Genomic DNA, 72,089 nt, shown 5'->3' on the forward strand with positions numbered 1-72,089 from the left:
ACAACTCGATATAACCATTTTTAATTATTTTGTTGATACTGAAACCGTACAACACTATTCGTGTCCAGTATCATATTAACGAGAATAAGCAAAATATGTTTAGAATTATGCAACTCTGAATATTATCATTGTTTGAATTTCCCTCATTGATTCCATTCATGGGAAAACCGAGGACAAGCAAGCAGTTTTTGGTATATCATCGTTTTTAACATTTTCGTTATCTTATTTTTACACAAAAGTAGTACTCATTTGTTTTGATTCGTTGTACTCTAATTAATTTTTGATAAGGTCAACCCAAACAAAGGTGTGTTTCTTTGCCACTAGCATGACCAGGACTGTTCTATATGAAGCAATTTTCTTTCTTCAGTTGTACATAAAATACATGTACAATTTATTTTTAAATAATCTTTCTATTAATATCACATATACAATTCACTATCTTTACTTGATTTATGATTGATTCAAACTATCCTTAAAAAAGAATTCGTATTATTCAAATTACAACATTTACATTTTGAGATGTTCGTCTAACAAGCCGTTCGCTTATGATGGACCAAGGTTGGTCATTTACAATACCGTTTTGCAAACTTCGGAATACGACGGGATTCTTATAGCCCGAAAGACCATTTCAACAAATACGTTGAATTATAGACCAGAATTATGAAGATAATTAATCAAATAGCATTATGTGTTGGTATTATCTAAATGAAAACATTCAAATATTGAACCTCAATATGATACCAATTCACTGTTTATCTTAGAGGACTATATAATGGAATATCCAAAAGAATTGTGCAAATGCCGTCCAATTGTATAACTTCTATAACTCTTAACTTGTTGTTCGGCTTTTTTATACTAACTCGAATTTCTGATGTTAAAAATACACACACACGCAACGTTTTATCCATTAATTTTGTGTTATAATATTTTGTCATTTTCTGATACCGATTGATGTACAATTTTCCTTGATAGAATCAGAATGTGTTGTAGGCTAGGATAAAAAAAAAATCTTTTCTCTGTTTCTTTTCATGTAGCATTGCACAACAGATAATCAATAGATATCACGACAGAAAGACGATGAGTACAGAAATTAAACCATATCGTGATTACATCGAACAGGGATGTTAGACCTAAATAAACCCAAAACTACAAAACCTGATATAAAATCATAAAAATTTGTGGTGATAATCTTGAAACAAGAATGTGGTTTCCGTTACAGAATGTTTATCGTTCGTTATCATAGAGAAATACAAATGCCAGACGATATTTAAAAAACATAAAGTATCTACATCTATTACTGCAGTAACATCGAAAAGACCGACAACAGACCGATACAATTTTTCAAATTTCGCTATGATGGATCTTTCGAGCATGTTTGAAAGATCATAGCCAAAGAATTTCTTGAACCTGACAATAAACTGTCTACAGGCCGACAACCCCAATAACAGACCGACTTAAAGCTGACAGCAAACTGAACCCTGCCGATGTCTGCGTGCACATATTTTGTCGGTTTATGGTCGGTTAGGGCCCTTTTGGGGTCGGTATGGCGGTGTGACTGAGAGGTATATAACACATTGAGCGTATTTCTATTTCTTTTAAGATGGAGCACAAATGGAGGACAAAAACGAAATGAAAGAAAGCAAATCTTAAACAAAAACAAAAACAGAAGAAAGCAAATAAAAAAATACAAATAAAACAGAGGAAAGCAAATAAATAACACGAATGAAACAGAGGAAAGCAAATTTAAAAAAAATCAACAAACAAACAAACAAGAAAACAATTGGTCTATTTTGTAATCCCGTTTCCTAGAAACTAGAAAACATTTACATGTCATCTTTTCTCTCATTAATCGAGAAGAGAATATATTCTGAACAAACATTTGTATCTTTTCTTTGTATTATTTTGTCCGTTTTTAATATCTCCTTTTTTCCATTCAAATGACACTGTTGTTGTGATGATGATGATGATGATGATGATGATGATGATGATGGTAATAGTGATGGTGATTATGCTGATGCGGAAGTCACTGGAAAAGCCGAACGGTATTTGTAGACGGATATTTATGTAAATTATTGTTTAAAAAATATATTTAAAAAACATCATATTCGATATTACAATGTTTGCTTATTACGCCCTTCAGCACTGGTACGTTTTCGGATGCATTCTTGGATATTGAGCAATCCAAATTTGTATAGAACATAAATGTCAATTTCACAATACAGGTCTGTTTATTCGCTACAGTGGTCTTTCCCAAATAAATCATTCATTGCCGTTAAATACATCAAGCCTTTAATGCGACATTCGAAATCAAATTACTTTTCTGTATGTACAGGGACTGAATGCAAACATGCATTTGTAAAGCTGGAGCAGGCAGCAGGAGAGTAATGCGTTCTTCTCGTTTCCACCCCTGCACTTCCCCGCGCCTCTCCCACGAGCCCGCCGTTGAAACCATACCAAGACGATCACACTGTCTGCCCGTCTGCTTTATTCCTATGTTTCTTTCCCCCTTTCCCCTCATAAACAGAGAGGAGCTCCTGTACGTGGTAAGCAAAATGCGCATTAAAATGACAAACTAAGTTTTTTTTCGATGATAAACAGAGTTTTTCCTAGAGAAATTAAATGTATCGTTCGATAAGCACAGTTTCTCTCGATAAGCACAGTTACTCTCGAAAAACTCTGTTTAGCTCCGATATTACTTACATTTTTGGCGATAAACAGAGTTGTTTCGCTTCATTTGAGTATTGGCTTGCCATACTTGTGACCCTTATCTTTCCGCTCTTATCTGCTCTTCGATTTTTTTCTTCTTCCTTTGCGTGATATGAATATTAAATGATTTCCAGGGACGCGTCGTTCCATCCTGCCGCTCATTATATCCTCAGACATCGCTGGAATATTATAGTCTTTTCAATCAGACCGTTGTTTTTCTCTAAACTAAGGTCAGTATTAAATTGTGATAAGACAATATGGCACGATATTGTTCGCAGAATAAATACAAACCTTTTGGCGGATCCAGTAGGCTACAAAGGGGACGTCCCCCTCTCGCAAAAAACAAGCTTTTTCAAAATCGATAACCGTCAATGGTATAAGCCTACCCTGTACAAAAAGAAAAACTACAAATAAATAAATAAATACAAAAATAAGAGAACGAATGTTAATAGCTCCATCACCCCGGACACCCAGGACATAAATAGCATGCATGGAAAGGCTTGCGGCATTTTAACTATTTGTTCTTGTAATACCCCCTCCCCCACCCCCGGTTCTGAAAACCAAATAATTTTGTTTAAGAAATCAGGAGAGGGGAGGGACACTTCCTTTTGACTACGTAGTCTCCCTCGCCCAGAATTTTCTTAAAAGATGAACATTTATGATTTAGACTTTAAGTATAGAGAGCTCTCTGGATTAATGAATCATACTGAATGTTGTAGAATCCGTTTTATTCAATTTCTGATGCACAATTGAAAATGCATAACAAGTAGGCCTAATCCACTTTTGTATTAAAGACCGATTTTTGTATCAGCCTATGTATGGCATGGAATAACATCAACTGATAACAAATTAAGGGAGTCTTAAAACATGACAATGTTCCTCGCGGTCGCTAAGCTCACTCGCATGATAATTACACATAATATTGTACATTTAGTGTCCTTTGAATTCTGTTCAATTCTCTTCCATAATGTATGATATCGATTGGTATTTCATATTTGATTATTCATTGTGTTTAAAAGTGCTAGAATATACAAACTTTCAATGGGGCGTACGACAAACTATGGCATCGGCTAAAGCCTAGGTTGGGACCAAGGGATAAGGGTACACCCTTTATGGGAAATGTTCAATAATGAAGAAAGACAAAATGCAGACAAAAATTGCCTGACCGAGATTGAAAATTTAGGATACTATTTTCAAATCTCTTTCTGTTCTCTCGCAATTTTTTTAAAAATATATATAAAGAGGTGTCGTTTTGATTAATTTCATTAACCCCACTTTTCTGTCGTCGCTTTATTTTGTCTACTTCTGCAACTGCAACTATACAACAAATGCAAACTCTTCTTTTTTGAAGATGTAGGATGCCTGTTAATTTAATTCATTTTGTCGTATGTCCTATTAACACATTTTTAAAAAATACGTTTGACCTCCCTCCTGTCATGACAAGAAATCATGCCTCAATTTCCTGCTCTATGCGTGTACATGTATCCATGAATAATATAAGAAAGCCTTAATATTCATTCTAGGCTTTATGCCCAAACAAGGCATTAAAGTCCCAAGAGACGGTGAAGTTGCCCTCGGGCTTGATTAAACCCCTGACCCAGCGCAACCCAAGGGGTCACGTGATTCTACTATTGTGATGTATGGGAAGCAAAGGATGTGAGAATAGCCAACAGAAAGGAGTCGGCGGTGCGAAACGACGAAACTTCTGTCCTTTAGATACGAGACCCATACGAGAATAAAATTTATCATCTTATCTGTTGTACAGTTTCGCAGGAGCTCAAATCATTGTGAATATTACAACACGCGACCATTGAGACTATTTAAGTATGATTGATTGCAGGAAATGAAAGTGCAAAGCGAAAGAGGATCTATAAGATTTCTTCTAGGTTTTTTTCGTTCAGTTTCGATTTTTTTTCTTTCTTTCTCGATCATTTTTTTTCTTTCTGTCATTGTTTCTATTGCAATAGTTTTTTGTCCAGATTTGTAATTTAATCATTTCTATATCAAATTAAATGAATATGCCATCCAAGCGTGTTAGTGCAAAACTTTATTTGAATTGATGTTGGTAGAATATTATTTTTATTGACGGTTTTTATGAAAGTTGAACAATAATGAGTGCCCAATTTCTGTTTTGCTGAGTGTATTTGAATCTCCATTAACCTTAACAATGAGGGAAACTCCTTTCTTTCAGCTGTACTTTGCAATTGAAGAGACACCTGACACCAGTTTATCATGCCATCAAAACAAAATTGATGTACAAACATTTTTTAGTTAAAGGTAACATCGGGGAAATACTTTCATTCACACACGAATACCTCCTTTTTATATTTAGACAAGAAGAACATCTGATTTGTTTTTGTTATTCAATTTGTATGTATAAAATATATTCTGTGGATATTTTGGGATACCTAGCCTCAGGCTAACAAAGAAGCTCTTTTCGTCTGTAAACTATGTTACTTTGAACGAAAAACAAACAAGCAGGAAAACGAACTCGTAACTGAGAAAACAAAGACTATATGAAACAACAACAATATACCTCCAAAATAATACCTTTCAAAATTAAAATGTAAATTTTCCTTTGATAATATTTAACTGTTAGTGATTCATTTTGTCTGAAAACGCTTACACACCGCAGCCAGTATAAAAAAACAGTTTTAAGTTGTGTTTTTCACCCCTTTGTTATTTTACCTGTGCGAGAATTGTCGTCAAAATATTGAATTTCCGATAAACAAACTTATGATTAGACAAATGAAGGTAGAATTATTGGTCTCGATAATTTCACTATGCCCATCGGCTTAAAAATTTAACGTAAAAAAAACCCCCTCACATCATTGTTTTTCTTCATTTTACCAGATGAAAAAATTACTAAAATCATACAAGGGAAAACTACAAGAAGAAAATAGAAAAGAAGAGAAGAGGAGTTTGGGAGAAGGAAGAAGTTTCAGAAGAAGGAGAAGGAGAACAAGAAAAAGAAGAAGAACAACAAGAAGAACAACAACGAGGACACTAACAGCAACAAGAAAAGGAAGAACAAAAGCAAGAAGAAATAATGAGAAGAAGAAAGAAAACAAAAGAAAAATAAGAAGGTGATGAGGAGGATGAGATTTAGAGGCAGCAGAAGAAGAAGAAGACCCTGAGATCATAAACGAAGACGAGAAAGAAGAAAAAAGGGACATAATTTAACATTTCGAGCATGATCAATAACTTGTCTCGATCAAAAGCCTGATGTCGCCCTCTGCAGACAAATACAAGTCATTCAAAATGGCAGCTTCCATGGTGCAAAGTGTGACAGAAGACAAGACCATCAAACATGAGGTTTTCCCCTCTTTTCTCGAAAGATATTTCACTGCAAAATATCAGATCGGTAAGATATTACATTGTGTTATTATTTGTTGGTGATAGATTACTGGTATTTATTGTTAAGCACACTAAATTAGATCGGCTACATGTGAGGCGATGATATATGCTGTCAGTGTAGCCCCACCTATAGACCGAAAGCTTCAGTCTCTATACCGTCGGTTGTTCCACTGAGACTACGTCTGGCTCCACTAGACCTCCGGTTATAGAGACAGAACGATCGCCTATGCCAGCCTATGTTGAAGATATCACGGCTAGATTTTAGCCGTTAGGCCCCTCCCACAAACATGAACAAACTTGCCACGGCCGTATTGTTATGCCCCCAAAATCCCCCAAAATGTCATTTTACCTCGTGCATATCCAATTTTACATTAGGCCTAGGCTATAATACATCGGTTCCACTTACTAACTTGATGAAATAATCTGTTTAATGGTCCCTTTTAAGGAAATTATGGGTCAAAATCTTGATACTTGATGAGGTAATCCCTGAAGCAGCTTTTCCAAGCTATACTGGGATGGGATGTGTTGTGACAGCAGGTGAAGGTGCAGACAACAAAAGGGTGTACAATTGCTTTATACAATAAAATAGTGACGTGCAAGTAAAAATAATCATGCTGCTGTATGGTTTACAGCATTCTGGAACCTACAGGAGGTTCCAACCCTCTGATGACAGGGAGGGCGGTCATCTGGAAAGCAGCAACTGTTGGGGCAGTAACTGCAGTGAATGGTAGTTGATTCCAGATGCGAATGGTGCGGGGGTAAAATGAGTACTTGTAGGAGTCGATTGTTGCCTCAGGAACAGAGAGCTTGAGTGTGTGGTCTCTTCTGCTGATGTATGTAGCTTTGGTTATGAGGTGAGGAAGACAAATGTTGACTAGCTGGTGGTGTATTTTAAAGAGCATGGTGCTTTGTGCTAGAAGACGACGTGTGTGCAGTTTATCCCATCCCAGCTGGGAAACAAGCCCTGTAGCTGACGTGGATCTTCGGTAGTCGCGGAAGACAAAACGAGCAGCTGTTTTCTGTACCCTTTCCAGACCTTCGGCAGCACCAGAAGTGTGGGGGTTCCAGGCTTCAGCGCCATACTCTAGCTGCGGTCGAACCAGGGCTGTGTATGCTCTTGACTTCACATCCTTGGTGCATGGTGACAGGGTTCTCCGCAGCAACCCAAGGGTTTTGTTGGCCTTGTTCAGTAGGAGTTGGCAGTGTGTATTCCATCGAAGGTCCTTGGTTACAGTTACCCCGAGATACTTGTACTTGTCTATCTCGTATTATCTCGTCGGAAATCTGGTAGTCATGCTGTATTGGTGTTCTTTTCCTCGTGATGGTAAGGGAGGCGCACTTCTTGACATTGAAAGCCATGAACCATTTCGCTGACCAGTCAGACAAGGTTTGAAGGTCTTGCTGAAGGATGGAGGTGTCATTCTTAGTGTGAATTTCTCTGTAGATCACACTATCGTCAGCAAAAAGGCGCATCTTGGACTGGATATTTGCAGTGATGTCGTTGATGTATAGCAAAAAGAGGGCTGGTCCGATCACTGGTCCGATCACTGAACCTTGAGGTACCCCAGAGGTAACAGGCATCCAAGATGACCGGGAGCCCTTGACAACAACTGCTTGCTGCCTGTTGGAAAGTAGCGACATAGTCCAATGTAATGTGTCTCCTCTTATGCCATAATGCTCGACATCCATGTTGAAAATCTTGCAAGCCATGTTAAACTCTCGCTGCCGTCAATCTCATCCCTTCTAGTCTACGCCGAAGGCAAAATGATTATGAAGGAAAAACTGTGCGCCATCTACACGTTCGTAATGGCGTTATCACAGTTTTTCCTTCATAATCATTTTTGCCTTCGGCGTAGACTAGAAGGTCTAGTGGAGGTCTAGTGGAGCTAGACGTAGTCTCAGTGGAACAACCGACGGTATAGAGACTGAAGCTTTCGGTCTACCCCACCTATTGCTGTACTTGTAATAATGCTCCTAAGTCCCAGCTCCTCCTGCGCCTCCTCCTCCTCCTCCTCCTCCTGCGCCTCCTCCTCTTCTAGTTCTTGTTCTCCTTCTTCTCATTCTTCTCTTCCTATTCCTTCTTCTTCTCCTCCTCTTCCTCTCCTTCTTTTCATTTCCATCCTTTTTTCTTCTTTTCCTTTTCCGTCTTCCTTTTCCCTTAAATTTAGACCCAGACTAGAATCTAGATTCTAATCATCATTAATTTCTCATTGTTATTTTGTTCTCGTCATTTAATATATATTATTCTTTCGAAGTACAGGCCTCCTGTTTGTTGTTCTGTATGTTATTTATGTTGCGGCTGCTGTATTAAGTTTAATGCAGTGGCAAAAAGCCCATATACTTTTGCCCTCAATGGACCAAACACAATCATGTGGGAATTGTGGGACTTTGTCAAGAATTCATCTCTGCACCACACATAGCCGCATTATTATCCTGGCTGTGTATTAATTTTTTTTTTTAGACGACCTCAATTGATTCTCAACATTTCAAACACCACTGTACACAACTCAACTGATTTCACTCAAAAATCGGTACTTTAATGACAATGATGACACCGATAAAATAGCAGTTAAATACAATCTTTTCAACTTACAGATGTTTGAAAAAAATACTTTGAAAATTCAAATCGTATGTCTACTGTCAAACTTGCCGATCAGCAACTACGTATTCATTTTGTGCATTAGTGTGCAAATGTGTGCATTGTGTGCAATTGCTGCCTCTCAGCAAGTATACAGCACTAGAGGTCAATAAGCATTAGCATTGACTCCATGCTTTGCTGGAGTGTTCTGCGCTAGATCTACTTGAAAATGAACACATTTTGAAATCGATGAGGGCCAATTTTACTTTACTTACATTACAGTAGCTAGTTTACCTGATTCAGGGACTCTTCATCTATCATTCGGCCATGACTTTCAGGTTTCCAAGTTGATAATGACACAAGATGATTTCACAAGTGTAGTGAGGGCTGTGAAGTGGTTGAAAAAAATGTGTTGTGAGATACATGTAGCTGAAACGACAGAAAAAATTCCTGGACAAATCATATGGATATTAGCCATACTGATCATGTCTGGTTAATTTCATTAGGGCGAGACAGTGTTAAGTTATAACACTTCTCCAATCTAGTGAGAATTGATTCACTCTCTAAGTTTCATTTTTGGTTATTTCCTGGTTATTTCATTTTAAAGAGTTGCAAATGGGCGTTGTGAAATTAAATCCATACATTACTATCATATATTTTGTGTACAGTATGGCCCGACCTAGAGACTAGAGAGGTGACTCAGATAGAGATTTTCTCTCATCTCATATAGTCTTATAGACGTTTTTATATAACAATTACAAGTCTGCTTTTAACGATGACAATTTTTTATTATTTTGTTTTCATGTTTGATTAACTAGTTTTTGTGATATTTTGTTTTTAGTCTTTACTTTTATATGAGACCGAGTCAAAGCTCTTTGTCCCATGTGTTACTAGATACCAACCCCAAACTATAAGACTGATGACTTTCTTTATCAATTTGATAGCCCTACTAAAGCTTGACATAGGCAAAATCAAATTATATTTCTATGTCATTTTATATTCACAATTCCATAATACAACTAATGAATATTTGGTAACGTATAGGACATACCTAGGACTTGAATATGAAATAGAGAGTGGAAATGGATCATGATATATTTCCTGAATTGAAAGTTTTTTGCCCATATTGTTCTCTTTGATTAAATCCTATAATATTAATCCCCCTTATACTCTACAAATGGTGATTCTAAAATACGATCATCTAACAATAGGCCTATGTATTGGTATTTTTGAACACAACCTGAATTGAATTAAGTAAATATCTTGATTTCTAGAGGAGTAGGCTAGTTAGTAAGATGTAATTGAAATTAAAATAACATTTTGTATTCGTGATACATGTGCCACTCTCGACCGATGTAAATTAAATGTCATCTGGTATTCTGGTTGAAAGAAAGTTCTTGAATGCTCGAGCGAGCTTGTTGAAATTAGAGTGATTAATATTCAGCCTTCTTTTATTCACTGGCAATCGAACTAATGTTATTATAATTATAATAATTAACATTATTATTATTATTACTGTATTATTTTTTTTATTGTTGTTGTTGTTGTTGTTTTCATCGTCGTCGATGTTATGACTTTTATTTACCATTGTACATGTGTGGATGTATTTGTATTCTTTGTTATATCAGATGAAAATCAGTGTATTCAGTGTTGATGCATGAAGAGCCAGATGTGCTTGTACATTTGTTTCAATAAATAAATATGCATATTTGATACTCTAGTTTCATTGTCAAACGAGCGATACTTACGGAACTTTTTTTTTTTACCGTCGACAACATCCTATTTTGATGGGGAAAAAAAACTCACAAAATATATTCACCCTTCATCCTTGTCGAAAACTTTTTTAAAATTTGATCAATATTTGTCGCATTTCTGTATCCTATTCGTTTCAAAATTCAAGATATCGGTTATACAGTAATGCATAAATAGCCAGTGGCGGATCCAGCCTGAAATCACGTGATTTTTACCTTTTTTGGGGGTTGGGCCCCTCCCCCCCCCTGGCGCTCAAGGGGGGGGGGGGGGGGGGGGTGCAAATTGAATTTTTTTTTGAGGATCAAAAAAAAAAAAAAATGTGCTCACTACCCCCCCCCCCCCCCCCCCCCCCCCCACTGAGCGAATTTTTGGCCGGCGCGTTTTCAAATTTTCGGGAGCAAAAAAAAAAAAAAATGGGCTCTGTACCCCCCCTCCCCCCCCCTCCCCCCCCCCCCCCCCCCTGAGCGACTTTTCGGCCGGCGCGATTTTCAAATTTTCGGGAGCAAAAAAAAAAAAAGTTGGGCCCCCTCCCCTAAGAAATCCTGGATCCGCGCCTGTAAATAGCATACGTGTTTTTGTATAAAAGCCTGCATGTGAATGTCACAACACGAAAACAACAGCCGCGTGGTATTGATTCAATTTAAAGCAAATTGTCATTAATGAAAATGGCACCTGTGAACGACAATGTGACACGAAATATCGCTCGATGCTATATTCTCCCAAGTCAGCGTATTACCTAAGCCAAACCGACAAGACCGACACCAGACGAACAAAGGACCGAATAAAACCCTCTTATTGAACAGGAATCGGTTGGTTTGGAGGTTGTTTGGTGGTGCTACTGAGCCATTGAGATTTAATTAAGCATCCAATACTTCTCATTGCTGTTTGTACCTTCACTTTAGGTTTGATTTGTAAAACCTATCGCCATTCATGTTGCTACTTTGTACAACAGGCGCCTTAACCGACTCCAAATCGACCGATTCCAAGCCATTCGGCACAATGCAATTATTAGTTCAGTCTATTGAATCGGTGTCATTGAATAACTGGGATATCGAACAGGTTAGTCAGTGTTATGAAGTGAATGTTCTCCTGTACCCATGTAAGTTCCCTTTATATTTTCAGTTTATCTGAGGATGGATAAATACATTTATTTGTTTATTTTAGTGTTATTAGTCTAGTAGAACAACGACGACAAACTTATCAGATGGACCAAATTTGGTGAAAAACAGTTACAATATAATTATGAATTTATGACAGAAAACATCTGGAAGGTATGTATTTGTAGTAAAGGAGAGATGTTTATTTGTAGTTCATTTGTGTATTTCACTTTGCATGTTTACATTTACGATCTTGTATACCTCTATTGTACAGACACGAATGGGAAAACAGCTGAAGACTTTTGCATTCTCCAACATTCCAACAAGTAAGTAACTATATGTTTTTAAATTTTAAAAGGCACACCATACAAAAAACATTGCTTTCGTAGAGTGATGTCACGCGTTGCAATATATCTCTCACACGAAAAGTTTACTTACAACAAATCTAACGACTTGTTACTTTTTTTGTGCTCATAAAGAGTCAAGGACTTTGCAGTTATTGTATAGGCTAAATAATTTTTTAAAAAACATGTTTAGCGTGCTTCCTTTTTGAAAAAATGATAGGAGGAGGCCCTTTTTAAAAAAAAATGGCCGCTCAGCTCATTTTCTAAGACGTCCGTCCGACCGGGCTATTTTTCAAGATTATCGCCAGGCGGCCGCCAGTTTTTATATTCTATTTTATTTTTCCCGAAAAATGTAACTTTAGCAGTATGTTTGGTTTTTGGTGTTTTTTCATTTTTTTAAAAAGCGGGCGGCCTCAAAAACACGATTATAAAAAAAAATCGCCTTATTTGTGTTTTTATCTTTATAAGTTGCCAATTTCATCTCTTTCATTTATTTTGTCATATGCCTATGTATCTCTTTCAGTGTTAATCGTTGTAGGTTTATCTCTTATTTCTGCTGTGACAAGTCTCTGTCTTCCACCAGCATACCCTCTTAATAGTCATTGTGACATGCAGTGTTTGTTTTTGCATATTGTGTGTTATGGTAAATTAGTTTGTTCCCATCTCTACTGCCGGAGGATAATTGTATAGAATCTTACAGGTACAGAAATGAACAACATTTTTGCAATGCACAGGCCTCTGTGCTAAATGCTTTTAGAAATATATGTCTATAACAGGATGGAAAGAAAGAAGAGAAAAGAAAAGTACAATGTGGATTAGGAGATATTAGAAAAAGATTGAAGAAATAGAAGGGAAAGGGAAAATAGAGAAGGGTAAAAGGAAGCAGACAGGGGAAATGAGAATAAGAGTGAGGGAAGGGAGACGAGAGAGGGGAGGAGAAACATGATTGAGAGTAGAGGAAAGGTCGAAAGGGAGAGCTGGGGAGGGAGATGACGAAATAGAAAGAGAAGGAAAGAGGGAATGCGATGGTTCTAGGATACATGCTCCGGCCAAAATTGCTCCGGGGTCATTTCTACACTAATCCTACCTGAACCCTAAAATCTAAACATTACCTAAAACTCGATTGCAACCCAAAACCCTACATCTTTAACGATATATAGCACTGAGCTAAAGTTGGCAGAGCATGTTTACGACCACCAGTGGGGTGTGAGAAGTAGGGTAACTAGTGTGACCCTCGCCCAAAATGATCATGTCGGTCTAACATCCTCTGCATGTACTCTATCACCGAACTCGCAATTACCATGATTACATCCCTAAACGAAACCGCTATCACGTACACCCGTTGGTCACTCATCTCTTAAACTAATGTAAGATCTCGGAAGTCGTTTTCGAGGAAACCGTGGCGTTTTATGAACATTCGATCACGAAGGTCACCAATTCCAATCAAAATTTTCGAAGCCACGGCGGTAATGAGACTGACACCTTAATCCTTTGAGGCTTTGAGCCATCAGTTCGAATAATTAGTTCGCGGGGCGCCCACCAAGAAAGCTACATATCAAAGAAAGAAAGATTCTTCCAAAAATCTTGTTACGTTCACTTGCATATTTTATCACCCTTATTTTCCCACTTTCTTTTCTTATTTTTTTTCTTCAAGTTTTTTTTTCTTCTTCAAGTTTTTATCTTGAAGATTTTTTTTCCCTTTTTGTTTGTGGTTGGTTGGGGGGGGGGGGGGGGTAAAGTTCTTTTTTCTTATCAGTAAAGAAGATGTACCGATTCCATTTTATAGGTAGGACCTACATGTAAGAGCAAACAGAATGACGAATTCTCCTACCTTTCTTGTATAAAATGGCAGTTTACCTTATAAATTATATGTACAACCTAGGCTAGACGAGGGATTTTAATTCTTTGATACTTTTCAGGTTAATGACAGGGAGAGAGAGAGAGAGAGAGAGAGAGAGTGAGAGAGAGAGAGAGATATGTTTCACGCCAAATCGTAATCATGGAGTTCCTTATTTTGTATTTGATCGTAACATTTTAAGAATTTATAACTTTGAAGAAGTGTCGTACAGGCGGTAACTTGCAAAGGTGACTAGGTTTGCACAGCTGGTCGTTGGTTCGAGCTCCGGCTCTGCACTTGATCTTGGCATTTTATCTGCATTGCTTCTCTCCACCCATGTGTTAGATACATGCCCTGTAGGATGCTAACCTCATTGAGATTGATGGATAATGTGCACCGTAATTTGTAGAATCTTGATTGAATCACCTGACCGGGGTTCTAATTAACTGCAAGTGGTTTGTCTGGCTACTTTTATCTAGTAAGATAATATAAAAGCGGCTAATGCTATATAATTTTCTTATATCCTTTCACGGGCTTCAGACTAAATGTATTCGATTTCTCTGTTTTCACACAATTCAACTTGGTTGGATTTCCCTTTTAAACCCTAGTCTGACATTTTTCATGCGACTGACGAATTGCTTTAGCAACTGATGCTGTTTCCCCAAGCAACAAGCTAGACTAGACGGCGGGAAGCCGATGACATCATACGCTCATCGACGCGCTGCTGGTCTTCGTAAGCCGTCTATTTCTGCTTAATGTCAATAATGACGAATGAAAGCAAATCATGAATGGATAAACGTGACGTCATTAATCAGTGAATGCTTGCTCACGTGGGAGATGTGTAATGTGCTCTGTAGGAGTGACGTCATTTTCCGGACGTTTAAGCAAATGTCCTTTTTCAATTATATTTGATTATCTTGTTCGCGGGAAGCCTTATTTGAATTTCATGTAGACGCTTCCTTTCGTAAATTTTATGAGAGCTCTCACTGTTTACTTTGAAGTTGTGTATTGAATTGGATTTCGACTACGGTCTTCCATATTAGGCATACGTTTGCCGATTTGTTTATATATTTTGTTAATGAATGAAATTTAAGGAGAACATCAGCACCCCCCCCCCGAAAAAGGGTATATTTTGTTTTTATAAACAGATTAAATATTTGAAATTAAGAAAAAAAAATCATTCCGCCACTATATCAAGAAACTCATGACTTTCTTATTAAGTTGTCTTATACTCGATCACAAATACTTTCGAGAAACCAACCTAGGGCACCTTCAAAATAGCCTACCCTGCCTTTTGTACATCCCAAATACATTATGTTGGCATTACGTAATGCATCAATGTAACGTTCTCACAATCATTTCAAAATGTGATGGACAAGGCTGATGAAAGTACCTTGATGGGTTGATCTTTCAAAAGTATTTCCTATCATTTTCGATTTTTTTTTTTTCATTAAATAAAAACTACCTGCTCTGATTTTGTTTTTATTTGCAAAAGATAATCGGTGAAATAATACGCATTAGACTTACCGCAATGTTGTATTTTAACAATCCATCTGCCCCCTTAAAAACTGCAATATTACAGTGGCCAAGACACCCTTCTTGATTGCAAAGAACCACTGAACGAGACTGAAGGATTTCCCTTTGTTTTTTCTTCTCTCACTCAGAATATGCGTGATAACAGTCGCTGGAGGGCACCCTATAGTTCGCGACAAGATGAAAGTTGAAAAGGTCGATTTTCAAGTGACCGCTAATACAAATAGAATGGACAACAAGGTCATAGGCAAGAACAAAAAGGTAAAGGTCATTATATGTGAATGTCATTAATTATAGCCTTTACTTGAGTATGCGAAGAATTTTGTTTGGTCCTACCATGGACCGAATAATACATCTATTTCCCTAACCCTAAACCTAATCTGAAACCCGATTGCAACCCTAATCCTAAACTTACATGTATAATTATCTTTGACGAAGTAATACTCGGAGTAATTGAAGCTAGCGTAAATGTCGAAGCAGCATTCTATTGTGCATGAGACCCTTCCATAGCGCATCTGAATTGATTTATTTTGGGCGTGATACTGTAATCATTATCGTATTTCTTGACAGCTAATCATCATCATAACCTTGTAAATCTAGAATTTTGGAAAGTGTATGGATCTGTTGATTTATCCCATCCCTATATATTTCACCGACCAGACTCGCCATTAATCCGTTATGATTGCATTTGTCTCCTTCACAGTCTTCAATGTATAAATTTGTGCCCATCATTTTTTATTTATTTTTCATCATGTTCACTTTTTCACGAAAACTGTGACTTTTAGAGATACAATATATATATGCTTTTAATCATTCAGAGGTTGCAACTGATGTGTGTTATCACTCGCAAGCACACCCACGCCATCCCATCCAACATTTCTTTTAAAGAAAGAACTTATCGGATGATTTATCCATTAGATATGCAATTGTAATGTTATAGAGGTAATCAACAACAAAATATAAAAAATGTCTAAAACTTGTTGATTGTCCTCATTTGTTTGATGCATCTGTAAAGCATTATAACAGATTGAAGGATGTGTACTTGGGGACTATTTGTTATGTACGGTGTTTGCTAATAATGACTAATGATATTATTGCCGTCATCAGCTGCTATTTATCTTGAATCGACAGAATGGTAGATAAAAGGAAGAGTAGATCTTGGACATCTATTGGAATGTGCTAACCGAAGTCTTAGCCAAGAAGACCTTCAGTGACCACTATGAATCGGATAAACTGAACATATTTATTGAAACCGACATACAACTTTCTCTTGAGTTCTCATCCTACCAACTCTGTCATTGATTAATTGTATTGAAATACGTGTTTATCAAGTGGTGTAGAAATCACGTGATTGCGAGTGAAAGTGACTCTCTGGTCACGTGTTTTTTAAATGAGTCATTCAAGAGAGTGTAAATGTTCAAGGGCTTACTTCGAATCTTCGGGTCATCGGGTCGGGTCGGGTTGTCTCGTACCCCGACCTTTGTGAAAACATGCCCCTTTATTCACGAAATTTCGGGGGTAATATTTGTGAAATAAATCCCTCTCATCTACAAATGGTTCGGTCTAATTTGACCGACACTTTGTGATCCCACGGCAAATCTACGAAAGGTCGCGTGATATTCCGCTTTCGGTTCATGAAAGGTCGTGTAACGCGACCACCCTAGCGGACACGATGACCCTTATCATTCGAAGTCGGCCCCTTTAAAGAGAAGGTTGAGTTCTGGAAAAAGCTGAAAAATAGTTTGTGGGATTTTCAACTCTTTGTTTATGTTAGTGTGAAAGAGTATATCATATACAAAAATGTCCTTTAAAAGGATAGCTTTTCAAATGCCCTCTTATCCGAAATAAACCTGTATGTGTAACAAGTAGCAGCTAAAGCTTGTGGACTGCACTTTCATGTCACATGTTTGTGTAGTCCCATAATATACATTTCCGTGTAGAGTGCTTGTGACTGGCCCAGTGAGACTGGGCCAGTTTTCGTTATGATTTTGATGATTCCAAAACCTCACATTATACACCAATACTTATGTGCTACGTGATCAACCTTTTTCAATCGCTTTAAAGACAGTTTCTTTTACAATGCAATCGCATGCATATCCAGAACAACTTCATCTTTAAGAGAAGGTTGACTTCTCTTGATAATGGGAGGTAATTCCTGAGATTTACCTTTCGTCCTTTGCTCATGAGGAACAAAATCAAATGCTTTCAGCATATTCATTGTTCCATGGAAAGGGTTGCTCTTAAAGGTCGTCTGTACTAGTTCGGCCAGAAGGGATTATACCACCCAGCGAGGTCACTGACAGGTGGCTATCTCATCAACTCAGCTCTCAATTAACACAAGAAAAAGAGGATCATGGGGGACCAACAGGCACTGATTTGGGAAGTTTTCTATATAGAGGGAGCAAGTAGCCACAATTAGTACAGTGGGGCTTTAAAGAACTCCCATAATATCAAGTATTAAATGATTCACACTTTTGGACCCAAATGCGATAGGCTGCTGCCACATGTTAATAGTCTCACGTACCCTATGTCGCTTTCAGCAAAGTTTAGACTTTTGATGATCCCAAAATACTCGATACGTGTTAATTGTTCGTTTTGACGGCACGATTCGGAATAACTACTAGACACTCTCTTTCACCATTAAATTGCATGGGTACTCAAATCTTCTTTAAACATAGCATTGAGTTCTGGTCATTCCATTACATTGTGAAAGAAACTATGTGGAAGTGGTTTGAAAACGTCGATTACATAAGCTGGTAAGCATTGACGTATAATGTGAGGTTTTTTAATCATCAATAAGAAATTTACCAAGTCAGTCTTGTGGAAAGTCACATACACTGAACTTAGAAATCAGTATATGGAACTACACAAACAGGTGGCATGACAGTTTGGTTGAAACACTTTCAGCTATTTCCTGTCATATTTCGAATATGAGTGCATTAATTTTAACGAGCTATACTTTTCAGGAGATTATGTTTGTGATATTCTTCAACAATAACATGAGAAGAATAGAGAAGGAAATTTTTTTTCACAAATTACCTTTTTTAATGACATATTTAATCAAACTTCTCTTTAAGCATGCGATATTCTGTTTGTACTCATACATCTCTTGTTATTGGAAGTGTAACTAGGTCGTATGAATTAATGTATGTCGATGCGTCAATCGTTTATTCAAATGGTCCTTGAAGTATGTAGTGAAGGGCATACTCATTGTCTCAAGAGTTCGAGAGAGCGCATATGAACGTACCTTCACCGTTCACGCCTGTAATTGAGTGGACTTGAATAAGCGAGTTCGTAATTATGATTTGCGCATGGGCAGATCAAGGTCATTCGTACCCAAATTGTAAAACCATTGAGACGAATACTCGGATCGTGCTCATGAAAGTTATGTAATCAGTATTCATTTATGCACCAATATATCTGATACACAGGTGGAAGTATTCTTCTCAAGAGGCAAACAAAAGGTATTCGTGAAGCACCTCCATCACTTCGGCAGTGATTATTATAAAATGCACACGTGGAAAGTATCCATCGTGTAAAAGATCTGTGGATATTTTGGGGTCATGCGGTCCCGAGCTATTTACGAACTCGCTTATTAAAGTGTATCAATCACCAAAACTTGTTTTGCTCTTGATCTATGTTACGGGTTCCATGTCGCTATATAAACTGTATTCAAAATATGAGCTTCATATGAGAGGAAGGGCGGGGGCTGAGGGCTGGTGGCTGAATGCAAACCATCCTGTTTATATATTTCACGAGTGAGTGAAGTGAGTGTGCAAAAAATAAAAAAAATGTCCATGTGGGGGGGGGGGGGGGGGGGGTAGACCTGGTGGCTGAGTATCAAGCATCTTGTTTATGAATGTCATAAGCGAGCGAAGCGAGTAAAACAAAATCAAAATGTATATATATGTTCCGCGCCTAGAAACGTAGTATTAGGCGCATTATAAATGTGAGCTATTATTATTATTATATACACATGTATAAACAATGTTCATTTTGGCCAAAATGTAACTTCAACTTAATTCAATCTCGCTGCCCCAATATTGGAACTTTAATAATCCTTGGTTGTAGTCGAACAGCAGATTGTTTCATCATTTTGTCTACATTATTATGAGGGTTAAGTACATGTAGTTTTCTATTGACTTCTTTCTCAAACCATGATCCATTCATGAACTTAAGATCAATATTTTGTTCTCACTTTCCTCTCCTTTCTCTTTCTTGTTTTCCTTATTTTTGTTGCGGCCCTTTAAGTGTCGTTCTGGGCACGTAACCCCTCTGCCACCCCTTATATATACCCCACTGAGTAAGACACTCATAATGTTGACACATTGGGCAGGCATACATGTTTATTGTCTAAACTACAGCATGTGTATAATTCAACAATGCTCATGTATAAGGTTTCAAGACTTAAAGGGTGGTATTCTCGAAAGCGGCCTAAGTTAAACCTGGCCTAAGTTAAACCGTGGTTTAGTTAGGCCAGGCTTAACTTAGGCCGCTGACCTAAATCATTTTCATTTCTCGAAAGGTGGCCTAACTGATCCATGGTTTAAACCTGGCCTAACTTAGTCCATGGATTATTCACCATGGTTACGGTTTCTGCACATGCTCAGTACCGAAGCTGCGACGTCACAATGCACTAAGACAATGGATGCGCGCAGTGTGGAGAGGATGCATCACCTCGATAACTTGAGCAATATGACGTCACAATGCACTAAGACAATGGGCTAAGACAATACATGCGCGCAGTGTGGAGAGGATGCATCACTTTGACAACTTGAGCAATATGACGTCCAGGGGCGGCGGAGCGACTTCCAAAGCGGGGGGCAGCACCAACAAAAAGGGCACTTGCTGGAATTTTATCATTGTTAAAAGGGAAATTATCAGAGGTGAAAAGGGTCACATATCACACCTGAAAAGGGGCATTGAACATATTTTAAAAGGGGCACTTATGAGAATGAAAAAGAGGCACTTTAAAAAAAGGAAATGTGCATTTGTTGTTAATAGGGGCACCTCTCAAATTTAAATAGGGCAATTATCAGAGGTGAAGGGGCACTTCTTAAAAGTGAAAAAGGGGCTCTTATTGCAAAGGAAAATGGAAACTTGTCAAAGGAAAAGGGGCGCGTGTCAAAATGAAAGGGGCACTTATCAGAGGTGAAAAGGGGAAGGGGCTCTTTTCCTATGGAAAAAGGGGCATTTGAAAAAGGGGGCACTGTACCCCCCCCCATCTCTATCTCTCTCTCTCTCTCACACACACACTATCTCACATCATTGTTTATTTCTCTCACCATTAAATTGTTCTTTCTCATTTGGTTCCCTTTCTCTTTTACTCTATCTCTCTCTCTCTCCCTCTCTGTTCTCTCACTGTTCTATTTCAAGACTTTTCCATGTATAATTCAATGAACCCAACAGTATACACACTTAAAATCAAAAGATATGAAAGGAATATTGTATATAACATATCAACAATTATGTTCAATTTATTTATTTTTCTTAAAACAGAAAAGATTGTAATTCACAATGAATACGATTATAAAATTGAAGGTCAAATATTAAGCTCCAATACCCTTATAATCTGCTACTTGAAACTATTAGAATTAAATGTTATGTATTTGTTACATTACTTTTTCCCATTTTTTTAAAACAAAGCATATTCTACTTTTGAGCCGTGTTTCATGACTTGCACTATATTATAAAACACATCATGAAACATGATTTCTTAAATTATTCTTAAATGATTCTAAATCACAATTTTTCCAGTGAAACAATGAACATCTGATGTACATAAAAACATCCTTATGAGTGATGGTTGCTTTGTGGTTCACATACACAACAAGGACATATCAGGCTTTTTATCAATGGTTGCTTGTTTGTTACCATAGCTTCATGTTATGAGGATTATAATACAAAGGTTTTGATCCCCATGCAGTCACAGTTACAGCAGATGGAGTCTGGTTCATTGAAGAGGCTAAGTAGAACTTCATAGTCCTTGCAAGTATGTCTGTTGAATGAAAAGAGAAAAGAATGAAAGGAAGCACATTGAAACCTATTTATGTTAAACATTAAAAAGGTCTTGCATGTACATTGTGGTAAAAGTGGAGTGCATAATCAATTACATGAAAGTATTGATTGAAAAATATGAATGAACAAATGCCATCCTTGAAGTACCTGGGCATACAAACAACAACTTATTCGTACAGCCTACCTGTCAGATATTCAGCAGCTCAGTAGTTCTCCTTCCTCTCTCTGAATTTGTCTCAGTTATCAGGGAATTTGACTTCATTTATTTTACTGAAGAAAAACATCATCCTGAAACAAAAATAAAAAGGTTTATACCTCATTAAAATATCAAAGATCTACTCCATTGATAATTGGTCTTAGTTATAGTGTCAATCATATTCTAACTTTAAAAAAAAACTTAAGGCGCCTTTCATGTAGGCAGTGACTAGGCACCCCCTCCCCACTCAGTTACTAGTAATCATTGATTTACAGAATGACTACCGGTTTCTCTTTTAAAGTCAAGAACAAACATACACATTCTTGCAGTACTATCTCATAAATATGCTTGCACCAAGTTGTACTTGCTATGTCATGGCCTAAGAAAGCCCTAAGTAGTTAAAGTCTATAGCCAAGTTAGTCCCTTCCCTAAAATCAAGTCTAGAGGTCTACATCTTACTTAGATAACCAGCCGACAGTTGGCCTAACCTAGATGTAAACGCAGCCTGGAATGGAGATTTTACAAGGCCCTAATCGTTAGAGCCCAACTTTTCCATTTTAGTTCCATCTAGCATTAGACCAAAGATTGTCTTTGTTTATGTTATCTCCCAAAATGAGCTTCGTGAAAGGGAAAAAGTAAAATGAAAATTTACTGCACTATACTGTACTGCAGTTTGTAGGTCTCTAAGTCTTATATGGTCCATAATTGTTAGTGGTAGGTTTGAATTTTCTTCTGACCCAAATTTGAAAGTAATTAATCAACTGTTGATTATTTGTGTTCCGCCCAGAAGTCTAGGCCAAGCTGTCACTGTCAGGAGTGACTGGTAGCCATGGCAATCGAGCTGAAAATATTAGCTCATGCCGATTTCAAATGAATAAAAGTTTGAGTGTAGATTGCACCTACATTCATCAGACAAAACAATTTTAAATCACTTCATAATGTACCTGTAGACACATCTGCAGATTCATAAAATCAGCAGATCTGTTTAATAAAAATTGTATAAACATGATTTAGTTTACAAAATTTAGGCGTAATTACAGCTTTACTCACCAGCAGACTTTCCAAGAAAAATGGAGTATCTATTTTTCCTGTTCAGGAAATAACTGGTGTTTGGCCAACTGGCTTGGAGACGCCTATGTGGGTGCAATCAATAGCACCGACCATATTAACGCCAGGGAAATGGCAGTAATTATAAAATTCATGTTGGGTCTGCACTCTGCAGGACTGCCTCTCTTGTTGAAGGAATTGAGATGTATTGCTCCCATCTCCTGGCAATGGCTATTGAGATGGACTTCACAAGGCGGGACACCGTAGCTTGGGAGAGGCCTTCTTTTTTCATCCCCATGCATCGATTGAAAAGAACCTGAAATAGCAGAAAATCAAGATGAAAAATATGTTGATATTTGATAAGATATTATAATTTCTCTTTCTCTGTAGTTTACTAACTAATAGTATTATTAGACTAAACTACTGTAACATTATCAACAAATGTATGTCAAAAAAGGAAGCTTCTGTCCATTTCCTTTCAATTTCTATTAGACCTGTCTAGACTATACTCTTATTGATGAAATTTAAATCTAGGTCTAGTAATATTGTTTAAAAAAAATGTTTTTCTTGGGGGGGGGGGGGGGGGTGGTTCTGAAAATCATCATCGTCCTGTAGAAAATTATTGCACCAACAGCCACAACTACTAGCACTGCAGCTCAGGCAGAGGTGATACCAGACCGAAATTTCTGTCTCTTCGTTCGTTAGCCTCTGATTTGGGTAGGGTCGGCTCCTGAACGAGAGGAGCCGATGTTATGTTTAAAAACAGGTTCATTGAAACTAACATGCAATTGAAATTAACATGCCACTTAGAAATGCACTGCAGCTGTTAAGGCACAGTTCATTGTTATTCATATTATTATTAGATGCATACACACAATGAATGTATGCAAGGTCCTCTGTTCACTACATTATACATGTAAAAGCACATGGATTTTGAGTCTGGATTAAACTACCAAAGCAACCACACGTGTTTCTGAAGGCTCCATTTTGTTTGTCTCTATACTTGCATTTATTTAGCTTAAATAGTTATTACTTTCCAACCCACAACACAACAGCCGACACTACCCAAATCAGAGGCTAACGAACGAAAGAGACTGCATGCTAGTCCACTTTTAGGCAACAGCGTCTCAAAAATCCACTATAAAAGTAGTTTCTACGTCTAGCAATGATAGTTTTAAGGTGGTGTTAAGATGGTATATGCGTACGAAAGTACAATAGTGCCAAGAAAAAAAATTACCCGGTAAGAAATTGCTCAATCTCTGGAAACGAAAATGTTAACCGACAATTATTTGCACGTATGGGACTGGTCTGCGAACACCATGAAACTTTACCAAGTTTCCCCAAAATGTATTCAGTTAAAAGCATTTTAGATTATCACCAGTACAGCAACATGAAAGTAACACAAATACTTTATTAGCTGGTGTAACTTTCATGAGCGCTTATCCATACAAAAGAGTGTAAATTGTTATCAAATATAGAAATTCAAATGCAAAACTTACCGTTCACTCTCCGCGGACAGTCGATTTAACTAAAAAGTGACGTCACGCGAAGTTAGGCCGAACTATGACGTATTTAAACCTGCCCTCTGAGCGGCCTAAAGTTAGGCCGAACTATGACGTATTTAAGCCTGGCTTATCTTTAGGCCACCTTCGAGAATAGCAAAAAAGATAGTCCATGGTTTAAACCAGGTTTAGGCCACTGATTTAACTTAGGCCGCTTTCGAGAATACCACCCAAAGACTTTAAACAGGAACATTCCAGCAGACCAACGGTCCAACATATTCACGATGTTCGTTTAGTGAAAAATCCTATAGGAAAACTGAGATCAACTCTTGGGCCACATTTCCATGTACTTTCAATCGCTAGAACCCTCAGATAAATTTTCAGAATGCCTAAGCGGAGAGAGGCTGGGTGGAGACAGAGTTTACTCCACTGCTATTTTAGTAAGCAACAGTACGATCATGCAAAATTCTTTACTCTTAATTTTCCAGGATGCAGACTGTGAGGGGTGACATGCTTTCGAGTAATAGCAATTTAAATTGCTTTTGTCACCCCTGACCAGCAGATTGTATCCTTCTCTCTATCTCCTCTCCATTTTCATAAAGCTGTTTGAATGTATTATGAAATGTCTATGTATTATCTGATTGTTATACTCATTGTATGTTTTCCGATTGGTCAAATAAATAATAATAATAATAATAATAAAATAAATGCAAAACCAAGTAATTCGGCAAACAAATAATAACACACACACACACACACACACACATACACAAAAGGGCAATTTAAAACGCGTTTAAAAACACAAGTGTTCTGAACGTTCCAATCCTGTGGAATAGCTCCCTGATTTTCTTAAATAGTAAGTCCACTCTGTTAATAACGAAAGCAGTAAAAATCTGTGAAAGTATTATGAGGAAAAGTCATGAAAATAACGAAAAGTTATTACATTTGAGAGTTGTAATCGATCAATCGCAAATTGACATCTCACTGGTGCACCCTTTAAGCTTCTCTCCCAGGTTCACTTTAATGGTCGTTGATGAAGGAATAGATCTATTTTGTAACGGAGTTGTGTAAAAAAAAAAAAAAAATGAAATGACTGTGCAAAGGATGCATTTAAAAATAATGTCCCATTTTTATAATATTCTTTCAAAAAATTGTAATCAACAACAACAACATGATTATGATGGTAGACTTCCCCCTTTAAAGGGATAGTAGGCCGAGGGCACTGTTGTCTCATGCACGCTATTAAAGCCCCATGCACTTTCCTACCTGTAGCTACTTGCTCCCTCTATATAGAAAACTTCCTCTATCAGTGCCTGTTGGTCCCCCATGATCCTCTTTTTCTTATGTTAATTGAGAGCCGAGTTGATGAGATAGCCACCTGTCAGTGACCTCGCTGGGTGGTATAATCCCTTCTGGCCCAGTAGTATTGACGGTCTTTAAAACTTATAGCGTATTGAGAGAGATAGGCGCGTGTCACAAATATCTCTCTCAGTACGTTATGGGTATAGTAAAAGAGCCCCCTCCCCGGTCAGTGATAAGTAGATTTCATTAGACTCAATGATGTTATAGGGGAAGTCTAATTATTATCTGGTATTAGTAAGAGCAGAAAAAGAGAAGAAAAACAATCGTGAAATTTTGAGCAAAATCCGATTTAAAAAAAAGCAAAGTTATTACATTTTGAAGTTGTCATTAGGGAAACACAAATTGGCAACATTTACCTATCTTTACTCCGAAGATCAAGATTACATTAATCTTGATCTAAGGAGACACGAACGAACGAACCTATCTTGCGAGGTCCTCTGCAATTTGTACAGAAAATTTCATAAGTTTTCATGTAATGGCACAGTCACACGGCCACTTACGGTAGCTGCGGATGCTTACGGATAAAAGTCCGTAAGCATCCGCAAGGATCCGTATCATCCGTAAGCATCCGTATCCATCCGTAATTCAATCCGCAGGATCCGCAGACATACCCAGATCCGCAGCGGAATTTTGAAAATCTCAAAATTTTGCTGCGGATGAAATATACGTAAGCATCCGCAGGTCCGTAACATGGCCGTGTGACTGTAGCATAACTGATCGCAGATAAGTTTTTTTTAATTTTTGTTTATACAAGGGCTGTATAGAAACATATTTGTAGTCATTATATTTAGGTTGAATGTATAATTAAAAATTTTCTTAGGGGGAAATATATCCCTAGTTATTTTTAGATTTGTTAATAGTTGTTTTGTTTTATTTTTAATTACTACAGAGCAAATTGGAGGGGACCTTGCATGAATTTGTGTTAGATTTATCACAAATAACTACTGTCTTATTTCTGATCAGATTTTCCTAAAACTTTCAGTGACCTACTCCTCATTTGTTGTTCTTATTACAACCAACTTAATATCAGGGTGGACTTGCCCTTTAAATTGCCCGTCATCGATGGGCTTTTTCTGTTCTATTTTTACGAATGAAATAGGAAATATGGTTATTGCCGACGGGGGATCTTAATATTATCAAGTGTACTAGCGATTTCATCCCTTTTAACATTCATAACTACTTTTCATTTCTTCGATTTTTCGCAGACATCGTATTTATTGCTCTGATAATATTGTTTCTACCCAGACCAACTTTCTGCAAGGAGCTATTTCACCTTTTTAAGTACAAAAAGAACCCCAAAAAGCTCTCTATAAAGGGATGTGTGTTCTACTATTTCATTCCATGACGTGCTTGAAGTCGCTCAACGTGATGTCATTTGACATGACGTCACCCATGCCTTGCAATATGAACCCGATCCGGTCACAATAGATTTAAAACCACATACACGTTTTGAATACAAGAACGATCTGACATGAAATGATCTGACGTGATTTTATAATCGAGATTAATTGATGTTGTTCTTTAATTATCCGATTCTTTCACATTTTGAATTCTTTTGACAATCTTATCAATGGAGAGTAATTATTGATTCAGCCTAAAATCAAATAGATGCACCGCAAACAATATCATTTTTCCATTTAGATTGAACATGATAAATAAAGTACCAGAGTATAACTTTTTCTAAGAAAGAGCGAAAACTACCGAGACAAATGCAATATATTGAAGGGTCAAACCCATACATGTACTTGGAATTGCGTCAAATTATACAGTTCGTTATTTTGCGTTGCGAATTACTGATGGTTTGCTCCCACTGCTCTCTCTCTCCCTCCCCCCTCTCTCTCTCTCTCTCTCTCCGTCCGTCCCTCCTTCTCTCCTTCTCTCTCTCTTTCACTCTTCTCCTCTTCCCCTCTACCTCTCTGCTTTAAAAAAAAAATTCTTTAATGTTTGCTTTCAATTTCTAATTTTTCCATCTGCGGACTAATTGTTTTCCTCAGGGGGCACAGAACCTTCAGAGTGAGTCCATCCTGTGTAAGGTCCACTGCAGTGGCGGAAAATCTTACACCATTTACTCCTGCATCAAAGGCAAGCTGGTGGAAGTGAATGAAATTTTATTTTCGCATCCACAATTACTCGTAGAAAAGGTACGTAATCACCAAATTGCATATGTTTTGCTTTATCTTATATTTAAACAGGGCTGCGTAAATATGTTCCTGTTCTTTTCTTTGTTTTGTTTTTATCACTCTTTTGTGGTCCATAATTAAGTCCATTCAAATTTCCTTCAAAGTTGTTATTTTTTCGCCGTGGAAAAAAAAGGCCCTGAATTTCGCTTCCGTTCAAATGTTGTTATGAGCCTATGCACAACCTGAAAACATGCATGTAATCTTTGAATATTTATTGTATGATCCTAATTAAGCAATTGTTTCAATGTTTTTGACAAATTTTACCCCTTCCCCAATCAATATTAATACTGATATTTCTAGATATCGTTAATTAATATTTTTTTTAAATCATTTTAATTAAACAAATTTGAGTCGTATGCATCCTAGCAGGTTGACAAAAAGTGAAGAAGAAAAAAACCCATCACTTTTGCACGTCAATTTAAATGAGAAAAATTGCATAGTTCAGGCCGTATAGACAACCAATCCAAAGGTGACATTACAATTTAGTTATTTATTATTATTTTGTCATAGCGGTCTAACTGAGCATTTGATCGTGCGAAGATCCGATTTATTTCACGATATATCAGATATATATATATATATATATATATATATATGCAAGCTGTTTTCAAATCTCGAAAACAAGTACACATGCATTTATCTTATGGCTTTTGTGAATAATGTCCTTTTGCACATTCATCACATGGGCAGAGAGCGTAAAAGTACACTGGTTTGGAATGGATGGTGTTCTATAACTTGGCGTTTCGAATGTATTAGTAGCCGTTGTGTGGGCTGTATTCATGACAGTATATGCAATAATCACAAAAGGTGATAATATAGGTTTATACTTCTATTTCGAATTATGATTTTATTGATCACCGAATATTGCTTGATCAGACATCAGAAGAGCATAATACCGACTGAAAGTAGGTCGAATTCGTTGTTTTTTCTTATTTATTTGACAGCTCCAATCGAGTGTTTGAATGTATTCACTGCGTTATTCTAGATATGAGGATTACAAGGTCCTTCATTATGTTTTATTACAATTGTCATCAGTCATATTTGGGAAATGAGTTCTTAAGTTTATCCAAACTATTAATTCGAATTTGTATCTATATTCCATATGGTGTGTAGAATCGTGGAAGTACTAATGACTAGCATCTCTGGCGAGAATACCACACATTGAGTTTCTAAACATTTGGCAACTTTCAAAGTAGTAATTTATGGCGTTTTGATTTGATTTCGACATGAGAACAACAAAACATATTGAAGAAGAGAAAAAAGAAACAAACAATACAAAGACCACGTTACTGCCATTATATGACGGTAAGAGGAACGATTGTCGGAATATCAAGTCTTATAGCTTTACATGAGTAGACGAACTGTCGCCAGAAGCGATGAAGTGATGGTTGGACAATGCTTGTAGTTTGTTAGACAGCGATCGATTAAAGTAATACAAATGTAAATGGATAATAGAGAGATATATTGATGTGATGAGTCATTTATTGGGAAGGGATGATTCCCCAATCTGCCTCTCTTTACGACAACAGCAAGCCGATACTTACATGCAGCATCTAACAGCGAGCTTTGACCTACTTCTTTGATAATTCAAATGAAAGATAAAGTTGAGTGCAATACGATCGCCTTATGAAAGAAATTGTCAAGAGGTTATAATATGCTACATTATGAATAATTGTGAATTCTTGACATTTTCATGAAAGATAAAACTGAATGCAAACCGATTGCCTGACAAAAGAAATGTCAGGAGGTTATTTGAAGGGGTGGTTATTTGGGACATGAGAAGAAGATTTCACTTTTTTGTTTTGGGACGATCAAATGGACTCAGTCTTGATAAAAGGAATGGACTCAATCTGATTAAAAACTACATACAGTTGAAGGCCTTGCACAGAGATATAAGTATTCGGGACCACATATACATGCGGTATAAATTAGCGAAGTGCTAACGTCACGTTCGCTCGTCGTCCAGGTTACAGGCCCTATAACCACAGAGGCTGCACATAAGGTGCACCGCGAAATATTTCAAGCAACGGACTTGAGCAGGGCAAATTCAGTGTTTAGGGCTGGTGTAATAACCACACCATTGTTTTGACAACTTCGCCATATCACGTCACATTTCGGTACTCTAATTTGGTCCAAATTCTATCCTATTTTAGTCAATTTTTTAAATCAGGGCTTTTTAAGAACGATCCTTACGTATGAAATTCATTCTATATTCTTTGAATTATGAATAAGAACTGTGTATCAGAACTTAACGTTTTCTTAAACGAAACAATATTCAAAACTAGTCATCAGCTTTAAGGGTATCTAATTACAATTATAGGATGGGAAATGTACTCGAAATAGGTTTCACAGACTGTCTTTGTTTTTACATGGATTTGCAGAAGAATCAAATTCGAATTAACATGTATTGAATTCAGCATAAATGGTGATCATTAATACAATTTAATTTATTATTCAATTCGGTAGCCTAACACGGAGGGCTATGTGGCCATTATCCTCGTTCGACTCTCCGACTACGATTCGCAATTCCAGCGGCTGATTTCTGAAGATGAGTATGGCGAAGTTCTTTCATCGAGGGCCAATGAGTTAGACCGCCCCGAGACGCTCACGTTAGAAGGAGGCAAACATGCGGGGAACGATCCTCCAACTTGATGCTGGCTGGCTGCCCGGATGTTACGAGGTCTTATTGGTTTCCCACGAAGTTTAAGGATTGAGACGATCATAGGCGTACTTGTACATTTTCACGAGAGGGATGACACTTTTTGCGCGAATATCAACTCTCCAGTTTCCCAATGTTGACACTCTCTTGTAGTTGAAACAGAATAAATTGAATATTCGGACACCTCGCGGCGCAAATATGAAGATGAGTTGGTTGATGCCCGAATATCGGAATTTTAAGAATGCTAAGGGGGCTGCAGCATCGTAGTTTTAAAGGTACCAACTCTGCAACATACCATATTTTATAATTTTCATCATAAATATCTATTATCATATGCCAAATATAATGCGTATTATGTAAAATTTAGACATACTGTTTAACATAAAATTGATATTACTTGTGTGCTAAAGAGCTTATAAACAGTCATTCGAGACCAAATAGTACTGTTCTTTGAAAAATTAAAACGATTCGCTTGCCTTGTAAATATTTTCCCTATTTCGTTTTCTACTCCGGAAGAAATGTCTGATTTTCTTCAGACGTGCTCTGCTGTCTGCCCTTCCACATTCCTGTATCGTGATAACACATGAACATCTGCCAAATGTTATCTCTTGATGTATTTTTGGATGACCCCTTTTTATTTAATGTGTCAAATTGTATTGTCTGTCCATTTACGGGTCCCACTTCAGCCGTTAAGGATCATTGGTATCACCATCACTATACTAAAGTGCAACGTAAGGAGAGACAACCCCGAATATGAATAACAGAGATAATTATTGTCGGGATTCAATGGCGTAGCTACGCCCCCCCCCCCAATCGAATGTCAAAAAAGGAGAGATAAGAGTGATGGGAGAGATTAAGGAAAAGGAAAAAACAATGACAAAATATACATGTAAGAAGATAGATTGCTCGAAAACGCTCTTCAAAGATTGTAGTATTATGTGAATTAGTAACGTAGAGAGAACTGTTGTAAAAGGTGCATGGAACGATTATCGAAAATTTCTTTGGGGGCGATCCTATCTGTGTCCTTGATGTAGCGTACATCAGAGAAGAAAAAGAAAATGGAGATAAGAGTAAAAGATAGAAGACATTCGGGAAAAGAGACGGAGAGAGTATGAATGTGTGTCCGTTTCACTCCCGGCCTAGACATTATGACAACTCAAATGTTGTCCTCTAGTCTAGTACAGAGTTTTCAACCGGGTGCTGCGAGAATGTTTTGAAATAACGTCAACTTCATGGATACAAAGTATCAGAAACCGCTAAGTGCCCAAATATATATCTCACTTCGGGTATTTTTATGAAGGAGTAACATTTCAGAGATAGTAAAGTGTATTATTCCTCGCTCGCTTCTCTCGCTCGCAGGATTCAGAAACAGGATAGTTCAGGCAGCGAGGTTCATGAATATCCCCATATATTACATTGTAATAAAAATATATCCGGGCAACTCGCTGCCCGAATATCGACATGATTCGGGCAGCATATGGCATTATAACCTTATTGTATTTTTGTTACCGAAATTAAATTTTATGCTACACCAAAGTGTCTTTTCCCCCCGCTCGCTTCACTTCTCGCAAAATTGATAAATTGGGATGATTTCCGGCAACGAGATGACTGATCCCACGCTACGCCCTTATTTGCTATTTATTAGTGTTATTTGACATCATTGTTGGAAGGGGTACAAGGGAGGTCTTCCAATCAGTAACATAAGCAGAGATGGATTTAATGAAATAAACTGCAGAAAAGGTTGTGTAAACACTGTTTTTTCAATTTGTCTTTTGTATCTGAACGATGAATTAAATGTGTGTGTTTCTGTGGGTGTGTGTGTGAGAGAGAGAGAGAGAGAGAGAGAGAATATATGTGTGTGTGTGTGTGTGTGTTCAATATCTCTAGTTAAAAGGGCTCCTGTGTTCATCAGTTTAGTGGGACATTCAGACAATCGAGGATTCGGCCTCTCATGAGCAGTAGAAAGCTAAGTTGAAAAGCGAAGTTGAAAGAGAGAAGACGATTGTTCTGAATATAATATCTTTATAATATGGACAAAAGTAACACTATTTCAATTAAAGCATGTAGAGAAAGTGCTGTATCGCACATATGATAAGGTGTGTGTGTGTGTGTGTGTGTGTACGAGTTCAAAATATGTTTAAAAACGCTACTCTGACGATCATGTTAATGGTGACGTTTTATAAGCAATCGAGTATTTGGCCTTTAAAAAGGCGTCATAAGCAATGTGTCGATGGCTATGAAGAATACTTTAATCTATTAATGACATTGAAATGTAAAGTGCATCATTTTAATGAGAATCTAAAATCATTTATATTTACAGAGGTCTGGTTTTTCTGTAGTAAAACCCAGACTGGTGTTTCATTGCATCGTTATTTTCCAATTCGGCAACGTGTTTTTTAAAAACTTTCCATCATACTCCCTCTAGAATGACCATTGCTAGTCAATGAATAAATTGTTTCAAGTTTTAAGAATTGTGGGCAATACCGTGGGTACTCCCTTTAAACTCGTCTCAAAGCCTTGTACGACATGACATGGGCTGACGCGTCACGTTCGTGAGGGGGTGACACCAATTTGAAATGGCACACAAATGAATTAGGTCTTTTTCGCGATCAGCTGTCGCTTTTGAGTCTGAACAATGGGTGTTTACCGCAAACCGTCAGGGGGGAAAATTCAACATACCCTGCGGCAACACTAAATCATGAAAAAGGCACCTATCAATATCTCAGCTTTTATTTTCCTTAATCTCTTTGTCATTCCACTATATTTGTTTTTCTCTCTCTTTCTTTCCCTGTAGCTCCTGACATGTCTATTTATTTCGCTTTCGAAGGATTCTTCTTTTCACGGTCCATTACATTCAATCTGAAGAAGCTCTAGAAGGCTCTTCTATTTCTTTGGTCCTAACCATGTTGGCTTTCCATCGCTGCCTTTCAGTCTCTCCCAGGGCTTCCCTGATTCTGATCAGGGGCTGTACTATAGGCACGGTCGATTACATATACTATTTGTAAATCATTATATTGCCTTGCTATCTTGTTAAAACGATTGCCTTCACAATCAATAGCCTGCTTTGTTAGGAGGGGGTTGTGTCCATTGTCTGTTGTTTGTCATGTTTGGTTGTAACAAGATCATCATTTCAAAGCTTGGCAATTAACTCCAAGGGACGATGCTATTACATTATAAGCCTCAGCGTGCCATCAATAAATAGCCAACTCTGTCGGATTGAAAACCCTTCCATACAAGTGTACTTCAATAGGATGGTCCCTCTTTTTTTTAAAACATTTTATATTTCCCAACAGAACAATCGATTAAACAATTTCACTCAAAAAGTTCGGGGTTTCGAAAACAGATCTCCTGATAAAAAGAAAAGATCAACAAGCAAGTGGAAAAGGACTGCGTTTGCTTAACACCACATAGATTATGTTAGTCGATGTGTCGTAATCATGGTACCATTCTTTCTAAATGTATTTATGAAAGCTATATTTCTTCCACACATTTAGTTGGTCTAGTGCGAAGAAAAAAAATCCTCGAGACCACATCATTCAATAGTGATGGATTTACGCTGTTTGATACCTACGACACAAACTTTCATAAACCTTTTTATGGTATCATATTTTGGTATAGCCTACGAAGCGTGATAGTTGCGAAATATCAAGATCGTAATACATTTACATTTCTCTTTTGTATTGGAATGATAGCCTTAAAAATAAATGAAATTGATAAGGATGAACGAAGACATTTTATCCGTCTTGAGAAGCGCTTGTTGCATTAGGTTTCGAGAAAAAAAGTATGAAGCCAATGTTTTACTTTAAGCTAAGAGATGTGTTTGTAAAAGCTTCACAGGAACCGATTCTTTTTTCTCGTGCGCTGTCCTATCACTCAGTCTACAGGACTTGAAAGGTAATCTTTTAAAAATATTTGCATCATTTCTTCCTAGTAGTATTAAGTATAATTTTTTTGTGCGGGGGCGTAAATCTTTGAGACATAATTTTGCGGATGGAATTTTGATTCGTTGATCAGGTTTGCATATTGACTCATCAAGTTCGTGTTGAATACATGAACATAACTGAAAACTACCTTAATAATTAAATATTGTAATATAATTTATTTTTGCAGACTTTATTAAAATCTTTTGGTGATGTAACGTTTGATAAATATCAGTCAGTTGCAGTGTTTGAGTATATGAAGAAAAAAAAAGATACCCAAAAGGGGGAATGCATATTCACGTTTAAAACTGCCCCAAGCTAACCGTTTCTTGTAACAAAAGACAGGGAGCTACGATTTCGTAAACAAGTCCTTTATTTTGCCTAGTGCACTAAGTATTTGTCCTTCCGTATAAGCTACAGAAAATAACAGGGATTCAATCTCATCCTGCCCATTTACTTTTTCATTAGGACTTTTTGTATCTGTCGAAGCTCTATACGTGAATTGTTTTGGCAGGTAAAAGTTCAGTAATTGATTGATGTGTTTTTGAAAACTTATCGTATGCCTTGTTTTTAGGTTCTACAAATCCTCTTCTGTTCAGGTATCACGAAGATGGATATATTGTCGATTGTAATCAGTTCTGAAAACACTTGGGCAAACAATATTGTTGCTTGTATCGATGTATTTTCACACACTAATCCCACGCATAATGGCATTTTCATGGATTCCGTATTGCTATGTCTAGAGGGCCTTTCTTTTCTTTTCTTTTCTTTTCTTTTCCTTTCTTTTCTTTTCTTTTCTTTTCTTTTCTTTTCTTTTCTTTTCTTTTCTTTTCCTTTCTTTTCTTTTCTTTTCTTTTCTTCTCTATTCTTTTCTTCTCTTCTCTTCTCTTCTCTTCTCTTCTCTTTTCTTCTCTTTTCTCTTTTTCTCTTCTCTTTTCCTTTTCTCCTCTTCCCCTTTACTTTCTTTTTCTTTGTTTCTTTCTCTTGTATCCAAGTGAATGAATCAAACAGATTCCTTGAAAATATTCTGTATTCTAAAACACTTAAAAAAAAAAACACCCAACAAAGATACAGCTTGGGAAAAGAATATGATGTTTTAGGGCGTATTCTCTTGTTCAGGTACAGGTTTAAACGTTATTACTATCAAAAGAATATACTTATTATTGGTGTCGCAACTTAAGGTTATATTTTTAAGAAATTGTAATTTAAAATAGGTGTGTGGTTTAACTGTTTGGAATATACATTTATATGATATATCGATTAATATTTTCAGTTCGATTTTATTTCCTATTACATGTTTTTAAGTATTAAAAATTGAATACAAAATACATATAAAAAGCAATGGATATAATAAAATGAAAGTACAAAAAGATAAAATCTTTGGAAAATGGCAGGCATTTAACAGAAAAGGTCTAGACTGTAAGTACGCATGCCGTGTAGCAACATATCTCCGGTACACATAGTATATATCCTACTTATGATAACGAAAAGAAAAATGAGGGAAATGTTGGGAAAACATAAATCAAAGGGAACTTATACATAAGAAAGATAGATTGAGATTGTGATGGAAATATTGTATTTATTACTTGTGTTGTGTTGATGATTTTCCATGTTTTGGGGCAAATATAAACGGTTCCTATGAGATGTTTGCAATCGTTCTGTATTTTGAGATATTACAAACCCGATGTCAAGAAAAGTAATAGAAATCATGAATGTTTTGCACCCGTGAATTGCAAGCTATGTCCATAAACAGATCACATATAATATAATAACAAACATAAAACATCTAGATGCATATTATTTCTTTGGATTTATTAAGCAATTGCATTTGCATTTTCGTAAATATATTTTTTGTACTGTGTTTACAGAGTCACATGACTGAATAACATTGAAATATACCATCAAATAATTTGATTCATAAACATACAATCGTCAAAGTTCGTTGGAAGAAGCGTTGTATAACTGGCAGATAACAAGCACAATGCCGTATGAATTAAGTCCGCCGCACGATGTGCGATTCCACTGCGATCCGACTGCGTTTCGATTTGGGGAGATTTCACAGTTACATTAGATATTACATTTTAAAGAAATGTAATTTTCCTGATTGAGGTTCTGAATAATGATATGAAATTCTGAAATCAAATTTTGTGTACACTGTTAACTTTCTATTCGTAGTTGAGACCAAATTGGCTACACGTCGTAAACAATCGCACGACTTGTCTGACGTCTCTACGATCCTGAGCCGATTTACCGTTTCCAATCACAAGACTTGCAAAACCAGAAATTTTAATTTATTTCATATGACTACTCAGAATCTCGTTCATTATGATTTTAGATAATTTATTTGGGTTTACATATAGAATGCTAATGCAAATTCTTCACAAATCATTTATATTCAGATCAAATCGTTTCGTTTGCGATGGGCTTAAAACGCATTGTTCTCCAACACAATTCTTATAGACAAATTACACATTTTTAATTTATAAACATTCAAATAAATCCTTCAAAAGGACGGTCTCTAATGCACAAATGACTAGAATACATACTTTTCGAATGGCATTTCACAAAAATACATAAGGCAGGGAATGCTATGTTCACACACACACATTGAATCAGCATGATATGAAAAACAGTTTCATGTTTTCTTAAAAAGGCATGTAGAAGAAATAAAATTTGTTCAAAACAAAAAATACACATGTACATCATTTATTTTTCGTTTGATAATATGAATCACCAAAACAATATCCAAACATGTATTGTTATATTAGAAGTGATATAACATGAAAATTATGTTTGAGTACACTTTTTCTGTATCTTACAGAATATGTATGATTGTATTACCTTTTCTTAAAACTATCGTCTCACTAGTTATAGGTCTCATTTCAGTATACATTTTTTTTTATCTATTTGAATCTTAGATACTAGTGAAATATAAGAAGATAAATAAAGGACATAAATAAAGGCCTTTTGTTCTTAAAAAACATTACATTGAGCGTCTTACATAAGTAAAGGCCTTTTGTTCTTAAAATACATTACATTGAGCGTCTTACATTTGAATTGAGGTTGTTGATTTTCTCCGTAGATTTTGTATTTTATATTTAATACAATGTAGTATTAATTTTCTTTATGCTGAATGTATACATTATTATGTATAGCATTCTAAAACAAATGAATTTCGAAGTACGAAACATGGACATCCATCTTTATAACTGAAATTAATATGCTAAAATATGGCTATATACTCGGGTGAAAATCTCTCAATTACTGATTATGGTAAATGAATTTCAAGGCTGATACAAAAACTTATTTCTAAACGTAGAATACAGAAAACAGATGTCCAAATAAGTACAGTCGTCGACATGTTAAAAATCATGATCACTGGATTGGCAAACGAAGGTGGCATATTTTATTTACATAAGTTTAAATCCTTCGTTACAAAAAGATAAAGAACATTGCACATTTACTATGCCTTCTCTTTCCCAGACACCTTGAGTCCTTAGCGTAATTTTTATAGAGAAATACAGAACAAAAATGAATCGAAATAGATTGACATGGGCTTTTAAAACCATGTTGTCGAAGGGTAAAACCCCGTTTACACACACGAAAATACCGCTGACACGTACACACATGCACAAACACGCACTCTCAGGCGCCCACATAGAAAAACATGTGATATCACTTATTAACACAATAATATTAGCCCGGCTTTAATGCAACACTTTGAATTGTTTAAACAATTCTTAAGAACCATGGGGGACCAAGATTTTGGTGAATCGAAATCACAATCAAAGATCAGTTAAGATCAGGTTGAAACTATATTAATTATGACCCTCACAGAAATCATTTAATATTAGTTCTAAATCAAAGTTTCAAATTATTTTGCGTAACAGCTTGAGTTGGTGCTATATAGTAGCAAACTATTTCCATGAGTCATATAATTAGTAACGCTACATCTATTATTTCTCACCATCCAAATATCGTTACCACCCATCAATTTCCCACCGTAATCCAGTGATAAATTTCTTTTTCTTAGGTGGTGAAGTAAGTGGATTTGTATTTAACATGATTATTCAGAAGAAAATTAATTTTGCTCCGTTCATTTTATTTTTGGTTCTCATTTTGTTGTCAAGTTTCTTCAAGCCGCACAGTAGTCAATGTCCATGCGTATTGCATCATTATTCGCAGACTCAAGAGTTGTTTGAGTTACGAATTAATGTGTACACATGTCTCTAAGGCAGGGAACCCATGGCCCCTCCTGAAAATACTCCAGCTTGCCTTCATATCTCGAGGGTGAAGGAATCGTTATTATAGTGAGAATGTATTATTGCAGGAAGTTCAGGGCACAGTGCATTACACAAGACCGGTCGGTCGTAGAAGTACACTCTTGATTATTGACAACACATGTTATTGGGAAAACACCAGAATGGCTTCAAATTCCCCATGAAAACGCACTTATTATGATCCTAAATCGTTTATAATGAATGGACTTTTCATCATGTTCAATCTGAAATCTATATAATGGGTGATTCACTTTATGCTTTGACTGCAATCTTGTTTGCAATAACGTACGCAATTACGAAACATTACAATGGGTTATGTCAATATTGATATCACATGTTTGTTTCATCAGTGTCTCACTCAGAAAAGTAAATATGAAATAGTTTCACCTCGCCCTGTTCAGAACGAGAACTACAATTTTAAAGTTTATCTTTCTGCAAATATGTATATATTAATATATTGTCTTTTCTTGCAGAAATCCTGGAAAGTTAGACATCATTGACCATAAAACACACATCGATAAACAAGTCTCTTTCACACAGCATTGTTTTGAAAGCATTATGATTCAAGTATATTCTTCAAGAATACATGCATGTTTGTAGCCTCGCTCTTTCTGCATTTTGTCATGACTTTCCGTACTGGATGTAACATATGGCGTAGTGAGTGGTATATAGTTTTATCTTTCTTTCTTTATACCAGCCCATACTTTGTCAAAAGTAGCCATTTAATACCATCAGTGCATGGGTACGTAAAGCAATTGCAAAGTTGATGTGCACCAAAACTAGAGTATTATAGATAACGATTGCATTATTTCACACAGTCCATTATGCGATGGAAGGAAGATCTAAAGGTGAGGTTTTTTTAAAATAGATTCCATTAAAGGTTATAATATGTCCCATTTGCATGCTGACAAAATGAAAAGGCTAAATTCCAACGGCACTTAAAAGATAATACTAATTTAGAACTTCACTCAAAACGAAAGGGCTTGAAAATTCTTTTAGTTGGAAAATAACCAATAGTTGTCGAATCGAGTTAAGTGATTGCAATCCTGTTATTAATAGTCTGATTTTCAGACCCTTGTACAGAATGGTCGTACGTTTTGTGCTGCGCAAAGATTCAATCAGTTTAATTTTGGCCATTACAAGAAGTGGGTTATTGATCTACATCAATAATGCTCATTTTATGTATGTTATTACCAAAGAAGAAAAAAAAAGTCAGTCAGTCACTCAATAGTGTCTGACAGTGAAGTCTAGAAAGTAAACGGGTTTCCTTGCATAATTTGAATATCAGGACACTGCTAACTTTTAAATTTCACTGATAGGACATATGTGACATATTCATAATTCCTGCAAAATTTTACTAATTTTGATGTTGGCTGCAAATGGGACATAGTACCTTCAAGTGACCGGTTAATACACCAAGACATATCGTCATTTGCTTACTAAATATATTTTCCATAAATCACCGCTTAATACCTCATTCTCATTTTCTCAGTTGATTATCGTCCATAGCTTGGAAACCCCCGACGTTTGGTAACAAGTCTTTTAGACGAAAGTAAACATCTTTAATTGGTCTGGACTCGGGACGATGGCTTTGGGCATGATGAGTAGGTTTTACTGGTTCGAGGCGATTTCCCCTCTAGGCGCAGTCGCATTTTTCAACAGCCATGTCCTGGAGTTCTGCATTTCTGATGTCACCATCTTCGTCGAAAATGAGAAGACTTACCGAGGTCATTTTGCTTGGTGAGCAACACGGTCCTGCCACCGCTAAGCGATCCATCTGACTTATTAGCTGGGTGTGAGGGTAGCGGTAAAAATAGTGGTCAGGGCAACTTCCTGAGCAGTAGTTGGCATCGTACGTCCTGGGAGCGATGATCCAGTCCCACCCAAATTGTTGAAAGTCCACAACGAGGGGGTACTTACAACACTCGCGTTCCAGCCGATCCTCAGCACACATCTGTTCACTCTGACGTTTCATCCGTACTCTTCTGGTATCGTCTAGCCGCAGTTGCAGAAAGGGCCTCTGATATAACGAGAGAATGATATAGACGATAGTAAGAGTAAAATGCTAAAGTTGTAACTGCAGCTGCAAATTTTCAGAACATATGTGGAAATGAGACCGCTCAGATTGTGATATTTAATATTGCTTAAAGGGAGAGTCCACCCCCAAATAAGTTTGTTTCGATAGAGGCAGAATAATAAGAAAATCAGGTCAGTGAAAGTTTGTGCAAATTCTGAATGAAAATAAGAAAGTTATGAATTATTGAAGTTGTGATCAATCAAATACAAATTGGCAACTCTGTGACTTATTATACGAGCTCTCCTTCATTTGCTTTGTGCATAATATTCCATAAAATCATGTTTTCTTCGTTATTGATGACGGAATATATATTTGTTCCTTGCAGGGGGAGTATAGAAACATATTTGCAATTATTATATTTAGGGTGCATGTATGGTTGAAATTTTTCTTGAGGGAAAATGAAAATTTTAGATTTTTTTAGTACTGAGCAAATGGAAGTTGAGCTCGCATGATACGTCATAGAGTTGCCAATTTGTGTTTGATTGATCACACATATGGAAACGTTGTATCATCCGCTCAATCTGACTTGCGTGCATAGAACAAATAAGCATTTTTCCATGAAAAAGTGAAGTTTTCTAAAATGTGCGTTTCTTTCCAGCATTGGGGCGCCCGGAAGTCACTCGGGTAACATCTCATAAAGTATAATATAAAAAGACCATATGCAAATTTTCTGTACTTTCGTCGGAAAAAATACATTTACCCGGCACAATGTCGTGTCTTTTTGCGTTGGAGAAGAGCAAATAACGAGTTTCAATCGCACTTTGGCCGCTCTCGCAAGCTCTCACTCGTTTCACTGTGGTCAAGCGACTTTGGGGCAGGCGGTTAATGAAAATACTAATCGTTAGCTTTCTTTTGGTATTAAACTTGTTTTGATTGATTGTATAATTTTGTCGGAATAAAGGAAACAAAAAGGCTCGACCAATAACTTATCAGTGTCTGAATTGACCTTTTGACCTTGAATTCCCTGATGCAAGCGCACTAATGACGTCATCTTCGCTAAATCGGCGTCTTATATTGTAAAATGCGACACCTTCACAATGTTAATACATCTTTTGTTAACTATTAGTAAGATTTAACATATTTTTTCTGATATCACTGAAGTTTTGGATTGTATTTAATAATTAATTTTAAAATAGAGCCATTTTACTGTTTAAATTACTGGATCGTACCATTAAAGTCGCAGGGTAGAAAGATGCATTTTCCAACCGCGCCAAATTTAATTTACGTTTCGAAATTCTGTTGAATGGGTTCGTGTTGTTAAGAATCCACTGCTTTCTGCTCCAACGAACGTCCACATGCGGAGTCTTTTATCAACTAAAGTATTCAAATTTATGGATGCTTCCTAGCTTCCCAGGTGTTTGTGTTGCTGTTGGAGCATGTTATTCACCTGCTATCATTTTTTGGACTCCAATTGCCAGAACGCAAATTTCATTTTGGTTGCATAGTTTCATCGGAGTCGTTTATCAACTATATGTATTAAAATTTATGAATGCTTCCTCCCCAGGTGTTTGTGGTGTATATGCATTTCATTCACCTGTTATTATTCTTTGTACTCCGATTGTTAGAATACAAAATGCATGTTGGTTTAACAGTTTCATGCAATAAGTAAGTTAATAAAAGAGTATGTTCTGCACAATAAAAACAATGTGTGTCCCTATTGTACAATGTAATGTGTCCCCTCATTTTGTAGTAGCTAATTTACCCATTCGCATAATGGAACTACCTGCCCGGTGAAGCCAGGGGCCCGTGACCCCTGAGCACTCAACACCATGTGATCAACTTCTTTTATGAGACAAAATACAAGCAAACGTTTCCATATGCTTCAAAAATCCTAACTTCCTTATTTTTAATCGGAATTTGCTCAAACTTTCACTGACTTGTTTCTCTCATTTTTCTACTCCTATTAAAACTAACTTAATTTCAGGGTGGACTTTCCCTTTAAGAAAATGTACGAGAGAATGAAGAGATATACAAAATAAAGATATTGTTAGCATGATGTGATGCCTTTTAGCATGACATGGGCGCAGCCATTTTCTTGAAAATGTGACTAACCAGGCGCACTTGTACAAGTTTCATGCACCAAGCTTTAGTTGGAAAGATTTTTTTAATTCAATAACAAAACCTTTCTTTAAATTTCAATTGGGGAAATTCATAGCTGAGAAGGTAGAAATTATATTGGTGAAACATATATAACAGGGGAACAATTGTAACTAAAACATTTAAGTATACTGAAATATAGCAGTTGACAAATCAATTTTATATATGAGAAACCTTCATCCCATTTATGCAATTTGCGTTCTGGTAACTGTAGTACACCGAATAATAGCAGGTGAATAAAAGGCTTCATCACCACACACGTCTGGGAAAGAAGCATCCCATCAATTTAAGTACATTTACTGGATTTACGGGACGCACGGCCAGCGCATTGGAAATGTGCAATGCGCTGGCCATGTGCGTTAGGTGTGTGTCGTCATTCGTTACTCGTTCGTCGAGCGCGCTGGACCAACGCTATGCATTCGTCGTCATTCGCTATGTGCGTCGGGATTTTTTGAGCATGCTCAAAAGTGTGCGCAGAGCTCGACACATGAATGTACATGCCAAAAGGACGCCAGACATGCGCGGAGCGCGCTAGACCAACGCCAGACATACGCGGAGCACACGCCTTGTAAACGCGCAGCGCGCTAGCAACACGCTATGCATTCGGTGTCAGCTCGCTAGCTTCTCCCAAATCCTGACAAAAGTCGGACTCACGACTTTTTCCGATTTTCAATGCGCGGGCCGTGCGTCGTCTATGTGTGACCGGGCCATTATCAAGAAAATGGCGATGCCCATGTCTTGCTGAGAAACTGCATTATTCTTGCGCAATGCCTCTTTCATACACTTTGATAGGGAATCTTGTACATTAATGTGCAAGAATATACTAAACCTCTCAGACTAATTTTAAGATATTTTTCTTGAGTGAGGTTTCCGTTTACATTCTTATATATTTTAATAAGTGGCATCTATAACAGTTTTGAAGGTGCCGAACTAGAACGCTTGAAAGGAAATTCGCTAACGTTTATGCAAATGTAAGTTGAATGACACATGAACGAAAGATTATTGTTTAATGGACAGATATTTTTTCTTCTCGAATCAGTCTTGCCGTTGTATTCTCCATTAAAAAAATTCAATCTCGACTATTAGGCATGTCAGGAAGAAGGAATGGTCAGAGCGATTACATGGAGCATTACTCACTCTTGGTTCTTCTGTCGAAGTCTCAGTTATGAGCACAGAATTGCCTGCATCGTCTTCGAGCTCCAGCACGATGCCAAGGTTGGTCTCAGGTTCGGCCGCCCAGCCTTGCACAACGTTGGTGAAGTCAACGCTCCTCCACGCCCCGACTCTTAAACTTAGCTGCACCTTGATGTTTGCAACTAGACGAAGCTTAGTCTGTCCTGGAGGGTGCAGTCGAGCCGTGATCATCTTGATTGTCATTTGGTGGAGTGTGTTCTGGACTACTTTGGCGGGGGACACGTAAAAGTAAAGCTTGGCACTTGACACGTGGTATCCCACTATTTTCTCGGCAACGTTGAAGTAGCAACAGGACGGGGCGTCGGTTCCATGCGTCTGGAGCGCTGTGGAATAAATGAAATAGATAACGCGTCATGATCATTCGAGGAAAGCTAGTAACATAAAAACAGAAATGACAAACTGAGCGCCGATCCATCTCTAGAAGGGTCGTATCCTCCTATTGCCTCATAAACCCGAGATATTCCAACAGTGAAAGTAATCTGGAGGGCGTTTCGTCACCCCTCTAAAAGGTCCAATACTTCGACAATGTTGTCCACCTGAGGATATATTCAATGACTTTGGGACAAATTGGGAAAAGAAACAGGAGTATGGTCTTTGTTGTCACAGCGGTGTTGCCCGACTATTTTTTAGCAGTTTAATGATGATGGTGTTGCAGCAAGTTATCGAACAGTTGCGGATATCTTGTTTTCAATCAAGCAAACTTCATTCTCGTATGATTTTCAATTTGTGTTTAGTTGTCTAAAAAGAAAAGGTAATTAGAATTTTCGCACGCCGAAAACGTTAAGAATAACTTCGTCCTCTCCTCGGAAAAAAAGAAGAAGAAAGAAATGGTTATCCTCTTTACTTTTAGATGTTATTGTGTATAAACCAAAAATCATCTATGATCTGTTATTATCTTCTCTTTTTGACATTTAGCACATCACTTAAACATCTTGTTCGTCCTATAATAAGTAGCCTATCGTGTGCTATTAGTTTGAGCACACTAATAAACTGGTTACAAACACCTGCATGATTCTTTACAGTAGAGATGAAAACAGATCTGGGGGTGTTTCATAAAGCTGTTCGTAAAGTTACGCATTACTTTACGAACGACTTGAATACGAAGTGCCAGATAGGATGCCCGAAGTTTTTCCTGATGTTTTAACAAAGTGTGACTATATTGCCAATAACCTCAATTAAATTATGGCAAAAAATACACTTTGCGTTAAAATGTTTATTATAATAAGAATATATATCTCACAGTGCAACTTTAGTCCATGCTGTTAAAAAATATTTGAGCACCCCATTTGGCTTTTCATATTTAAGCCATTTGTAAAGTCATGCGTAACTTTACGAACAGCTTTATGAAAAATCCCTGGTAAAGGGAGAAAACTATTTCTTCAAGAGTCTACCTTGGTAGCAAGATGCTAAAGGGAAAAACATGCGTCAGTAATCCTTTCGTTACATCTTTCGATGGCCAAAGTATTTAGTTTGTTATATTGACATGGAGCGTATAAATACGACTCGAATAGGAAGCAAGAGTGACAGATCGTGAAGAATACTTGTCAATCTTGTGCAGGTGTGAGAAGGACAATGTCTATTGTCTGACTGTCATGTTAAGTAGGCTCTTTACACAGGGGCAACTCTAAGGCGTACTTGGTGATGTTATCAATAAGTACTTTTTGATCGCAAGCCAGCCCAACAAAATGGATGCGCTTTTCAAACTCTAGACAGATCTTTTGTTGTACTTGTACCGTTATAAACAGATTATTTGTTTCTGAAAGCAAATGGCAAGATTTGGTAAACAGCCATGACAAAGCAAGAGAAACGCGGCGCCTCGGCCACTTGGCTAGAACACAAAATTCAGTATCCACGTGTTCAAGGATGTCAAGTGCCCAGAAAAGGCCAAGAGAAAATCTGTTATCATTTGTATTTTGTGAGAGTGTATTTTTGCAATCACTTGGATACCATACAGAGCAAATCGACATTTTGATCAGAAGAAAAAAAATATTATTCGATATTATTTTATGAATCAACTGTTTATATTGGGTCTAAGTGGTAATAAACAGGATTTATTACGGTACTTGAAATAAAGAATGTCAAGTTTTAAAAAAATAAAATAAAATGAGTAAAAATTGAATGGCAAATTATTATTCCACTCCGCACCGATACGGGGTCCCCACGTCCATTCAGTCTCACTCTCATAATCGAGACACACAAACGTGTAGGAAATAATCAAGATGAAATCATATAAATGGTGTTGCTATTATTGTGAGGCTAAGTAACATTGTTATTAATTCGACTGATTGCACTTTACAGTAGCTGCCCTGTCATATTAGGAGGGACAAGGTCATAGATTCAGGACTATTAGATTTAGTATCTATACCGAAAGCAGTAGATTTCAGGATTGTTCCCCCGATTAATCAAAATCAAATGTCAAAAAGAATATTTCAGGGTGGGTAATGATCTGACCCAGCCCACTGTAAGAGACATGCAGTCCTGTTCGCATATGCAGAAAGGATGAAATTATGTAAACAACTTAACCGTTCTTTCTTTCTAAATTTGACACCCGATCATACTAACAAAGTTGACTCTCAAATGTTGAATTCAAGTCAAGAACTTTGTGTTGCTATAACTTCTTAAAGGTACTATGTCCCTTTTGCAGCCAACCTCAAATGCTGTAGAACTTTGCAGGAATTATGAATATGTCATGTATGTCCTATCTGTGAAATTTAAACGTTAGCAGTGTCCTCATATTCAAATTATGCAAGGAAACCCGTTTACTTGCTAGACTTCACTGTCAGACACTATTGAGTGACTGACTGGCTTTTTTCTTCTTTGGTAATAACATACATGAAAAGAGTTGTAAAGGGTACATGAACATTTGTCTACATCAATAACCCACTTCTTGTGATGGCCAAGATTAAACTGATTGAATCTTTGCGCAGCATAAAACTTATGACCATTCGGTACAATTGTCTGAAAATCAAGACTATTACTTTTGGGCTCTATAGCCCTAAAGTCGATTTGACAACTAATAGTCGTTATTTTCCCACTTGAAGACGTTTTCAAGCCCCACCTTTTTTAGGGAAGTTCTAAATTAGTATTATCTTTCAAATGCAGTCGGAATTTAACTTTTTCATTTTTTGGCCTACAAATGGGACATAGTACCTTTAATGAATAGATATGTAACATATTTTTGGAACAAGTCATTGTACTTCGTAATAATGGGCAAATTTCTTAAAGTTACAAAAAAATTCGCGTCTCCAAATATGATATTTGGAAAATAATGAGTTTTTGTTAGATATAACATTTATAAGACTTTTACCGCTTTCAACTGAAAACCCAAATTTTAGTCTCATACTTTGGCCTGCTAATGATGTTGCATGTTATTCTAAGACGTAAATGAGTTATCTGACACGCCCAATATATACAAAATGATGCGACGAGGTGAAACCGAGAATCTGTTTCCTATAATCGTGACGTTCCAGCATTTATTGCTGATGATATAATTATCGACATTTGGGCTGTCATCAAAAGGAATACCAACTGTGTTGTAACGTGTTTAAACAAACAAACAAAATCGAAGAAAGGATCTAACACTCATCTGTCTCACTCGTACGCATATCTATTCCTAGATATTCAAAAATCTCCAATTATGACTCACAGTTCTTCCCTGCCTTTTAATTCATATCTTGCGTGCCACATACCGCACGATGCGGTAGACCTTCTCTCTCTCTCTTTCTCTCTCTCTGTCACGATCGAATTCAGTTTATTGATGAATCGGCCGGGTGACGTCATATCTTACAACAACCCTTAAACATGGCTTTCAATAGACGGGGTGCTTTTGAAAACCTTCTTGCGAAGGTCTCGATCGATATTGGCAACACTCGAGTCCAGACCGGGAGATCATTCCCATGGCACGCGTTAAACAATTTACCCGCTGGTTACAGATAATTAATGCAAAAACATGGAGGACAAGTTTTCTGTCATATCAAGCACATATTGTGCGAAAGGAAGGAATGCATTCCACCCATATCTTTTGAGAATTTAATCACGTTTCTCTTCTCCCCAATGCTATCTTCTCTTTATGTAATTTTTGTACTTATTAATTTTTACTAATCTAATCGTACTTAAAGCTACGATTAACTTTTTAGAGTTAAAGGAAAACTTTACCCGAGGAACACGAATGCTCATGTATTCGCTCTGACCATTTCTTCCTCATGACATGCCTTCTAGTCGAGATTGAATCTAATGGAGAATACAAAGGCAAGACTGATTCGAGAAGAATAAGTTTCTGTCCATAAAACAATAATCCTTCATTCATGTTTCTTTCAACTAACATTCATATCAACGTTTAATTAGCGAATTTCCTTTCAAACTTTCTACTTCTGCAGCTTTAAAACTCTTACAGATGTCACTCAATAAAATATATAAGAATGTACGCATTCTTAAAATAATTCAACCAATGGTTAAAAAGAAACCTAACCCCAAAAAATAACTTAAATTATTCTGACAGATTCATATTCTTGCCCAAAATCAACAAGATTCACCAAATCATTTTCTTGATAACATGACGTCTTTTATGTGAAGTCATTTATCCAGTAAATGTATTTAAATTGATGGGATGCTTCTTTCCCAGGTGTGTGTGGTGATGAAGCCTTTTATTCACCTGCTATTATCCGTTGTACTACAATTACCAGAAGGCAAATTGCATAAACGGGGTGAAGGTTTCTCATATATAAAATCGATTTGTCAGCTGCTATATTTCAGTATTTTAAAACGTTTAAGTTACACTTGTTCCCCTGATATATATTTTCCCAGCTATGATTTTTCCTTATTGAAAAGTAAAGGTTTTATTAATGATTTAAAAAGTCTTTCCGACTAAAGCTTGGTGCATTATACATGAACAACTTCAAATGGTACGTCACATTTTCGAGAAAATAATTGCGCCCATGTCATGCTAGAAGGCATCACATCATGCCAAGAATATCTTGTACATTTTCGTAAGGAATATTGTACATCAGAGGGCATGAATACATCTCATTTTCGAAATATCTCCGCTTATTCTTTTGGGTGATGGAAATTGGTTGATCAGCGTACTTCACTATAGATATATTAAAAATTACTTACAGCTTGATTAAAAGAAAAATTATTTTCTCGAGTGTATGAAAAGAGAAATTTGTGTCTATTGTATTTCTTTGTTTTAGTGCACTAACTAAATGGATCTGACAGAAAATTGTCACAGTTAAATATGTATTAAATACTTCATCCACAACGGTAGTTGGTTCCATTAAAGTCATGCCAAGCCAATAGATGGGTCCCGCTCGCGGTTCACCTGAAGCTACAGAAGCGTGTGAAGTATAAACTTCCTGCACCGTTAGACAAATGATAGTGTCTTCATTTGAGAACACGTCAGTGGCATAGTTACATGGGCACATGCCCCCCCCCCCCACCCCAGCGAAAATACGAAAACAAGAGAGAAACTAAAGAAAAGCAGAGAAGATGAAAGAGAAAGGGGGAAGGGCAGAGATAGTAGGACACCTTTCCGCACCCTTCGCTGGCCTTGGTAATTCGCATCTTATTTCTCGAGTAAGACAGGCATTGACATCACAAAGGGAGGCCCTTGTGTTCACGGGAAGTTAAGATAGTCATAACATATGTGTACGCCTACTCCCTCATTCTCAGTCGAACGGTGAATTGGACTATCAACACTTTCCGTCACATTACTCCAATCGCCAATTTAAATTAACCTAAACCCTTCCCTCTCTCAACTACTCACGGTGCGCGCGCGCGCGCGCGCGCGCGCGTGTGTGTGTGTGTGTGTGTTAATTGTTATGTTTAATATATTTTGTATTCAGAAGTGCATCAATCAGATGTGATTTTTGTTACGTCTAGGGACCGACCTTTGACCCCCCACCACTCGAAAGTTGGACTCAGTTTCGAACCAGATCCCCCTGAGCAGTATGTAGGCGAATACAGAGAGCTGACCAAATGAATGTACCGCTAGACCAACTCACATCACATTGAGATGTCCCCAAATTATCACAATTATCATTCTATATAAAATCGTTATTCCTTTGTTAAAACTGGAATGTTTAGCATTAAAAGAAATGTAGTATGTTTCCCCGCTTAGAATGGGAAGATACCTAGGAAAGGGAAAGGCATAATAACCTTCAATTTAGGCCAGAATTTATTTGTATGGCGTTGCCACGTATATGAGTCATTCAGTGAAACCAATGTTTAATTGGTTATCGGTGATGTTCTATTGAGAAGGTTAACCTTTTATCCCTTGATAACATACTGGGTAGGTCTACGTATAAAGCGTTTGATCTATTATAATATATTTTAAAAAGTTGTAACTCTAAAATTCACAATTGCAGATTAACATAAGTTTTGTGACATTTACTTCAAATCATATTGTTAACATTTGAAAGATAATTTGTGGACACATTAAAGGCATCGTTTAACAATGTTAAATCTGAGATGCATGGTCCTATGTGCTATCAGTGTCTGTGATATGGTGTAATATTAATGCCCTAAAAAAATGCGCTTCAAAATGATCATGAAGTGCCTCAAAAAAGTAAAAATATTTGAGTGAACGGTTTTACCATACTCATTTTCCCCAATAGTATTATATAAACCATTAGGAAAACGAAAAATGAAATTTCGATTTCCAATCATAAATATCTTGATAATCAGACAGGCAAACGGCTTGTAAGAGTCATAGGATTCCTGACTGACCTAAAGGTTTATAATTATGATTGCAGCATGAGCTAAGTCCAGGATTTTGTTTCAGAACCTGAGGCAATGTTACCGAGTCACTTTAAAGGTACTTTGTCCCGTTTGCAGGCCAAACAAAAGAAAAGTTTAATTTCCAACGGCATTTGAAAGACAATTCTAATTTAGAACTTCCCTCAAAACGAAAGGGCTTGACATGGCTTTTAGTGGGAAAATAACCATTAGTTGTAGAATCGACTTAAGTGATTGCAATCACATAAGTAATAGTCTGATTTCAGACCCTTTAACCAAATGGTTGTACGTTTTGTGCTGCACAAAGATTCAATCAGTTTAATTTTGGTCAATACAAGTATTGGGTTATTGATGTAGACAAATGCTCATTTATATTATATTATTTATGTATATTATTACCAAAGAAAAAAATTGTCAGTCAGTCACTCAATAGTGTCTAGAAGGTAAACGGACTTCCTTGCATAATTTGAATACTAGGACACTGCTAATGTTTAAATTTCACAGATAGGACAAACATGACATATTCATAATTTCTGCAAAGTTCTACACAATTTGATATTGACTGCGTAAGGGAAATAGTATCTTTAAATTAAGAAGATTTTTGTAGGGGTAGTTTATCTAGAATAAGACATTCATTTTTTTTCTTCGCACTTTATCCCACCCTCTACTACCAGGTCACTCCCTATCAGTTTGGAACATATAGTTTTGTAGAATACCTGGTAAGATCTAGGAGTAATAAAGGGTAAGAATATTTAACATGTTTAAGAAAACACTGAAGATCTATCTCTTCTTGCAGTAGCGTTGTACTTATCTCTAATGTTTGTGTTAACCAATTTCATATTATAAAGAGCGTAGAGAATTATGATTATTACGCGCTACACAAATCTAACATAATGATTATTATATGAACGTCAGACAAGCTCTTTCCTTATAATTTAGACCCCCCCCCCATCCGTTTAAAATATTCCTCGGATTTTGTCAACCTAGCAAGAGCGGTGAGTGCACAGTGTGCTGGAGCACTTGGGTCCCCCACCCACACATACACACCCTCTTAGGCACGCACGCAACTAACCAAAATTGATATTTTGAATTACTTGACTATACAATCATTATGGTATAAACATTAAACAATGTATAGGTGCCCTAGAACACTTTCGATCGTGTGGGCATGGTGCTTGTCGAAAGAAAATTGCTCACGCAAGCTTCAGGTTGCCCATGGGTTTCCTATAGGTTAGTCCACGGGTTTACCAAAATGAATCAATATTTCTTTTCAGAAGAGGTCCTCTGATTTGAAATGATAGAGAGTACCTAAAAACAAAATTTCGACCATACATAGGGGAACCCTTGTGCACATCAATCTCCTTTCTAATAATCGACGTGCGCAGTGCGCACCCTACTCTTATCTGAAGTAGTGACTTTCCACTGAATTCATCACATAAATTGCAAGCGTCTCATACAAGAAGGTCATGATCCCGGATCGAAACTTTCAGATATACGAGCAAATGTAACCAAAAAAGGCTATTTGCTTTTAAATGACAGTAATCATGTTGATGGAAAATCATACGGCAATTTCCAAGAAATAGTATTTCATAATTAAAATTATTCAATATTTGCAATGATATGAATGTTCAAATGCAAATAAGTAATATTTGGAGAAAAAAAATCAATGGCTCCGTCAAGCTTTATCCTTGCCCACGCTCGTACCTATTTGAGTATGCTAGGCGTATACAGTTGCCCCTCCTCTTATTCACAAATTTTATCCAAATAGCACTTCTTATGTGTTACATATAAAAGTTACCAAAAATGATTTGTGGTTTTCAATTTCTAGCGATATAAAAATTCACTGTTACCTTAAACGTGAGGAAACTGTAATCATGTTGCTTTCTATGCTACTTTAAACGCAGGGACGTCGATCAGTTTATCATGATGGTGCCTCGGGCAAGCACATGTTAATTAAAGAATACGCTCCGAGGGGGTAGTTCAGGTTAAAATTATTTTGGGGGTACCCCCTCCCCCTCACCCATGCCTCTTTAATCAACACCCTTATTTCTACTATTTTCAATGTGTAAGCATGACATTTTCTTTTGTTTTGTTAAGGACATACATAGACTTCCTAGTCTACTTTGCGCTTTTAAAATCAATAGTACTGTTTTGTATTAGACCTATTATTATCATCTTTTATCAGTTTTGCTCTAATGATTGTTCTTCTTATTATCATTATTCTCATTAATATGATTTATTTACAGACAATAATATATTAAAAATTAAGCCATATAGTGAGCAACTTGTTCGTTGAGATCCCGGTGCTAAGACCCGAAAAAGAAGTTTATTCTTAAATGTTACACTAATAAATCTCGAGACTCCCCTCCAATAAGCATGATTGGTGTAACTATCTGTTTGAACTGTTGAAAGGATTGTAAAACCATCGTCTTTGGCAAATAATAATGTGAATGTTAACAAAATTATTTACTCACGTCTTTTGGCAAATATGAGGATCCTTTCAAGTTGTGCTGGGGCAGGGTCGATGTACTCGGTCTGTGGTGAATCTGACTGGACCGAAGGATTGTTCTGGTACTGTGGATAATTTTGTAGCAAGTTTTTAATGGCTGGGTTCTTGGGCGGAGGTCCTGTGATATTCGGAACATGCGTCATCTGTAGTTTCTCCAGGATGCGTCTTTTGATACTTTCAATGCGGAATTGTTTCTGCTGTTCCCGTAACCAGCACGGTGGACAGGTGGATAATTCCGGTGGAGGGGTCATTGCGTCTTCGCTCCCGTTTGACGCGCTGGTCAGATCGGGGTCTGGGCTACCGTCATCAGCGTGGACGTCTGATGAGGTGTTTTCGGCGAGGATTTCATCGGGCTGTTGATGGGCGGACATGGGGATGATGCCAGCGCGTCGCCTCCATGACGGGGGATGACTCGCTATCGTTAGGCAGACGAACTCGACGATGACTAGCGCCAAGTAGACGTAATGATTGAGCTGGGCCATTTTTTGTTTTAGTGCAGGGGGTTGTGATGTGTTCCTCTTCCAATGTGTGACCCGGTCCGAGTGAATCTTGTGGGTGGAATCCCCGCGTATTTATTCCTACCGGTGGCGTGGAGATCAAAAAGAGGGTGGGGTGTGCGTAGCTTTGTAAGTGTGCGTGTGTGTGCGCGTGTGTGCGTGTGTGTGCGTGTGTGTGCATCAATGGCTGCTTCGCCGAGTAGCAGTGAACAGCTGATCGAAGATTTCTTGTCTTTTTGCCCAGGTCAGTGCCGGGGCCACTGGCCGTACTCAACGCCCATTGGCTGACCAGGCTTGGCAAGGAGAACGTATCGACCAATCGACAGAACAAGCGTGCGCATGGTCCACGACTCCTTAGCAACAGGCAGATGAGCTCATAACAAAAGCTTAGCACACTCCCCCTTCTTTCCACCACGGCACCTCCCATCTCACACAAACTGTGTGCAAGTCCCACACGAGCACACGAGCTCCTCACTCGGCTGCCAGAAGAACATACATGAAAAGAGATAAAGAAATTATATTCAAGATCACTTTGTAATTCAATGTGAATTTAACGATTCAATGCCATTCGTGTATCATTGGCGAGTGTGTGCTACCCCTCGTCGATGTCAGGTAGTGAATCATAGAGCGAAACTTCTCTCTCTCTCTCTCTCTCTCTGCTTCAATGGGACCCCGGGCAGCGATCAGCTGATCACCAGCTGGAGCCGGTTATTATATTCGTATCCCCCTCTCTCCCCCCCCCCTCTCTCTCTGTCTATCGTTCGCGAGTGCATTCCAAGCTATACCTTCTATCTCTTCGAGACTTTCCCATAGCTCATATTTTCTTCTGCCAGCGGTGTCCTACTGCTATATTTATTTAGGAGGCAGTAGAATAAACTGATGAAGAGAAAGAAAACAAAAAAGAAGGAGAAGAAGAAGTAGAAGTAAATCCATAGAACTGTGTTTTCGGAGCTTAGGTACACGGAATTTTGACTTAAGGGACCAACAAAAGATGTTTTAATCTTCAGATACATTAATGTGTTTAAAGTTGTTTGGGGGAATAAATGAAGTCAAAATATGATTTTAAAATAATTTTATCCTTTTTTCCCCTCGTAATTCTAAATGCACCCCTTATCGCGCGAGATTAGTTGAAATTATGAGTTCAAAAGTATTACATTTTCTTAGAGTATCGGTTGTAGTTTCCCCTCCCGATTAACCACTTATGTGCTGATCCCTGACACATTTGATACCGGAAGAAAGAGAAAAGCATGAATATTTCAAATGGCTGGTACTAAGTAAATATTGAGTGAATATGTGTTTATTTTTGGTTTGAGAAAGGAACCGATTGCTCAACTTTAAACTCTAATATATTTTTTGTATTTTGTATTTTGTATCTGTTTTCATTTTATCGAATCTTGTAAATATATGATTCTCATGTTTTGCTATAATGAAATATACAAAGAAAAAAAACCTCTGATATAAAGAAATAAACTTTGGTGATTAAAATCACAAACAAATAGCAATAACTTCGTCAAATTCCAACCAATTCCCTTGAATGAGGTATCGTATAAAATGTAATTCCTCACTCTTTCAAGTAATACCAATAACTCAATTTTCATTTTTACTATGAAGTGTTGGGTTTTACCATAGCAGAATACACATACACAAACACACACACACATGCGCGCGCGCGCGCACACTATATCCAGTTGGCTCGCCCACGGATAGTGATTAATACAAGCCTTTATTTGAAAGTTATGTAGCAATTCCAGACAGATCTATTAGCTCTGGAACTTAAAGGTAAAACAAAGTTTTGGGAAATTTTTGAAAATTGGGTGGATAGTGATTCTTTACAATTTTGAATATTTGGATGCCCCTGAGGATGTTTTATAAGCACTAGAAAATTTAGCCCCTAAAATACTTCTGCTTTCGAGACAAATTGAATATAAAAATTTACCGGTGCTCCCGGTAAATGTTGATAAATGTCAAATAGCGCCTACGGCCGAACAATGGAAGCTGTGGCTATGTAATTTTGATATATAATTTCCAAACGGGAATAGCTATTCGGTCGATTTTAGTCAAGAACCATTGTTTTATAGCTTAATTAATATCTTGACTCTGAGAGGTAGCTATACAACATAAAGAGTTTATCATTTACAATGTTATAAATTTAGACTCCATTTCAACCGCTGAATATTGTAGGATCGCATATGCTTCAAATATGTTCATTTGAACCAAGTTCATGACCCCATACCAAAACTTTGTATTACCTTTAAGCTGAAGTCATTTATAACTGACTCACAAAGGGGACTCCACTCGCGCAGAACATGTACATGCTAGTGGCCCGATCAAAACCTCTATCGTTCAGACAAAGGTAATTAGTACAAACACTTAACACTTAACATGCCAAACCTGCCAGTCACAACAACAGGACGATACCTGATGCAATCTCAACTACGCCAATATCGTACAAACGTCAAACCAACTGACCGATGTACTTGTAATGGGCGATTCGATGCTGTGGAAAATAAAAAAAACCCAAGAAACTTTCAAACTCGAAATACAATATGTATGGGTTTGTAAAACGCTCCCGGGGGCTAAAGTTGAGCAGATATTTGGAGCCTCTGCTCCCCTACCCAATGATCTCAAACGAAATGAAATAATCATTCATGTTGGGAACCATAATGAGCAGCATGAACTTGTCGCTATGGTCGAATCGATGGCTTGTATCTCTCAAAGTCTTGCCCGTCAGTAAAGCGGATCATCTGGAACTCTATCATTCAAAAGAAATCCTGTCTAAAGCAAGTTGATGCAGTCAATACTTAGATGCAATCCATGCGGGCTAAACATGGATGGGCAGTCATTGATAAAGCCAACATCTTTAACGTAGATAATCATTGATTTTAAAAACTAACTTTATTGTCATTATTGCAAAGTTGAAACTTTGATTCGACAAGGTTATCAAAATTCAATGCTTGGAAACATTCGAAGTAATGATTATTATAAATTACAAAACGCTTAAATACAGCCCCGGCATAGCACATGAAGAGCTCACCGAACGCTGCTGAGATGTGTGAGATCACAGTATGGACATAATTTGCACAAGCAGACGATGTCCCATGACATCTCACACATTTTCAGTGCCACTGTTTTCATCTTCTCTTGAGTTCTTTCTCTTACTTTACTACCTCACTCTAAACCCTTCGCATGGTTTTATTTCGATGACAAATGCACCGATACAAAAATAAAGGAATCTGTCGTTTGTAAACAAAATAAGACGCCATTGTATATTCAGCTGTACACACCGCGGTATGTTCGGCGCTTCAAGAGGGAACAAATGCCGTCCTTAATATCATTCCGGGGGGTTTTCAATTTGAAAGTCTGGTTTCTTTGATTGTTAATTAACCCCTATCCTGTGTATTTGCAAGCAAAAGATTTCAGTTATCAGAATTGGGTCATATCCCCTTTTAAATGGTTTGACATGCCGTTACATTTATATACACTAAACTCATTATAATTTGACAAATAATAGCTTTGCAATTATGTTCATTCTTTATGGGATGTCGTCTGCTTGGGCAGTATTGGTCCATATAGTGACGTCATTAAAACATCGAAATTTTTCTGGCGAATCTCTCGTATATCCCAGCTGCTATGGAGGTGGTTGTATTTGTATTTTTATAAATCACCCGATTTGAAGTTGACCTAAAACTTGTACGATGGCCATTTGTTAGCTTACCAGTCTCTAGTGATACATTAGTTGACATATTTGTGATTTTCTTTGAATTTCACCTTCAAAGAATTCCATGTCTGTCGAGCCGCCGAGACGGCATGCACTTGAAGCTGGAGTTCGACTTCGTACGCCAAATGTTTCAACCATCTCAGCGTAGAGCCCACCACAAGGGGGCGCCATCTCTTCGACGTAGGAGTAAGGAACGGCACTTGGGCACCAGTGCAGTACTCTCCCCAATATGCCTCGGAGTCATCAACTTTTGAATATTCTTGTCGTTTCAACTGCGGTGAGATGAACCACAGCAGATTTAGTTAGAGATTCAACACCATGATCAAATGTCATCAATGTATGTGTAATAGACATAAATTCCAACCACGTTTCAATATTACAATCTCGGCCAGGAAGAGAGTGCCGACCTAAGGCGGTACTAGTCACTAATGCACTCAGCTATGATAAATTACAATTCATCTGAACACACTAACACGCAACATTATGTGACATCAGATGATGACTTTGTTGATGAAAACGGAACAAACCCGAATAGAAATGATAATTACTCTCATGAAAGCTTTGATGAATCTCTTCTCAAGCGCATGGTATAACTCCGGTACTTCATTTTGCGATTCCATACCGAATCTGAAAACATTAACAGAATCACATCTTTCCTACAGCAACACATGTGACCAATATTACCTTATTATATTATGATAATAAATTCTACTACTATCGATTATAATCCTGATTATAGTAATTATAAAAATGTATGCAGGCATTCTTCGGAATCATGTTGGTCTTAAGATTGCACATTGAGATGTCCACAGTATACTTAATAGAACTGACGAAATAACCTTTCTCTTAAACAAACTTGGACGTGATATACTCTGTATCTTAAACATGGTTAAACAGTTTGGTAAAAGATGATGCTGTTAGAATCGATAGATATGGCTTAGTGAGACATGATATATGTGCCTGGTGGTGGTGTCTGCATCGGCTTACTTCGAATCATCGGGTCGGGTGGTCGCGTTACCGAACATTATGTGAAAACGTGCCCCGTATTCACGAAATGTCGATGGTAATGTTTGTGACATAAACCCCTATTGGTCTGGTCCCATTTACTCAACACTTTGTGAAAACCCTACGGAAAATCTACAAAAGGTCGCGTCCACTCCCCCCAAAAGGATAACTTTCGATACAAGCGGAAAAATCTAGACCAGGTAACTGGAACAGGTAAAAGTAATGATGACGTCCATGCCGACATTGACTATAATAAGATTTTTTTTTGCAGGGGGGGGGGGGGGTAATTGTGTGGGTTTTACAAAATCGATGATATTTATGAACACTATGGGCGGAATCATCCACGGTGTTGGAATAAATTTACTTTCACGCAAATGAGATCTGACGATGTACTGAAATTACTATTAAATCTGTTATCCTGTAGTAATACCGATATTCTTGATGTTGATTCAAAGTTATTACGTTTAGCTGCACAACTTATCTACTAGTATTTAATGATAGTTATGATCTTTTTTTAACACCAGGAATATTCCCGGATGCCTGGAAATATTTAAAAGGGAATCGAACCCTGGTCTCTGGATTGAAATGCCGATGCCTTAACCACAAGACCATGGCGACCGGCCAGTGCGCAAGTATAGTATTCTTTCAGTTCCTGACACTTTGCACAGATGTATTTATTTCCACGAAAGTTTTACCTTTTTTTAGTTTGTTTGATTTCTTTCTTTTGTCTTATTATTGAGTTTTGTCAGGTGTTTTGTTTATACATATTTTCTAAAAAATGAATCCTGACTTAAGATGGATATTTCTTCATAGCCCCCCCCCCCCTCCCCACAAAAAATGCCCGAGCTAGAGGGAAGGGTGCCCCATACCTATACACATTGTACCTACCCCTCTTGCAACGCCCCTGTACCAATAATTACGCAATCCGTGACCTGACTCAATGTATGTTATTTTTAATAAACACTTCAGGTTCTCTCGTTCTAACAAAGTTGTCAAGGTATTTATCATTCTTTACTTCTCTTCACATCTTCGTTTGCTTCACATAATTCTTCATTTTTCATAGACTATTTTGATCAAGTTTCCCCCTTGGACTGGCCTTTACGCCCACTGGTTTCCGATTGATATTCTGATCAGAAGCCCAAAGACGAAAGCATTGATCGGGCTTCAATTCAAGATCGATAACATGCATATACGTGAAGTTTGGTCTCATAAATCTTAAGTGCTATTGCAATATGCCATGACGTGTATCTCTCTTAAAGGGCTCTCTTAAATGGAAAGGTCAAATCGTTAAGGGAAAATGTTCAAGAAGTGAGAAAGATATTAGACAAGGGCCTTTTCGGACGAGGCGAAGAGATTTTACTAATCAGAAAGAGACTTTGTCAGACAGTCTTCACCTCTTTGGAATGAAAAAAACATCGTCAAATTGGGAAATAAATGATTAAGGAGGGGGCCATAAGGGAGCGGAGGAGATGGAAAATTAATCGTAGAAAGAGAGTAAGAGGAGGTGATATATTCCACTGGTTATGTAAAAGGTCGCACAGTGTATACTTTATATGACAAACAACTATGAATAGAAATGCGCTGCAGGAGCCCAAATTACACAAATGGTTAATACCCATTTTTCATAAAGAAGAAGCTTTTGGTATTTGATCGGAAATTTTCCTGATGTTCCTCAATGTACAAACTCAAAGGACGTACTTTAAGAGCAAATATATCCCATTTAGTGATGATTGTATTTATAGTTCCCCCTCCCATCCATTCCTTGTTAACTTGAGTGCCAAGACGTTAGGGAAATCAACGCAAGGCAATTTCAATAGCCCGTTCATCAACCATTGAAATGAGGGAACAGTACATTGACTTATTACGTCATCCCAACAGGGTTTCTATTGGAAATGCTAAAAGCAAGAAGTTTTAAGAGCTTAATTTGCCCTTTATTTGATTTTTTCGAAAGTGATTGCTATCTGGTTTGTTATGAAATATCCACCAGATGATTTATATTGTTATACGTATCCAGACTTTGGATCACATGGTTCGTGGCACTGATGTCTTTACTTTGCATTCTATCTATCCAGGGCCCTGTCGTCTTACAAAGAGTTGCGATGGATACAAATCAATCGCAAGTCCTCCAATCAATCGCAAGTCCTTCAATCAATCGTAAGTTTGCAGTCTCCCTTCTGTCATGTACATAGTTGCGATTGATATACCCTCTTTGTAAGACAGGGCCAGGTATCGTAAATGGGTACCTGGTAGGAATTTATTCTTGAATGGTTTCAGCACCCTCGAGAACTAGGCTAACCCCCATGGTAAGATCATTCCTTTGAAGCCGCCTTGAGAATCCCCTCGAACGGATATATGGGTAATATAAAATGTTATATCATCATTATGGTTGGGGGTGGTATCCTCGTGCTACATGACCTTTTTTTCGTCTAGCGCATCTTTTACACCAAATTCATATTATTCGGACATTTGTTTATCGCGTCACATCCAACAACTTTATTTTCTAAAGGTTTGTCATTTCAAATGGAATTAAGGTCCATAGTTGTAGTTTCGAAAGTGAAATTGGGTTTGCAATTCCGGAAGTTCCGTGGTTCCAAATATGCACCTTCAACCGTTTTTGGAATTACGAATCTTCGAAATAATCAATCATATTTGATTTTCGTAATTTCAAACACTGTTTTTACTTTTTAGAATGATGAACCCTTTTTCATTTTCGGAATTATGAACTTTCGGAACCTTCGAAAAATACCGAACCTCTGGAAAAACGACATATTACTAACATTTCTCTAAACAAAAGATATCAACTCCGTATGTCATGCAATGCTATCGACTTTTGATATCCATAAGGATACAAATGTGAGATAAAACTTCGAATCCATTTAGAAATGTCACATCTGATGAAGTATGACATGGAGGTTCCGCTCGGAGCCAGCGAGGGAGTCATAAATGTCAAAATATTTCAACGTGTGATCTTTGACGAGTATTGTTAAAAACATGGCATCGAACAGGCACGTAGAAGGATCCCCCTATTAGATAGTACATTTCATCTTTTCTTTCATTCCACTGCAACACGTGATGATTTGAAGTGAACTATTTCCCAGGTGATGTTTGCAGGGATAATTGTATCACGCTGCAAGCAACATCTGTTTAAAGACTCTGTGAACGAAATGATCCTAGATTTCAACAGTTACATCTTCCGATTCTTGTTTTATAAGAAACTTTTGGTTTGGTATGTCAGGCGGTGTAACTTCTGACAAAATTCTGATGTCAGAGGACAAACTAGGGTACACCTCAAAACACAGTGTAGAGGAAGTCATCTGACATTTGGAACATTTGTTTTTTCAAACTCATTTTTATTTTATTGTTTTTCTTTCTTTGCTGGCTGCTGGTTTCTTTTCGTCAAAAGTGTAGGGTTATGGTAAGATTGGGGTTTGGGTTAAGTCCCTCACAGGGTTAGGGATACTGTGTCCAGGGTTGAAGTTAGGAATGAAGGTAATTTCCGCGGAGCAATTGTCACAGGAACATGTGTCGTACAACCAACTGAGGTTAGTTCTCCGATTCGTCGATCAAATGAGAAGTTTGTGTATTTTCAATTCTTAAACTTAAATATATAGACATATGTACAGATTTATTGAGAAATAATTTAGAAAATGAAAGACTGCAACAACAAAGGAACATTATCAAAAGCCAAAGCAGGAGCGTTCATGTCAACGCGCTGCGATCTTTGTCAAGTTCTTTCAAGAGCTGGGCAACCTATTAACACATCACCTACCGTTTACATCAATGGGAAACTGTAGTGTGATTACCCAAATTTCCATGAGCATGATGATGTTTCTGTTGTCAAACAAGTGAAGTCCCCCCCCCCCCCCCCCATCAAAAGAGGGGAAAACAAACAAAGGAAATGAGATATTTGAAGTGAGCACTATTACAGTATTTCTCGATAATCAGGCAAATCATGATAGTAACCTGTCAATTTCAGATTTCTAAAACACCGTTGGATTGAGTAATGATGGAGAAGTGCAAGTCTCTGAACTGGCCTACATTCACATGAGGTCATTGGTGTAACGATCGATGAAGAGAATGTACTTTATTTACAAATCGGCACTTTTACAGAGGCCCATGATCAAGAATAACCCCAGATGATAATGTAAATCACTGGATATCTTCCAAGAAGGCTCTCAACATATTCGCGTACTGAATAAGGAATTAAATATTTATCATCATGTTTGAAATCCCCCCCAACCATAAAAAAAGAGAAAAATAATGGAATTGGAAAAATAAAGGAGAGGATTTTTCTCGTCTGTAATTAAAAAGCACGCTCACACTGTAAAAAATAACTTGTTCATTGGTAATTTTTACGTATTTTTTCCATGTCTAGAATTTACTTGAAAACATTAGTTTTGCCACTTACGCACTAAATTTAAGTCTTGCTAACTTAAACTTTCAATTTAGTAGAACATACGTGGAATATTTAAGTAAAATCAAATACATAAGAACTTTAAGTAATTTCAACTTGTATTAATTTAGTAATTTTAACTCAAAATCAGAAATTATACGTATTACTCAAACAATTTATGTTGATTATTCTTATCTTTTTAAAGTAAGGACCGATGCAGTGCGTAATAGAAATATTTACATAATTTATGAATATTCATTAAGACCAAATTAAACTCTTTTTTAAATAAAACAATTCTTTTTTGTGGTTGAATGAAAATTTAAGGACTTAAAAACATTTACTAATTCATTTAACATGGCTAAGCAAAGACGACAATTTTTAATTGTTACCCAGTTCAAAACAAATCAAAAACTTGATATTTCAGGAAATTGTCAACCAATTTCCTTTTAAGATGCTACGATCAAGTATATATAAAATTTGGAGCCTTTCAATATGTGTCGAATTGAAGCGTATGTAATAGTTTGTGATGGTGGTAGATATATATATATATATACAGTTAAATCTTAAATAGAAGTAGTGAATGATTAGTGGATGTTACTTGTTAGATTAGATGGGTACCAAATCGTGCAATATGTAATCCTATCATAGCTTTTTTTTAATTATCTAAAATGATTACAATACTTAAATTATTTACGTTAATGTAACTCGAGTTAACTGAGTAAAAATTTATTCAGCAAAATAAGTAAATTCTACTTAAGATGCCGTAGGTAATATTTACTTAATAAAAATAAGGCAATTCTTTTCCTCAATTTTATTGAGTTATTTCGACTATTATTTCGTTACGGTGCATGATGAGGCCTTAAAGGCTCACACAGTGTGTCCCCATGGTTCATCAGTCTCATCCGTACCAAGGAACACAAAAGACATCTTTAGATTTTTGTCGAGAGTCTGGGCTGGACTTTTCCCCGTAGCAAACATTCAATCACCTCTTCTAGTAGCTCAATCAAATTCCAGCTGTTTGATGTCTTCACTGAATACGCAAGAAACTAGATAGCCTTGAGATAGCCAATAATACTTCTTCTCCGATCATACCCGCTGCCAGAAGACAATATCCTTTTCTCATTTTCTTTTACATGACATGATCTCAAGGATTCGGCAGAGATGCTAAGTTATACCTACACCTTCCTCCTACCGAGATCCATCCATCATCAAGCAACCTCTCAGTTTTTGAAGAGGAACTCCCGATCAGTGAAATTAATTTTGATCCCATCCGGACTCCACTTTTCATTGTGATAGCAATTTTCAATATATTAGTACAAGGATGAGTAATAGATAAATTCAAAATTGAACTTAAACAAACTATTATGAATATAAAGAAGGTAAACTTACATCAAGAGAATGTGAACAGCAACTTTTTTCAGCCATACGAAAATCACTATATAACATTGAGCATGACGTCAGACGGAGGATGTTCGCATACCTGACATTAAGGCTCAGCTCCACGTCTGTTGACAATGTAACATTGTCTGGTATTGCTCAATGATTCATTTTAGGCTTCCAATTTTTTTTACATGTACCCATTATCCATATAGCTTATTAATAACAATTATGCAGTGAATATATATATTATATTGTCAATCTTTCTCAAGCTGCTGCGGTTCAGCATTGAATCGTAGGGCCCACGTGACTTACATTTAGCAACAAACTAATTATGTTTAACTTCCTTATGGTATTTTTTTAGCGGAATATTTCTGAATACCTGAAATGTTGGCCGAACTGTGACATTTATTTGTATTAACTTAGGCTTATATTTAGCCTTTTTATTTTGTTTTGTTCTACATGATTAATATAAGGCAACCCGTTGTCTTTTAAAGAAATGTATAAAAAGTTAATAAAGGTAACAAAGAATCATGTTTTTAATCTTTATTGTTTAGTGATTTGATTTTAATGAGCCAATTAATAATGTCATGTATTCATGTTGATGCTCTGTATATCAAACCAAACGTACTTGTAAATATTTTAGAGCCAAAAGTGATTGGTACATAGTTATTTGTTCCGTAACCTTTAGTCTTCACTGGTTGCATGACAGAAATCTTTCGTGTGACCCCAAATGATTTGCCCCACTTCTCCATGCTCACGCCCCACCCCAAGGAAGAACATTGAATAATACCGAAAACAGCTAAATAACTAAATTCAATAATAACAAGAAAAAAAAACATCTAACTTACATAACCAGAAGTAATGGACATAAAAAGTGGGATGCGTTCTGTACTTCTAAATAGTTCCTGGTCAATAACCTCTTCTAAAGATTATTTTTGATTTGATTGACATGTGGGCTGGCTTGATTCGATTTCTGCGTTGCTCAACTGCATTAGGATCCCATATAAGATCGTTCACACATAGCCCAGTAAACCGTCTCAAAACCTACTGCGGCAAAATAATATGGTCTAAGTATAGTGCGCTTCTCATTTCTGTATCTTGTTACTCACATTGAAGATACTATGTCCCTTTTGCAGCCAACATCAAATTCTGTAGAACTTTGCAGGAATTATGAATATGTCATGTATGTCCTATCTGTGAAATTTCAACGTTAGCAGTGTCCTAATATTCAAATTATGCAAGGAAACCCGTTTTCTTGATAGCCTTCACTGTCAGACATTATTGAGTGACTGCATGGCATTTTTCTTCTTTGGTAATACCATACATAAAATGAGCTGTAAAGGGTTCGTGAACATTTGTTCTTGTAATGGCCAAAATTAAACTGATTGCATCTTTGCGCAGCATAACGTACGACCATTCGGTACAATGGTCTGAAAATCAGACTATTACTTACTGGTTCTACAGCTCTTAAGTCGATTCGACAACTAATAGTCGTTATTTTCCCACTTATAGACATTTTCAAGCCCCCCCCCCCCTTTTTTTTTAGGGAAGTTCTAAATTAGTATTATCATTCAAATGTCGTTGGAATTTAACCTTTTCATTTTTTGGCCTGCAAATGGGACATAGTACCTTTAAAGTGAGTGTGGGTAAGGATTTCTGTTTCGCGCAGCTTTTTTGTTTTCACCTCCGTTTGACATTATAGTCTGTTCAAACTACAGGAAACTTGTACGAACAATATCTAAATGCATCATCCTATATCGTAGGGAACGTGGTTACGCGAAAGAAGTAGTGTGTAAAGAAACATAGTAAACTATTAAACAAAAAGAGGAAAATAGATTAGAAGAGGTCAGTTGACATGACAGCTGATTAATTATCAGCCAGTTTTCGCACGATACGATGTTCACAATTATGAACCCTGATTCTGATCGGCTTTTCGTTACACGACGTTCAGACTAGCGTAACAAAATGGAGTACTTATAATAAAGCTATACCTTTGTCGTATAAGCGATAAATCTTGGTACTCTGAACCGGGCCATTGATACGTTATTAATGGTTTTATTTCGCTGCATAGGTTGTTATAAGGTGGTTTACAAAGCCGTGTGTGAGCGGGGCTCAAAACCTAATTTGTCTCCTGTCTGGTTTTTGAATACACACCGGTCAAGGGTCAATAACTCCTCAATTTGTTTGATAGGAATCAATTTGGTGCAATTTTCCACACACAGGTGTGAAGTTTATAGCAGGTAAACACTTTGGAGACATATTTCCCATTTCGATGGCGTTCATCACTGCATGAGCTGATTACGCCTTCGCCTCTGAGAAAACGAAAATTTATCTTAGAATATGTACTGGCTGTCCTGACGGAGAGCTCGGCGACGTACTGCAACGTCCCAATTTCAAAAAATGAACAAGAAAAACATTTGAAGCTTTATCAATGGAATACCCTAATTTTGCTTTTTTGGGGCAGTGCAGATGAAAAGTTTATATTAATCATGGTCATAATGGACTTAGATTACGGATGTGTCATACTTCTCATTGCAAATATGAAATAAATCACAGTTCATTAAGGGGAGAATTAAGTTATATTATATCAATATATAAATATATCGACAATGACGAATGAAATATTGCTATTTATGGGTAATTTTACATAATTATGTTTTAAGAAAATCTTTGATTTTTTAAATCTTAATTTCTTTTTCTTTGTTGTTAAAACCAAATATTGAATGTCCATGATGTTTGGTAAATCAGTTCTTCTCAATTTAGTTCTAAACAAGAGTTTGTTTTCAAACAATAATGTTAAAAGAGAAATTATACCATTCAGGGGAGACTTCTGGAATGAGTTATATCATATAATGTGCTACATCGACAAATGGAATACTGTTATTTAAATAGTAATTTTACATAGGCCTACTTAGTTATATCAAATGTGTCGTTAAAACAAAATACTGATGCCGGTTTGTTTCAATGGTTTTTGATTAATTCAATTTACTTCAATTTAATTCATAACAAGATTCTTGGTTTGCTAATAATGATTTGAAAAATAAGTGGATGCCGAAAATTTTTATAAAATCGACACAACGTGACTATTGATTGAGATCTTTAAAAAATTCCTTTCCCCTCTTTTACATAGTCTCAACATTCATGTAGCTAACATCACACATATTGCTCCTGCATGATTGTTGTGTGTTTGGTCGTCAAGTCAGCAGCACATGAAGCACATCACGCATTTGTTCATTCTTGGAAAGCTTTTCAAAGAATCATGACATCATGTTTGTTAAATGTAACCTCCATGGACGAATAAGATTAATACCAAAATGACTGGTCTGTGGAATGTAGAAAGTACAATTGCCACTCCAATGTTGAATTTACAATTCATTCATTTCCAACAGCAAACATTTAAAATGTTTATATCAAACTCATTATTTGAGGAAGGTTTTACCACATCTTATCCCCAAAACACATACAAAGTAATAAAGTGCAATTGTGAAATGGTGTGTTTTCGTCACATGCAGGTGCGATCAACATACTATGAGGTGCGTCAGAATAAATGCAGGTGTCCATCACAATATTTACCAAATACCAGGAGACGCCACCTTCCATCTATTTGCTTTCCTCGTCGAAATAAGCTTCGAGACAGAAACATTATTTAAGGACATCTTTCATCACCATAATTATAAGTTCGAGAACGTCTATGACTTGTGATTTCTCCATCGGTAAATAAGAGAAATCCTACCTAATGGTAGGATTGGTTAACAAAATTCGAAACGTATGATGTGTGAAAATGATTATTTCTACTTTTTAAATGTATAGGAGACGAGGAAAGCATTTTGGGGGATTAATTTTATGGATCACTCCGTTTGCATTGGAAATATATATTTAAAAGAAAAGTCGTGGTATCCAATCTCAAAATAGTCATTCATCTACTAGTTTGGAGTGAATTCCACTACAATTTGCAGTGGATTCAACTCCAAAGAACTATTTTTTCTTATTTGTTTCCCTTTTCTTTTCTTATCTTTTCTTTTCCATTCATATAAGGTTATTCCAATAGTCATGCCCATTACATGTTGCCATGGCACATTACGTCACCCGAAAATGATTCCTAAGAAATTTGCAAACAAAAGGGTACTGTAATTGTTCTGAGGTCGTTTTTCGATAGTTTTTGCGAACTCGTTGTAACTATCCCCGAAATTCTGCATTGTCATGAGGTGCAATGTGGCACAATGAGCAAAATCTCTCCCTCTCTATATATACATATATATATATATATATATATATATATACGGTGACGTATCCACTGTTTGAAGTCACTCCTGTAATATATTTGTGTCGCTAGTAAGCGTCGTAATCTTGAAACGTTTCAAAGATCTTGAATGAAATCCAGCACATATTAAACAAAAATCAATTTCTTCATCAATGTGTAAGATATCTCGTACCAGGCTGGAAACGAAATACCTCACAACCTTTTAAGATTTCTACGACATGTTTCGATTTTGACCTCTCCCCGTGTAACTTGTCGGCTTCAATGACTGTTTGTTTCTTCGCTATATGTCGATTTTGTCTTTGCATAGATGTGAACACAGTTAAATCTTCGGATGTATTATTGTACATTTTATTATTTACTTTATGTATTATGTGTCATGTTAATACAAAAAGAAAACTTTTTTTTCTTGCTGTATATAATTTTCCTTTGGTTTTACAAACAGATTTTTTTTCTTTCTCTTTGCCTCTTAGAGGTGTTTAATCAATATTCAAACAATAACATAATTTTGCCTACAATTTAGCAAAACAATGGAACATCAGTAATACACAAATTATTTGTTCAAATATAACTAAGCAAATTCGCAGGAAATTTCGTATTTTGTACTTTCAAATGTTCGTTTATTTTTATTCTGTTAGTCATTTCTCTCTTAAATAAATAAATCAAATTCAAATGTCTATTATCATACCCATACTTATTACGAAAAATAATCATTTTATAAATAGACCAAAAAGCAATCGTCATTATCAAATCCATTTCGTTTTTTTTTCCTGCTGTATATAATTTTCCTTTGGTTTTTGACAAACAGAATGTTGATTTGTTACATTGCATTTTGATTTATATGATTTATATGTTTATAAACAGATTATTAATGTACATCAATGAAGTTTTATAAATACAATACAATACATGTTATATTTAAGGGATTATAAAGCATACCTTTCTATATACCTGTATATATATCAATATACTTTTCATTACTGTGTGGAATTTCTGCCATTCTCACCTTATACATTGCATATTGTAAATGCTATTGAAAAATGATCCATGTCTTTAATGGGATCCTTTGGCAGCTCCCCAGTTCCCCTTCTGATTTTATCAACCTAATATTTATTCAACGTACTCGACCTGTACATTCTCATGAGATAATCAGAAAGACGTGATTGTTCTACAGACACCACCTAATGGCACAATACCATCGTTGTTTATGATAAAATGACAGAAATGTAGGCTTATTGCGATATTATCTACAAGAATGACACAAAGAAATAACAAATATTTCTTATCATCAAAGGAAATAACTGTCAGATTCTTGTGTTATGTCTTTATGAGCATTGTGGTATGGCTCTAGTATCTTATGTGACAGAGACCCCGGCTTCAATCTTTTCTTGGTGCTCACATCTTTGGACAAGGTGTTTTGCCTTCATTAGTTTTGTCCTTCTTGGCCCAGGTGCAGTAAATAAGTACTTGCTGGGATCGAAACAAGGGCCCGCAGGAAGAAAAATAGTGGTACTGATTAGGCTGCCTGCCCTGGGTAAATGAGACCAAATAATAAAATAAAATTGATTGAAACAAAGAAACGAGATACATTAATTACAAACACTCCCAAGAGGATGTTTAAGCCAGGGTACTACTGTTTCCTTGGCCTTAACCTAGCTGCCCTATGGGGCTGAAAGATATCAAGGGACTACTTTATTTCCTACCAGGTATCCATTTACTACACCTGGATTGAGAGTGCCAAATAAAGATCAATTCCTTGTCACCGGACATCGGTGCCGCGGCTCGGCCTCGAACCGCGAACGCTATGTGCAGTCTTTCAATAATTTGAGAAGTAAGAGAGATGAACTTTCTTGTCGTACGCCTCTTGTTGTATGCCTTATTTGGGATTGAGAAACATCAAGTCATTAACATCAGATTAACTTCGGTTTCCATGATTACAAGCACAGACAAACAAATAAATCTCACTAATTCTAGATTATACTATTACACCCATCATCCAACAGTATTTGCATACGGAGATCTTTACATTTAGGGCTATATTCTACACCTATGCCTATACACAACTGTCCCTTATCACTAACGTCAACGTTATTCCGCAGTAAATTTATATAGCTTTTTATTACTCTAATCTAAAACATATATATTCACTCACATCGGTGTAACTCCAGATTTATAGGGTGAATTTAATTGTATTAATTCAAGGCAGTGATTTTCGTGATCTTTTAGGTACACATTTCTGTTTTTCTTTCTTAGACATGCACTTTTTATTTTCGTGAAAGTCTTGAATAATGTTGTTTGTTGTTGCTACTGTCGTGTGTGCTCTGTTTGACAAAGGCTGCTGCCACGCCCATCACGGCTCACGGCTCCCATATACCCGCCCGGAATTCATCAAATAAATATAGAGTCCTCAAATCATTTCGGGCGCATTATTTTGTGGGTGTTTTTTTTTCTCTTGGGCCACTGAGTCAATCAGGTAGAGTCAATGACGTGGCGTAGGACCAGGCATGGGGGCACCGCTCTCACTTGTTACTTTGTGGATGAAATGCATACTAACAAGTACACCGAAAACTGGAAGAGGTCAAATTTATCTCTTTCTATCATTCTTTCTTTCTTTCTCTCTCTCTCTCTCTCTTTTAAATCATTTTTAATTTTGTCGCCATTTGATTGGCGAATGTTTATATCGGAATATCATTAAATCGAGCAACCTTCATTGTTTATGGTATCACATTCCTATAATCATGTTTCTAACGTGTGTTTCAATAAACATGTATTCATGTCATTTTGTATAAAATTCCACTAAACCACTGTAAGCTAGTAAAACTAAGCGGATAGAAAAGACTATTTCCTCGACACAAAAATGGGTTCAAAACGGCAGCTTGCCTATCTCCGATTCGTAAACATTCATACAACATGACATTCATGTGCTATTGTTGATCAGCTGATGGGGTGCTGACCTCCTTCCAGATTTCATAAATTTGATATACTTTCCCTTTTTGTGCCCGAGCTTGTGATCAAAATGTTTTCACAAATTTTAGCCACGTCTTATATCTTTCAATAAAGATAAAATATATGATTGTAGAGATTTCATAGAAATTCTGTTAATGTTGGATTGAGTGTCACGAGATGCTATCGGAACCAATATATATAAAACGTCATAAAAAATACAAAAATCACCATCTTTTAAATCAAATAGATTAAAAAGTTGCGAAATTGGCCGGGAATTAAACCTCTATTACACTTTCGTTTCATTTTGTGATAAAGTATTTTCCGCCAAGATTGCGATCTTTTTTTTTTAACTACAAGACAACTTTTTAAAGAAATGGCAAGAGAAGATTATACGTGAAGCAATCGGGTGAAACATACCTACAGCAAACGAGCTGATTCCACAAGCCATTACGTCATACATTGATTACGTCATACAACTCATTAATGGTGTAGCTGCACTTCTAACGGAATTGAAAGAAGTCGAAAACACTGACCTGTCAGCGGTAATTATTGGGAGTGAAGATCCGAATAGGAGGTTTAGTTGGAGGGCAATAGGACAAGGGTAGGGGCGGCGCTTTAGGGGGACGGTAGGGTTAACAACCCCCACCCACGTCGAAACTTGTATTTATGTAACATTTAGAAATGTTAATGCTTCGTCATCAATTTGGAAAATTGGGGACTATTGATGCTGTTGTTATCATATTAGTTATTTTTGTTATTTGTTGTTGTTGATGTTTTGATTTGTTTTGTATTGTGTTGTTGTTGTTTTTATTTAAATTTGGTTTGTTTGTTCTTATTTTTTATTTTAATTTTAAGCTAAAACATCCACACAAAATATTTTGCGACGTGCTGTACAACGGCAGGACAAAACTGTGA

The 72,089-nt window shown here is 36.8% G+C and overlaps 2 protein-coding genes and 1 long non-coding RNA gene across 3 annotated transcripts; 1 reads left to right on the forward strand and 2 right to left on the reverse strand.

Moving 5' to 3' along the window:
- Positions 1-5,698: 5,698 nt before the first annotated feature.
- Positions 5,699-31,918, forward strand: LOC115918843 (protein Abitram-like). The gene is made up of 5 exons (XM_030992312.1): positions 5,699-6,070; positions 11,765-11,816; positions 15,336-15,465; positions 27,324-27,470; positions 29,976-31,918. Exons 1-5 carry the CDS (start codon positions 5,932-5,934, stop codon positions 30,159-30,161), a joined length of 654 nt encoding a protein of 217 aa, XP_030848172.1. The 5' UTR covers positions 5,699-5,931; the 3' UTR covers positions 30,162-31,918.
- On the reverse strand, positions 20,497-22,776 carry LOC105447058. The gene is made up of 3 exons (XR_973964.2): positions 22,469-22,776; positions 21,407-21,510; positions 20,497-21,202 (listed from the first exon to the last, which is right to left on the reverse strand). It is a non-coding gene; the product is annotated as an uncharacterized LOC105447058 (long non-coding RNA).
- A 7,669-nt stretch (positions 31,919-39,587) lies between the features above and the next one.
- On the reverse strand, positions 39,588-53,665 carry LOC585056 (growth/differentiation factor 8). Its single transcript, XM_784897.5, has 3 exons — positions 52,943-53,665; positions 43,680-44,059; positions 39,588-40,388 (listed from the first exon to the last, which is right to left on the reverse strand). The coding sequence occupies exons 1-3, from the start codon at positions 53,457-53,459 to the stop codon at positions 40,005-40,007; spliced, it is 1,281 nt and encodes a 426-aa protein (XP_789990.1). The 5' UTR covers positions 53,460-53,665; the 3' UTR covers positions 39,588-40,004.
- Positions 53,666-72,089: the final 18,424 nt, after the last annotated feature.

This window comes from Strongylocentrotus purpuratus, unplaced genomic scaffold (assembly GCF_000002235.5).
Source record: "Strongylocentrotus purpuratus isolate Spur 01 unplaced genomic scaffold, Spur_5.0 spur5_contig_846, whole genome shotgun sequence".
Taxonomy (NCBI): domain Eukaryota; kingdom Metazoa; phylum Echinodermata; class Echinoidea; order Camarodonta; family Strongylocentrotidae; genus Strongylocentrotus; species Strongylocentrotus purpuratus.

Coding starts and splice junctions, on each gene's coding strand:
- LOC585056 (XM_784897.5), bottom strand. CDS start 53,459: ATGGCCCAGCTCAATCATTACGTCTACTTGGCGCTAGTCATCGTCGAG. Junction 44,060..52,942: donor CCTCATATTTGCCAAAAGAC/GTGAGTAAATAA, acceptor TTTATTCCACAG/CGCTCCAGACGCATGGAACC. Junction 40,389..43,679: donor CTTCGACAGAAGAACCAAGA/GTGAGTAATGCT, acceptor TCGTTATATCAG/AGGCCCTTTCTGCAACTGCG.
- LOC115918843 (XM_030992312.1), top strand. CDS start 5,932: ATGTCGCCCTCTGCAGACAAATACAAGTCATTCAAAATGGCAGCTTCC. Junction 11,817..15,335: donor ATTCTCCAACATTCCAACAA/GTAAGTAACTAT, acceptor TCTCTCACTCAG/AATATGCGTGATAACAGTCG. Junction 27,471..29,975: donor CACAATTACTCGTAGAAAAG/GTACGTAATCAC, acceptor TCAATTCGGTAG/CCTAACACGGAGGGCTATGT.